The sequence below is a fragment of the Triturus cristatus genome, chromosome 12 (genome assembly GCF_964204655.1).
Source record: "Triturus cristatus chromosome 12, aTriCri1.1, whole genome shotgun sequence".
Taxonomy (NCBI): Eukaryota; Metazoa; Chordata; class Amphibia; order Caudata; family Salamandridae; genus Triturus; species Triturus cristatus.
Genome location: NC_140595.1, coordinates 700,822,844 through 700,894,932, shown reverse-complemented (window position 1 = coordinate 700,894,932; position 72,089 = coordinate 700,822,844). Strand labels below are relative to the sequence as shown.

Here is a 72,089-nt window from a genome sequence, read left to right as displayed (position 1 = left end):
TCTTATAAATAATTAATAATTGAAAATGTTTATATTCTGAAATAGTGAGTCTGTGAATTAAATAGCACTGAGGCCTGTGGAAGGAGTTTTGGCCTTCAATTATGTGTGCTTTATGTTAGATATGTATCCTCTTTTTCTCTGCATATCTTGTCCATCTGCACATCTTCAGCCCCTTCTTTTCCTCTTCAGCATCCTCTTTTCACTCTTCACCAAATGTCCTTCCTCACTGGTCAACAGCCTTGTACTGCAAGAATGGAGTGCAGGCATGCGCCGATTGCTAACTCCCTAGATAAGACAAGCAGGAGTTCTGTCAGCTGCTCCAAACTGCAATTGACACTGAACAAGGCTTAAACCCAGAGCACTGTGTTATGGACTGCACAAGTTGAAGACTGCAGAAAAAAAATATCCAAATAAGAGGCAGAGATGGACCCAGAGTTACAGAACATCTTAGCATGAAAGAAGCCAGAATAGACATGTGTTGGGAATGGGTGAAAAACAAGATGAGTATTACAGATCATATACAACGTAAAAGCAACTATTTTTCTATGCCAAACTGCACTTCGGATTGTTGTGCTACATTAAGGCTGTACTGTCCTGAATAAAAACAAAATATAAAAATATAAACACAAAACACATGCAAAAGATTGGCTTATTTTATATCTGGGCCAAGGCAATGAGCTCCATTCCTATGGGCCCAGTCGTCTTACTTCGAATATTAACGCGTTTCTAACTTCCCAGCTGAAAGCAATTTCAAACACGGGAAACAAAGGAACTGTTCTTGGACCAAATGAGTTAAAAAATGCAACCACAGACTGCAAAACAAAGTGTTCCTAGCATGCACTGCCCTCGAAACGAGCAGGCTGGTTCCCATTTAGAAGCTGTAAACTGTTCCATGCAGTCAGAAGGCTCATTAAAGGGGGGAGAACGAAGGACACAGTAAGAGGAAAGCAAAGCAATATTTATGAGCAAGAAGAAACAAAGTATGGAGGCCGAAGAGGAGGCCTGGCACTGTGATTCACTGCAAGAATATGCACGCATCACGCAGGCTGGGCACGACAAACACGAAATTCTATGCAAGTGTGTCACAGCAAGCGCTGAACCTATTTCACCGAACACATCACTCAAGGTACAGAAAGTGGACCTCCTCGCACTGGGAGCACTGCGACAGCACGCACAGAAAGCAACAATCGTTGTACTCGCCATTTCAGGGACTAAATGCTTGCGACTTGATGCAATAACTCCAAAAACTGCGCTTAGCACTCAACACAATTTAAAAGACAGGCAGCTATACACTGACAATACGAGTGGACCTTTGCCCAGACTGCGTGGGTCGCTACATTTAACTCCTTGCCCTACACACCCTATGTGTGCTTAACGCAAACCTGCATGCATTGTGGCACTTTACACTCTCAGTCTGAACGCAGGACTACACTCACCTGTCTCTCTTTCAGTCAGCTCTCTTTCCCTCGCCCTCTCTTTCTCTCACACCCCTCCACCACCCACATCCACACCCCCGGGCCCGCTGAATTCACTGCAGTAAGCCAGGGGGGCTGGAGAGGGACAAAGTCTGCCAAGGAAGGGCACCCCAGAGCCGGCCCCCACTGGGCCCAGACCGATAAATGCCCAATAAATTAAATGTCCAGTACATGGCCCCCAAAAGCCAGCCCCACTGAGCTCAGACCGGGAAAATGTCCCATAAAATAAAAGCCCAGTCCAAGGGCCCCATAAAGCCGGCCCCACTGATCCCAGATCAGGGAAATACCCCATAAAATAACTGTCCAGTCCATGGGACACCCAACGCCGGCCCAGGCTGTGAAAACGTTGTGCCCCATCAAATAAACGTCCAGCCCGGCCCTACCGGCTGCCTCAGGTCACACCCTGAAACCAGGGGCAGCTGGTAGAAATTGAAACTGGTGGGGCGTATGCAGAACAAATCAATGTATGCAAGCGAGCACAGCGAGCGAGGCCGACGGCAATAAGGGGAGTTCGGGGGGGGTTCTCCCCCTGTAAAGATTTGTTTTTTAAATTGGCATCTTTGTGGTGCGATTTTCAGCACTATTTCTGTGATAAATGGACAAAAAATTCAGTTCTTCTAGGCATTCATAAAAGAAAACTCATACATTATTTCAGAGATTTTCTGGGTGGCCAAGCAAGTCTGACTTCTGAAGAGGGCTAGGATACTAAGCAAGACTGCTTTGGCTCTACCCTTTCCAATAGAAAACACTAGTTAGCGATGTGAACAAGTTCAATGGACAAATCTGGGGTCAAGGGAGAGTCCCTCTCCTGAGAAAGAAATTTAAAAACGATTGGCAAATGGTGCATTTTAAAGCAAATGAATGCAGCGATAAAGCAAGGCTTATTAAGCAGTGGGAACGTATAGTCTTGAAATATTAAACACATTAAAAACTGCCCCGTATCTTCTTGCATTGATTTGTTTCACAGTTACTGTAATATGTCAATTGTTCTGCATGACAACTTTAGCCCTTTAAAATGTATGCTTGCCCAGTGTCTTGCACTGCATGCAGCATTAACGTTGGAAAAATATGCTCTAACCAGACTTTGGGAAGCACCCACAGCTGCTGGCTGTAACCAGTCATATAGAAATATGTGCAGACAGGTCTTTAAGTGAGATTAAAAAAGTGGGTGCTCCCAATAAAGGAACATGCCAAATACATTTCTGTGATTCCCATAGTGTGCCATCAGACCGGTATTTTGGTTTCTCTCTGAGATGTAATTTTATCCAGATAAATGGCACAGCAACTGACATACACCTAAAGCCTGTCAGTATGATTGGCTTTGTCACTGGGCTTTAGCTGTTTAAGATAAATGAGTAACAACAATGATTTCTTATAAATAATTAACAATGAAAATGTTTAAATTCTGAAATAGTGAGTCTGTGAATTAAATAGCACTGAGGCCTGTGCAAGGAGTTTTGGCCTTCAATTATGTGTGCTTTATGTTAGATATGTATCCTCTTTTTCTCTGCATATCTTGTCCATCTGCACATCTTCAACCCCCTCTTTTCCTCTTCAGCATCCTCTTTTCACTCTTCCCCGAATGCCCTTCCTCACTGGTCAACAGCTTTGTACTGCAAGAATACAAGGGTATAACGGAGTGCAGGCATGTGCCGATTGCTAACTCCCTAGATAAGACAAGCAGGAGTTCTGTCAGCTTCTCCAAACTGGAATTGACACTGAACAAGGCTTAAACCCAGAGCACTGTGTTATGGACTGCACAAGTTGAAGACTGCAGAAAAAATATATCCAAATAAGAGGCAGAGATGGACCCAGAGTTACAGAACATCTTAGCATGAAAGAAGCCCGAATAGACACATGTTGAGAGTGGGTGAAAAACAAGATGAGTATTACAGATCATATACAACGTGAAAGCAACTATTGTTCTATGCCAAACTGCACTTCGGACTGTTGTGCTACATTAAGGATGTACTGTCCTGAATAAAAACAAAATATAAAAATATAAACACAAAACACATGCAAAAGATTGGCTTATTTTATATCTGGGCCAAGGCAATGAGCTCCATTCCTATGGGCCCAGTCGTCTTACTTCAAATATTAACTTGTTTCTAACTTCCCAGCTGAAAGCAATTTCAAACACGGGAAACAAAGGAACTGTTCTCGGACCAAATGAGTTAAAAAATGCAACCACAGACTGCAAAACAAAGTGTTCCTAGCATGCACTGCCCTCGAAACGAGCAGGCTGGTTCCCATTTACAAGCTGTAAACTGTTCCATGCAGTCAGAAGGCTAATTAAAGGGGGGAGAACGAAGGACACAGTAAGAGGAAAGCAAAGCAATATTTATGAGCAAGAAGAAACAAAGTATGGAGGCTGAAGAGGAGGCCTGGCACTGTGATTCACTGCAAGACTATGCACGCACCACACAGGCTGGGCACGACAAACACTAAATGCTATGCAAGTGTGTCACAGCAAGCTCTGAACCTATTTCACCGAACACATCACTAAAGGTACAGAAAGTGGACCTCCTCGCACTGCGAGCACTGCGACAGCACGCACAGAAAGCAACAATCGTTGAACTCGCCTTTTCAGGGACTAAATGCTTGCGACTTGATGCAATAACTCCAAAAACTGCGCTTAGCACTCAACACAATTTAAAAGACAGGCAGCTATACACTGACAATACGAGTGGACCTTTGCCCAGACTGCGTGGGTCGCTACATTTAACTCCTTGCCCTCCACACCCTATGTGTGCTTAACGCAAACCTGCATGCATTGTGGCACTTTACACTCTCAGTCTGAACGCAGGACTACACTCACCCGTCTCTCTTTCAGTCAGCTCTCTTTCCCTCGCCCTCTCTGTCTCTCACACCCCTCCACCACCCACATCCACACCCCCGGGCCCGCTGAATTCACTGCAGTAAGCCAGGGGGGCTGGAGAGGGACAAAGTCTGCCAAGGAAGTGCACCCCAGAGCCGGCCCCCACTGGGCCCAGACCGATAAATGCCCCATAAATTAAATGTCCAGTACATGGCCCCAAAAAGCCAGCCCCACTGAGCTCAGACCGGGGAAATGTCCCATAAAATAAATGCCCAGTCCAAGGGCCCCATAAAGCCAGCCCCACTGAACCCAGACTGGGGAAATGCCCCATAAAATAACTGTCCAGTCCATGGGACACCCAACACCGGCCCAGGCTGTGGAAAAGTTGTGCCCCATCAAATAAACGTCCAGCCCGGCCCTACCGGCTGCCTCAGGTCACACCCTGAAACCAGGGGCAGCTGGTAGAAATTGAAACTGGTGGGGCGTATGCAGAACAAATCAATGTATGCAAGCGAGCACAGCGAGCGAGGCCGACGGCAATAAGGGGAGTTCGGGGGGGTTCTCCCCCCTTAAAGATTTCTTTTTTAAATTGGCATCTTTGTGGTGCGATTTTCAGCACCATTTCTGTGATAAATGGACAAAAAATTCAGTTCTTCTAGGCATTCATAAAAGAAAACTCATACATTATTTCAGAGAATTTCTGGGTGGCCAAGCAAGTCTGACTTCTGAAGAGGGCTAGGATACTAAGCAAGACTGCTTTGGCTCTACCCTTTCCAATAGAAAACACTAGTTAGCGATGTGAGCAAGTTCAATGGACAAATCTGGGGTCAAGGGAGAGTCCCTCTCCTGAGAAAGAAATTTAAAAACGATTGGCAAATGGTGCATTTTAAAGCAAATGAATGCAGCGATAAAGCAAGGCTTATTAAGCAGTGGGAACGTATAGTCTTGAAATATTAAACACATTAAAAACTGCCCCGTATCTTCTTGCATTGATTTGTTTCACAGTTACTGTAATATGTCAATTGTTCTGCATGACAACTTTAGCCCTTTAAAATGTATGCTTGCCCAGTGTCTTGCACTGCATGCAGCATTAACGTTGGAAAAATATGCTCTAACCAGACTTTGGGAAGCACCCACAGCTGCTGGCTGTAACCAGTCATATAGAAATATGTGCAGACAGGTCTTTAAGTGAGATCAAAAAAGTGGGTGCTCCCAATAAAGGAACATGCCAAATACATTTCTGTGATTCCCATAGTGTGCCATCAGACCGGTATTTTGGTTTCTCTCTGAGATGTAATTTTATCCAGATAAATGGCACAGCAACTGACATACACCTAAAGCCTGTCAGTATGATTGGCTTTGTCACTGGGCGTTAGCTGTTTAAGATAAATGAGTAACAACAATGATTTCTTATAAATAATTAACATTGAAAATGTTTATATTCTGAAATAGTGAGTCTGTGAATGAAATAGCATTGAGGCCTGTGGAAGGAGTTTTGGCCTTCAATTATGTGTGCTTTAGGTTATATATGTATCCTCTTTTTCTCTGCATATCTTGTCCATCTGCACATCTTCAGCCCCTTCTTTTCCTCTTCAGCATCCTCTTTTCACTCTTCACCAAATGCCCTTCCTCACTGGTCAACAGCCTTGTACTACAAGGGTATAATGGAGTGCAGGCATGCGCCGATTGCTAACTCCCTAGATAAGACAAGCAGGCGTTCTGTCAGCTGCTCCAAACTGGAATTGACACTGAACAAGGCTTAAACCCAGAGCACTGTGTTATGGACTGCACAAGTTGAAGACTGCAGAAAAAAAATATCCAAATAAGAGGCAGAGATGGACCCAGAGTTACAGAACATCTTAGCATGAAAGAAGCCCGAATAGACACATGTTGAGAGTGGGTGAAAAACAAGATGAGTATTACAGAACATATACAACGTGAAAGCAACTATTGTTCTATGCCAAACTGCACTTCGGACTGTTGTGCTACATTAAGGATGTACTGTCCTGAATAAAAACAAAATATAAAAATATAAACACAAAACACATGCAAAAGATTGGCTTATTTTATATCTGGGCCAAGGCAATGAGCTCCATTCCTATGGGCCCAGTCGTCTTACTTCAAATATTAACTTGTTTCTAACTTCCCAGCTGAAAGCAATTTCAAACACGGGAAACAAAGGAACTGTTCTCGGACCAAATGAGTTAAAAAATGCAACCACAGACTGCAAAACAAAGTGTTCCTAGCATGCACTGCCCTCGAAACGAGCAGACTGGTTCCCATTTACAAGCTGTAAACTGTTCCGTGAGAGTCAGCAGGCTAATTAAAGGGGGGAGAACGGAGGACACAGTAAGAGAAAAGCAAAGCAGTGCCTATGAGCAAGAAAAAACAAAGTATGGAGGCCGAAGAGGAGGCCTGGCACTGTGATTCACTGCAAGAATATGCACGCATCACGCAGGCTGGGCACGACAAACACGAAATTCTATGCAAGTGTGTCACAGCAAGCACTGAACCTATTTCACCGAACACATCACTCAAGGTACAGAAAGCGGACCTCTTCGCACTGGGAGCACTGCGACAGCACGCACTGAAAGCAACAATCATTGTACCCGGCATTTCAGGGACTAAATGCTTGCGACTTGATGCAATAACTCCAAAAACTGCGCTTAGCACTCAACACACTTTAAAAGACAGGAAGCTATACACTGACAATACGAGTGGATCTTTGCTCAGACTGCGTGGTGTCGCTACATTTAACTCCTGGCCCTCCACACCCTATGTGTGCTTAACGCAAACCCGCATGCATTGTGGCACTTTACACTCTCAGTCTGAACGCAGGACTACACTCACTCCTTCAGTCTGCTCTCTTTCCCTCGCCCTCTCTTTCTCTTACACCCCTCCACACCCCTCCACCACCCACATCCATGCCCCCAGCCTGCTGTATTCACTGCAGTAAGCCAGGGGGCTTGAGAGGGACAGAGACTGCCAAGGAAGGGCCCCCAAAGATGGCCCCCACTGGGCCCAGACTGGGGAAATGCCCCATAAATTAAATGTCCAGTGCATGGCCCCCCAAAACCATCCCCACTGATCCCAGACCAGGGAAATGCCCCATAAAATAACTGTCCAGTCCATGGGACACCCAACGCCGGCCCAGGCTGTGAAAACGTCGTGCCCCATCAAATAAACGCCCAGCCCGGCCCTGCCGGCTGCCTCAGGTCATGCGGTGGAACTTCCTGCAAGTGTCTGTACAGGATGCGCTGTGTGTTCCTCTGCAGAGCAAGGATCGAGGGAACAGTCCCTGGATGGAGGAGGCGCCGGTGTAGTGTTCCTGGAACAGGCACACGCCGTGACATGCACTTGTGCTCGGTCAAATTACGGGGCAGCAGATCGCAGCTGATACCGACCGGTGTGAGGTGAGGACCGGGGATCCGGTTCCAGGGAGAGGTCAAACTTGGTTATCAGACGGTGGTGAGGAGAGGGGGTGATGTCAGACTAACTTCAACTACAAGTGAAGCAGGCAGGCAGTCCACCAGCAGCAGGCGTGCAAGGTCATGCCCACCTGCTAAGAAAGGATTATTTTGCAGATCACGCTGGACATACCACTATATACATTTTTTAATCAGTCATGGGCCGCTTGCAATATGCGCGGGGAGGGGGAGTGGCGCGGGGGTGGGGCTTTAAAATTGGAAAGAAAACTTACCGGGCCAGAGTCCATTCTGTACAGGAATAGGCGGCAGCATGCAGCTCCCTCTCCTCTGGCTTCACCAAGTGCGGCAGTGCTGTGTCACCCAGGCGCAGCACCCAATCTGATAGCAGCCAGTCTCAGCCAATCCAGACGCTGCATTAGCAGAGCCAGAATTGGCTAGAGCACGGATACTCCCCGCCCATAGTAGACCAGGGGCTGCTGCGCCTCGCTCGCTCTCCTAAGGGAAAATTCAACTTGGATTATGGCTAGTAGTTTAGGGGAAGGCTAGTAGTGCGTATGTTCGGGCTGGTCATAAAAATGACAAGCCCAAAACCAAACATGTGCACTATTGCTGCTGCTGCGGTGCGCTTGGCCTGTCTCTCAAACACACGAGTGCTGCTGCAGCCCGACCCCCTTCACGTCCGATTGCCTCAGCTGTGGCCCGGTTGTGAGCCGCGTCAGTGAGCCGCGGCCCGGCCGCGAGTAGTTAATTAAAATTACTCAAGCAAGTTAAGCATCAACCAGAGAACAATGAATGGGGCTGGGCCCTGGGGCCATGTGGCATTAGTGGGGCAACGCCCCAGCACCCCAGTGGACGCACCGCTCCTGCGTAAGGGCCACTCATGACTTCACATCACCCGCTATAGTTTCGAACAATTATGAATGCCACAGAAAAGGTAATGTGAAAAGAAACACTCACAAAGCCGCAACACATCAAAAACACTGACTCACCTCTCAAGATGCAAAGTCCACAAGAGGTTTTAAATAAAACATTTTACAAAGTAGATTGCACCAAGTTCACTGTCATCATAAGGTTTTGGTAGCAATGGTTCATCTGGTAGAAAGGGCTCCTCTACAAACTATGTCCAGATCCACTTCCTTCCTTGCCCACTTAACTCACCTCCGTGACATAGGAGAGAGACCTGGGGAAATGCTTCCTAAATTATATTAAAAAGCTGTGTCCTTTTTAAGGCTTAAGACCCGTTTAACCTGCCTATTTTCTTGGAGTCAATTAACCAATTGGCATGTAGGACCAGCATGAACAGCCAGATAAGTAATCGTGCGAGTATTAGACTTGGTTCTTCTTGAAATTGCAAACGTTACGCTGTCCGGAAGAAGTATCATTCCTCCTAAATTCAAAGCTCACATAAGTGGCATTTTTCTGTCCAAGGCAAAACATAATTATTAACATGGCCATCAGATTCTTTGTGAGCAAATAATCATTATGTGGTCAGCAGAAGTGCAACTCCTAGGGGGAACCTACATTGGGGCTGCTTGGCCAACCTAGTACTTTTCAGTAATTTGAAGACTAGCTCGAGGTCCCCAAAGCAAACTCCATTCTCCAGGAAGTGGCGTGCAGAGAGAGGTAGCTAATCAGTATTAGTAAACCTTACAATAGACTTTTTACTCGTCAGTCTAGTGGAGCAAAACACTTAGGAAAACAAGCTTGATAGCTGCAGAATGAAGTCAACAAAATCACGTCTGACTATTATCCCCTGACTTGGCATGTCATGCTTGGTATCATGAACAAGGCATTGTTGATACACACTCTCAGTCTCGTAAAACAAATGACTGATCCCTGCAGTCCAGGGTCCAGCCTCCATCTGAAAAAGACTAGAAGCTAAGTGCTCAACTTGGACACACACATGTCTATCCACTTTTCACTTGCATTCTGCAAGATTATGGGCTTTGCATGAAAATATATTGAAAAAAAGAAATAAAATGGAATTGACAGGTAGGACAATAATAAATGTGACTTCTTTTATACATGAGTATTTCACAAATCAGCAGAGGAAACAAGGTGGCTGGGAGTAGGTTCTGTGGAGTCTCTTAGGTTTGAGCAACTTTCTGATTGGTGAAGAACCAGAACCTTTTGGACCTGGCGGCGCAGGGTACGCCCTCCGTCTTCTGGGTTCACCTGCTCCGTTACACAGAGACATGGGACACTCTGTCGGCGTTAGAAGATTGGATTTATTTAGCTGCAGCTAGTACAGTTATCCTAGAAGTACACAAAGTAGGTTCTCAGGAGACTGCCACTTCACTCTGTGGCGCATCAGATTAAATACTATACAATACAGAATTATTAACAAAACACACGCCCCAAGCAAAGAAGAAAAGAGCCAATAGGGTAAGTGGAAAACAAAGCAGAACCAGTAAGAAAGGTTCGAAAACAAAAAGATCAGATGACTCGAAGAGTCTTCTCCTCCAACTATGTTTGTCATCCCACCCCCGAACTGATTCATTAACAGAATACAACTGACTTGCAGGTGGTGAGATACGTTTGTGTGTATTGGAGGACGGGCATGACACAAGAGAATGCTGGCAGGAGACAGTGAAGGCCAGTCGATAAGATATGATCAGGAAAGAATGGTGTGAGCCTACAGATAGTTGAAACAGGGATTAGGAAAGCCAGACACGGATTAGTGTACTCGGCTAGTCCAAACACCAGCCTCGCAAACAAGGCCGAGGACGTATTTTGACACCAAGCTACGGGAAAAGCAGAATAGACTTCGTTGGCCGTGCTGCCTGAGTGATGGCAACACAAAATGGCGGCGGGTTACAAAATGGCGGGTCGATTCGATCGTGATCGAAAATCGAAGTTCCTCATTGGCACTTTTAAGGCTTTGATCCAGCATACAACACACCCACACATGCGACTTTTGACCTGTTCCCACACAGAAGTATGAAAGCATAGTATGCGGTCCGCAAAGATGAAACCCTGAAACTGGTCCCAGGATCTTTGTTTCAAGTCCAGGGAGAACTTGTCCTGGCAGTTTGGGCTGGACTGTTCCCATGAGGAGCAGCGTCACGACTGATTTGCATGTGGCTCGGTTTGAACTGGGGTGACATAGTGAGCTAAAGAACGATGGATTTAACCCTGATCTTTTGACTGGGGGTGAGTGGTTGAAAAGTTTCAGCACTCTGTTCATCATCTTGTTGTGTTTGCTTTGATCCAGCGTACAACACACCCACAAATGCAACGTTTGACCTGTTCACACACAGAAGTATGAAAGCATAGTATGTAGTGTGCAGAGATTCTAAAACCCTCTTGCAGTTTGAATGGCTTCCTCATAATTCCTGTAGCTTTCACACAGATGATATGAGTTCAAATTTCTTTCCCTCAGTGTATCAGTGCATCAACAAGGTCCTCTGGTTAAGAGGACAAAACGAAGATCAAGGTAACTTTAACTGATGAATGCCTATGAAACAAATTCTTACTCCTGCCAAGGAAATGCAAAAGAACATTGGGGCATATCAGCAAGGCGAGGCGATAGAATTATCGCCGCTTTTGTGGCCGTCTTCGGCCGAAAAGCGGCGATAATTCTATCGCCTAATTAGCAAGTTCACGATAACGCGTGAAAACTTGCGTTAGGTAGGAATTTTTAATGCCCAGCTTTGCATCTCTAATGAGATGCAAAGTGGGCGTTCCTGACCTGACATGACAGGAGAAATGTTGCTTAGCGACATTTCTCCTATCTTCAAGCCCCATGCTATGAAGCATAGCGGCAAGATAAGTAGCGATAACCCCTGTTATCGCTACTTTCCTTACGCCTGCTTCAGGACTGACTTAGCCATGATATCCTATGGAAGGTGGATATCATGGCTAAGTTTGTGAGTCCCTCTCATCAAACTAATGCCACATTGCGTGAGATTATCGCTGGGTTTCCAGCGATAATCTCACGTTAGGCAGTTAGCGTGAGGATTTTTATCGCTTTTGAGATAAGCGTTGCTAATACCACGCTGTCTCAGCGATCAAAATCCATGCTAGCCGGCGATAATTATCCTAGCGCTAAGTGCGCTTAGCGATAATTATCGCCGGTTGTTGCTGATATGCCCCATTGTCTTCACATACCATAATACATCCACCTCTTTAATATGTGTTGATGAAGTCACTGGATACTAGTATATCATTCATATATACCATAATATTTAATTCACTTAAAATAAAAATGTGCTTGGGGGCTAAAGTACAGAGGTGTAAAGTACCAAAAAGGGCCTCCATGATACTTACGTGTCAAGGTACCGTGAGATGAAGACTGAATACCTTTTCCATCTTATGTGATTCCTAACGCTATCATGCCTTTGAATGCATGCCTGCTTTCTACAAATATTTAAATAATCTCAGCCACTCTCCAATCGTAGAAGACATAGATTCATGAGGATGAATAAACTCACATTTTCTCTAAATATCGTCAAAATGGCATTGTTAGCCTTGGGAGCAGTCTGTGCTAGTTAAATCCTGCTGTCTCAGCCCCTCCATTTTAGCAAACTTCTCCCCTCCAATAAAGCCACAAGCCTTGGGACTGCCATGGCCCACATTTAATGCAACATAAATGCAATGCATCTCTCAGTAAAATACACCCTCACTTTTATTGGGAGGATGCACTGCTGCTGCCAAAGGCTGACATCAAGATGGTAACTCAGGCTCTCTTAAACTCGATTTTGCACCTTCATATAAAGAAACTCACAATCCTCCAAACTATAATCTGAAAGGCCGATTACCAGAACCACTTTAAGCCATCCTAAATCACATTAACACCAAATACTGTTATAAATTGCAACCTCTGGGATTTACCGAAAACCAGCTCCATACCACATCTCTTCACTCCACATAGGGCTTCAAAACCATGTTCAGTTAAATTCATGAATCTACCTACCCCTACTTACAGATCTGTTGTCGCCTTCCGAAACAATCGATTAGCCTTCAGAAGCACCGGGGGCAACTTAATTTTAGCTTCACTCTTACATATCACAAACTTAAATTGATTGTGTGCAGTTAGCACTCTGTATACTCAGTGATTTAATATTATGTATAAAACAATGGAGTTTCAAATGTGTTTCTGAAATAAACTGTGTTAGATAAATAGAATATTATAACGTATGTCCACTAATGTTTAGATTTCTCATGAAAATGTACTTCTCACTCATAGTTACACACATTTTCAAATATGTAACTCTCAGTCTTATGTTTAGTTCATATGTAACAATGATTTTTCACAAATAGAGTATTCATCTTAATGCATGTATTTTGTGACCATACATGCACGTTTATCCAAATATTGAGCGCACATTAACTGTTCTGCTAACTTAGTGTTACCAAAGACCTTAAGCTCTTGAGTTTTCAAGGTTTAACCTTTAACGTGAGAATTGCTTGCTTGCATGTTCTCTCCTCTGCAGGTGCAGATTCAAGGCTTCATTAACCAGTGAAAATGTATTGTGTATTGTAGCGATAAAAAGGTACAGGAGGAAACGTTTGGCAAGAAGAAGACACGCTAGCGAGCTTGGAGACAAGTTCTCATGGCAGAAAAAAGGGATGCTCAAGATCGATCAAATTTTCCAATTTGAAGGTGTGGGAGAAAAGGAGAAAGTTGCCAATTGCGACTGTGGAAGATGGAAATGCACTGGAGACGATGACGTGGGTTACCTTGAATGCGTTGTGTGTTATTTGGTGTTTAATGGGTTGATAGGGTCAGATGGGGCAGATTTACAAGAAAGTGGCGCGTCCGTAGAGATGCGTCACTTTCCCTGTGCCACCCTGAAAAACCCTTGCGCCACCATGGATGCGCTGTATTTATAATACCAAAACACACAAGATGATGGACGGAATGTTGCACATTGGCAAAACATTCACCTCCAGTCACAGATCTGGGTTTAATCCATTGTTATTTTGCTCACCACGCCACCCCAGATCAGACATGGCCATATGCAAATCAGTCTTGACCCTGTGACTTATGAGAACAGTCCAGCCCGAACTACCAAGCCATGTCTTCCCTGGACCGGAATCAAGCATCCAAGGACCGGTTTCGGGGTTTCACCCCTCTTCAGTCAGGATAGCTTGACTCCAGTGGCGTAGTGAGTATTTATTATACGGCACACCTTGGCGCAAGGATTGACAGATGCGTCAGAAATGCTGACGGATCTGTTGGGGCAAAAGTCACACATTGCTGGAGTCGTGTCGCAAGCAAGACGCAACTCCAGCAATGCATTTTTAGGCCTATTCCCACTACACTGCGTCACTCCTTACGCATACTTCAAGCAGGAGTAAGGTTTTGACGCAGTGGCGTCCTCGAAGTGACGCAGTGAAATCTTGTAGATTTCACTGCGTTACTTTTATGAGGCTTTCCTGCGAGGGAACGCCCATCCTGCATACATTATACCTGACGCAGGTATAATGTGACGCAAGGCTTTACAACGTGACGCATCTCTCTAGATGCGTCACATTGTAAATTGGCCACATTTTTGCACTGCCGCTGCGTCATAAACGTGTCACAACGGCAGCGCAAAAGTGTCGCAAGTGGCTTGTAAATGTGCCCCATATATCTTTAGGGCTTCATGAGGTGGAAAGCCTTTGTGATACCTCAGTGTGTGGCTTCATGCTACACATTCTTTAGATTTGGAACACGTGTACTGGAGTCTCCATTATACTGACACCTGTCCTTGTTTCTCTGATTAATTAGGGTTTACCCACTTTAGTATAGCATAGAGTAAGTTAGATTTCTTTAGATTTACAAATGACTGAGCAGAAGTATCACATTCTGCAGTTTACTCTTCAAATACTCTCCCTCATCTTTTGCATCACAGCGACTGAATTTCTTGTGCACCTTTTATTCTTTAGACTGAATTTCATTTGGAGATTCTGATTAATTTTGGTGATTTTGTATTTCTACAATATGCTTGTGAGACTCATTTATATTAGTTTGCTTCTGATTTTGTAATAAACCCATTTACCTTCCCCTACTAGCTCTGTCCTTATTGTGTGACAAATATATTACAATGTTATTGTGATTCGAAACTGATGCTAACTCCCTTTTACCTCTCAAGCACCTATAAAGCTTCATCAACCAGAGAAAAAGATTCAATTGAAGGGCTCAGGGCTTTCTCACACCGTCTAAATCTCACTCTTTCAACAGCACAGAAAATCATCAATAATATTATCTTTAAAAAATGAACAAAAACCCTTGCTGTTTTTTTTGCCTTCGAGTCATTTGTTTCATCCCCTCAGTCATGTTAGAAAGAATTTGAGACTTAGATGGTACTGTTCTCCTTTTTGAAAGTCAGACTCTGCATACGCTGCAACACAAAATCCCCAAATTAACAAAGATAAAATTCACTCTGACAGGCAATCAATGGTGATGTACAAAAGCAACTTATCACCATTTACTCTCATGCTCAAAGATACTGTGATTCCAAACTACACGTGGTTCACCGTCGGTAATAATTCTCATTTTCTCCAATTTAGGAGTTCAGAGGAGGTTCAGGAATAAGTTCAATTTTCTGACGACAGCTGGAGGTTTATGATCCCTGCAACAAAAACTCAACACTACAGGGAGAGATGAATTAGCAATGAGGAATTGGACTGTCACTGGAAATCCCAAAAACAAAAAAAAAACAAAGACTGCAAAGACAGTCACTTCTTGCCTAGCCACCCGGCTGTGGACCCACATCCCAGAATATACAAGAACAATTCCAAAATTCCTTAGCTTAAAAAAATATTAAAAGACACCATTTTGGGTCTTTCTATCATGCTGATTCCCCCAGAATGTATATGGAAGTTGAAGTTATAGCAATTGAGTTACAATCCAAAATATTTATATGTATAGCGCCCACTGCTCCTATGGCTATAATTGTGTTCTATAAATGCCATAAAATCTCTATGACATAATTTCCTCTTAGGAGTTTATAATTCAAACACAAATGCTATCCAAATTATGATCCCAATATTGTCAACCAATGTGGGCAATAGTCTTATAAGAGTAAGATCCCATATAAGCATAGTCAAGTCTGACAACTTAAAAGGATTCTTGTTAATGTTTGACTTGAGATCCCTCCTCCAGACCTATCAGCATGGACAGTGATCTAGCTGCTTTCCGGTAGGTGGTGACCCCACGTGTCGGACATTAGGCCATGGTGTCACAACTTAACAGATCTGGCCAGCCTGAATTTTGAGGCATGTATACCAAGCAACTTTATGTAGCACAGGATTTGAGGTCTTAAGGGCCAGATTAGTGTAATGAAAAACAAGGGCATATAAAGTGAGAACAAACAGGGGAGGGCTGTTAAAGGTGCTCTTCTCCAGTGTTTCCCGTTGTTCTACATCAAACTCCTCCAACATAACTTGGGAAAGTCTAGATTTATGCCACAGTGTCAGGCTAACCATGGACTATGTAATGGAGTTCAATGCAGATACAATGCATACATCTGTATCCTGCCTGGTTAGCTTTTATCTTATCTCATACATCAGATCTCCTGGACTTAGGATGCACACCCATGACCTACAGCAAACCCCAGGGTAGGTGACAGAGTATCCACACAAGGTCATCTTTCAGGTGGTACCTTTGAAGCCTAGGCTCCCCTAGACCTCGCATTTCTATCACTGACATGAGAAACAGTGAGCTGCCCCTGGAGTGGTATAGGGGAGGATGGGAGTGTTCATACCAATTGGCACTGCTAGTTAAAACAATAACAGTCTTCGATTTTATAATAACAGGGCATGAATATGCTCTGATTTCTGCTCCCAAAGGATGAAGCTCAGGGAAGTAAGTGTTTGTATATATTTCAGAGCCATCCTCCTCTGGAAAGACGTTAGAACCACTGGCAAAATGTCTCTGTTCTTTTGATTTCTCTGTACCTAGAATCAGATGCCCAGCATCAACATCCCAGCTCAGCGGTGTCCGCCATGTGGCTCATTGATGGCGCTTTGCTGCCAGCAGATCTCACACCTGTAAAGCAACACTTCATGAACTTGGCTTTTAAATGAGGCACCTTGTGAACAGAACCCCCCTCTCTCCAGAGAAGGGACCACAGTGTACCTAAACAGGAGCTTTCAAATTTAAATCTTCTCTGTGGTGTTCAGCAGATTCGCTCATTTCATCAAAACCAAGCAGGTGAGCGTTCCAAATTCTGCGGTATTTGTTCATTTGACAGGCTGCTGCAAAAGCCAGGCATCGAAAAGATGACTAGTGAAACCTTTCAGAACATGGAATATGAATCTTAGTTAATAATATAAGTAGAACTGAACAATAATTGAGATCTCATTCTCAAGGTAAAGTCCCACCTTTTCTTGAGACTGATATAATGTCCTTCAAAACCAAGCATAGAGTAATTATCCAGGTACCTACCATCCAGCAATTGAAAGCATATTGATTATGGGTCATTATTTGATCTCCAATAACACTTGCATCCCCCCTAAACACAGGCTGCAGAGCAGATTTTATTTCTGAAATGTAGAAAGTGGAAAAAAGTACCTTAAGCTCAAATGCTACTCTGCAATCACAACCGTCACCCGCTCGTGTTTTAGAACATGCCTCATGGTTTCTCGGGGTCATCACGTCTGCCTCTCACCTTCGAGGGGTTCACATTTCCCTCTGTAAGATTTCCAGAGATGTGCAGCGTCAGGTGAACTCCAACTCCTCATCAAGCACCCCAAACTCTGTGTTAGGTTGGGGATGATGGGAACTTCCTGAAACCGGGTGGTTACTAATAAATACATCTATTTAAGATCCCTGGCTTGGCTGGAAACAATCTGCTGGGACTCTCTGGTGCAGGTTACCGACAGGTAAGATTTTCTTCTTGATTTTGTGACTATGTCTCAATTTAATATCTCGCCAATTTCGATTTTAAAAAAACTGGTTTTTCACAAAGAACATGTAAACAGTATTCACGAGGGAGCTTCTCTTGTGCAGCTGGCTCACAGTTGCACACATTTAGAGGTGAAATATTTCCCATTAGCTGGAGGCCTAACCCGTTTTATAAGGTTGGAAATACTGCCACGGAGACGGCAGTGTAATGATGCTTGACATTTGATGGTGACTTAGTCTCCAGTATTCAATTAAAAAATGGCCTTGTGTTGTTTATTTTCTGATGTTTCCAAAAATATGTTGGAACCTGTTTCCCCTTCGTCGAGAACTATTTTATAGCTGACCATTAAATATTTGTTAGGTTTGGTCAGAAAATTAGGCGTCTGAACATTTGATGAACGAGTTTAAGTTTATTAATCATTATTTTAATTAGTTAGAAGCCATTGCATGAGCCCACAGTATTGACCAGTGCACAATTAATTAAAAGAACAAGCGCATGCTAAAACATAAGGTAAGTTCATTAAATGTCCTGATAACTTCAGTGTAACACAATTAGCCTTAATACTACTTAAAAGCTAATACACTGCAGATACAACTGAAGAAAGGGTCGCATATTACCAGAATAAAGTCACTTCAGTGAGTGACTAATTGAAGAATACACAGGGAAAAGTGCAGGTGTGTGAGCGCTTCCATAATTGACCTTGATCCTACCTGAAAAGCTAATGCACAGCAGATAAAACTGAAGAAAGGGTCGCATATCATCAGAATAAAACAATTTAAATGTTAAATTTGATTGCTAATTGCTAAAGGGCTCTTCATCAAGGCTCCTGAACCAGTATATCCTGAATTTCTATGGTGTAATATTAATCTATTGCCGGTGCTGGGATTCTCCTGACTTTTGCCCTGATGCATTTCCTGACAATTGGTTCTAAAGTATTTCCTGAATTGGATACAGCATGCTTCTCAATGGTTGACCCTGATTTTTCTGCTAATTGGCGATAGGTGATTTTCTGTGTCTGCTGACCAGGATACTTGTCCCGCTGTTCGTCTTGATCGACCCAGAAATGGCGGACAGCCAGATGCCCAAGAAAGCTGTGGTGATCTGTGTGGCTGTTCTTCTAAGCCTCCCCCTACCTGTCTCCGGGGCACATCCAGAGTGCCACCTGCGCAGCGACATCGGCAGCAGTCTATCCAGGGGTGGAGATGTCATTCTTGGAGGGGTCTTCCCAATCTTCTACAACAACATCTTCCCTCTGAGTGAATTCAGGGGGCCCCCAGCACCAAAATACTGTAACACGTAAGGCTGGATGAGAAGGGAGCGGGATCATGGGGTGGCGGAGTAGAGAGAGTGAGAAAAGGTTCTTTCACACTTAAAAAGTCTGCTTCACAGTCCTAGATTAGCAGGGGGTGCAGCTAAGAACTGAAAGTAACCGGTGAATCTGTGTGATTGTTCCACTGCTTGAACAGTGATGAAGGCTGTTAGTAAATGCACAGATGCAGTACCGTACTTGTGTGTGGAAACTTGTACTGACACCGCAACAATGGTGCAAGTCATTGTGGAGATGTTTTGAGAGAACTGTTTTGGAAATGTAGGGGGTGCCCAGGTCAGGTCTAAGGTTTATTGCAGATCTATGGGTGGGGCACCCAAGTTGTAGGGAAGTGGAAGACATATGTCATTGTTGAGGTTCATTAGTGATGATGTGCACAGGTCCTAGTATAAGAACATCGGGGGAGTGACACGTTGACAATAAAATGAGTGGGCAACCCAGAGTGTGGGTCCTGTGCTGCAACAGTAACATTATATCAGCTCCGAAAGGTGGCGCGTTAACCCTGCTGTTTCTATTTCAAAGTGCTGGAACAGCAGTGGGTGCTGCTAGCAGGATTGAGGTGCATCAGCAGTCTTGCACAAAGATCTTTGTACTCAGATAGTAGGCGTGTTTCAGAGTCCACCTGAAGTGCATTGGTGGAGATCTGTGGGAGTACCAGGGCAAAAAAATCAACGATGTAGGGCACAACTGGGGTCTACAAGAGCTGTACCGGGATCTTGACCCTCAAACAGCACTTGATTCTGGAAGGCAATGCTATGGTCCTTTAGCAAATCTGAGGGTCAGTGGCAAATCGCTCCACGGGAATGAAAATAATCAACTTGTTGCATTTCTTCCTCCTTACTCAGAGGTCAAAAAAACATCTAAATCCTAATTCTCTCCCAGATTCCGGTTTCGAGCTTTCCGCTGGTACCAATCCATGATTTTCAGCATTGAAGACGTGAACAGGAACCAGCACCTACTTCCGAACATCACCCTGGGGCTTCAAATGTATGACTCCTGCTCTGCCGAAGCCCGGGCACTTCAGGGCACCATGTGGATGCTATCAGGGCAGCGAGAGCCAGTGCCCAACTACCAGTGCCAAGCGCGACTCCCAGTGCCTGTCATCATTGGCGATTCCCTGTCTGCAACCTGCCTGCTTATGGCCAGGGTCTTGGGACTCTACAGGCACCCTCAGGTAAGATCCCCTCATGATCAGGTGGTGCTTCCTTGCTGTGTTTAGTGTGAACTGAATCTTGTATGTTATAAATGCAATGCTGAGGCTAGGGCTCACCTTCAACACAGCCCTGAGGAAGTTGGACACTGCAGAAACCTTTTATTCTCTGCATAAACATACAAACGTTTCAAGTTACCCAGATTTCCAGTCACCTACAGAAAGTTATTGTGCTCCAGGTAGAGTGTTGGGGATTCTAGTGAGTTGAATTACATGTACAATTTTTATGGCTGAAGCAATGCTTTTTTTAAAATTCATAGACAAACTTGCCTATTCCATATTGGGTCTCCCTAATGCGGTGTCAAGTTTGAAGAAAACCGTGTCAGATGTATCCTTGTGCTGTAATGATACTGAGCATAAAAATGTAAGAAAAGTAATTCAGTTCACAAAGGAGCCATGCACTGTCTGTTAACCACTTTACTAATTCGGGCTACTGATTAGTCGATAACTAGATTCTAAAGGGGAGAAAAAAATCTCACCTCAGTAATTCAGGAACTCAGTATAAAATCACCAAACACCCGAAAAATATTTTGGAAATCAACTGAAATATGTCAACATAATACCGGGATTCAATTCCACTTAAGATATCAATAAAAAATAAGAAAAAATAACATTCCAAATAAGTGAATTATGACATGTTGTATTTGTAAAGAAAGTATTTTCTGTTCCAAATTCATGCAATTATTTCAAATTCGTGATGAGCAGTCAGTCATTTCAATAATACAGCAATTCAATAATTAGAACTTCCTTACAAAATAATACGAATCCCTTTTGGGGTCAAGGTGATGTCGACAGCATAACAGAGGCTTTCAGTAGCCTTCTGGAAACTCTGGTGTGGTGTCATGCTGCGGTCATGTCCTGCACCAGCCAGGCCATTTTAGGCTAAAGATACCCAGAGGAATTTTAGCGTCCTCTGCAGCCGATCCCCACCTCCCAGGCATATTATTTTAAAAATATATCCGTCTTATTCTGCACCGTCGCCAACTTTTTACGCCCTCCTGTGTGTAGAATCCTTGCGCGCAAGTAAAACAGAAAGACAATAGTGCATGTCACGTGACCAGTTCTAGGCATGTTCGCACCGGTGCTGCGCAGTTTTGAAGGGCTCTAAGAAACAAGGAGCTGTACAAAAACTACATTTACATCGACTGTCCGGTGCATAGTAGTCATTGTGCCCCAGGTGGTCAGTGCAAACGTCGTTTCAATACTGGTGCAAAATTGCCCGCGCCCAGAGGTGAGTAGCCTGCGATGCAATTTTGTGATCTGGCCAAAAGCAATGTCTGGCAAAACATCCAAGCAAAAGAAAAGGTTTGTACTTATTACTGTTCAAAACATCAGGACAAAGAGCCCCGTTAGTTAAATCTTGTCAGCGTTGGAGCAGCATTACGAGGAAACTACGCTGCATAGCAGGAGATAACAAGCGTTTGCAATGCAATAGGTCTCACATTACTGAAAGTGTGAGCTAATGGGTTTGCAAATAATAATACAACACCATTAGCTCAATCTTTCAGTAATGCGAGACCTACTGTATTGCAAAGGCTTGTTTAAAATGCCATCAATGATTCTTTTTGTGCAGGCACAAAACAGTCATCCCGCAATGCAGGCCCTCTTGCAACATGATGTAAGGGCGCCTGTGCTGGCGCACAGCAGCCAATTGTGCGACAGCGCAGGGGAAAGCACATGACTGCTTCGTACTGATTTTAATATGACGCATCCCTGTGCTTTTCAAATTATGCAGCTCAGCGTCATTTTGTAGTAAATAAGGCCCACAATACCTAAATACATATGTAAGCAGCAATTAAGAAGAGATATGCATTATGTGTGATTTTTGAGATGTCTTAGTAGTAACTACACACACACACACACACATTGAAAGTCCCAACAACACTGGACAGAGAGCCTTAGTTTTCTCAGTGTATGGCTGCGTGAGGGTCTTTTCTGACAGCCCTTTTAGACAATGGAGGAAATGTGCAGACAGATCTTGTAGTTAGAGTACCCAGTAATTCCCAGATGATGACAGCATTGTTAAATATGGGCCCAGATTTACTAAACTTTGCACTCCCACAGGCCGTTACTAGAGCTCCTGTAGAGCCAGGCTCTAGTGCTGGGTTCACTCGTGCACTCCCACAGGCCGTTACTAGAGCTCCTGTAGAGCCAGGCTCTAGTGCTGGGTTCACTCGTGCACTACCACAGGATGTTACTAGAGGTCCCTGTAGAGCAAGGCTCTAGTGCGGGGTTCACTCGTGCACTACCACAGGATGTTACTAGAGGTCCCTGTAGAGCTAGGCTCCAGTGCTGGGTTCACTCGTGCACTCCCACAGGATGTTACTAGAGGTCCCTGTAGAGCCAGTCTCTAGTGCTGGGTTCACTCGTGCACTACCACAGGATGTTACTTGAAGTCCCCGTAGAGCCAGGCTCTAGTGCTGGGTTCACTTGTGCACTACCACAGGACGTTACTAGAGCTCCTGTAGAGCCAGGCTCTAGTGCTGGGTTCACTCGTGCACTACCACAGGATGTTACTAGAGGTCCCTGTAGAGCCAGGCTCCAGTGCTGGGTTCACTCGTGCACTCCCACAGGATGTTACTAGAGGTCCCTTTAGAGCCAGGCTCTAGTGTTTGGTTCACTCGTGCACTCGCACAGGCCGTTACTAGAGCTCCTGTAGAGCCAGGCTCTAGTGCTGGGTTCACTCCTGCACTACCACAGGATGTTACTAGAGGTCCCTGTAGAGCCAGGCTCCAGTGCTGGGTTCACTCGTGCACTCCCACAGGATGTTACTAGAGGTCCCTGTAGAGCAAGGCTCTAGTGCTGGGTTCACTAGTGCACTACCACAGGATGTTACTAGAGGTCCCTGTAGAGCCAGGCTCCAGTGCTGGGTTCACTCGTGTACTCCCACAGGCCGTTACTAGAGCTCCTGTAGAGCCAGGCTCTAGTGCTGGGTTCACTCCTGCACTACCACAGGATGTTACTAGAGGTCCCTGTAGAGCAAGGCTCTAGTGCTGGGTTCACTGTGCACTACCACAGGATGTTACTAGAGGTCCCTGTAGATCAAGGCTCCAGCGCTGGGACTCGGCGGGTGAAGAACCATATGTCTGTACACAGAGATCACGGCATTAGGTGCTTAGCCTACGTACCAATCCTTATCAGCACTGTGTTTTAGGCCAATTTTACCTGCTAAAATTGTATTCACTCTCAAGTTGAAAACCTGTTCAAGATTCTAATGAGCATCATTGTTGTCCAGTCCTCCTTTTAATTCCTTTTCCCTAAGCATTATATTAAAGATCTGGGGCCATATGTAGGTAGCCTCACATTTACCGATTAATAAATACCGAATTTTACCGATTCGGTATTTATGAATCGGTAAATGTGATGTAGGTAATGATTCGGTAAAGTTTACCGAATCGGAAGAAATCGGAAATTATGAATCGGTTTTGGCCGTTACCGACCGGTATTTGGCTTCCTACATGAGGCCCCTGATGAGAAAAAATTATTTTTCCTGAGACAGACATTCCAGTATATTATCGGGAAACGGCAGCTCTGCTTTTGTTTATGCGTCTTCCTGGCACATCCAGAATTAGACTAAAGATGCCACAAAACTGACAGGGCTCGGATATCAAGCAGAGGTAACGGTTAGACGCTGCATATTTTTCCAGGACCGTTCTATTTACTCAACAATCACCTCTGTGCTGGAAATGCTCCGGTAAAAACAAAAATTAGACAATTGTCGAAGGCTAACCTCTTCACTTTTAATAAAGAAAACGGGATAGTACATTATTATATGGCAAGATTGGACTCTAGCACCATGCACGAATATTCACCTCTTCCGCCAAAGCCGATCTGAAATACATGCAAGCGCTATGGACGGTGCAGCGGGGGGAGGGCATCAAATAGTACCTCAATTACGTCAGATGGGCACAGATTAAACTTTTTTTTTTAATTTGTTTTTATTGAGCAGAATAAAACAACATACATTAAAGTCAGCATTCCTTAATATCGATATATATTATGATACAATTAATACATCATTTTAAATTGGGCACAGATGAGACTTTAATTATTCTGCGCTTAGTCCCGGCTGCACAGCCAGTGTCGGAAGTTACGTTTCGGCTGCACTGGCCACTTACAGAGACAGTAAATAAGAGTGGCGTGAAGACAACAAATAGTAATTCACAGGCGGGCTCCAAGTCCTTTACTGAACACAACAGAGACTTGCAGCGAGACGCATGCATTTGCAGGCTCGACCCTAAAAACACAGGGCCCGATTCACAAAATAATTTTTAGCCGTAAACGTCGATTTGTATAGTGCACTAATCACCGGTGAGGGTATCCAGGAGCTTAGCTGGATGGTAGGCGGAGGACTCCCTGGAGGTTATTCGAAAAGCCAAGTCTTCAGCTTCTTGCAGAACTCAAGAAGCCATGAGGAAGCTCTGATGTGCTGTGGGAAGTTGTTCCACGCTTTGGGGGAGATGTAAGAAAAGGCGCAACCTGCTGCTCTGCTACTGTGTATGCTGAGTAGGTGTGCAGGTAAGTGTCCGGCCGAGTGGAGGTGTCCGGACAGTTTGTGGAAATGTCTGCGGCTGTTGAGGTACCTCCAAATATTTCCATTTGCGCCTACCAGCAATCCACAAAACAATTCCTGGCAGGCATATATTGATTTAAAGCTGCATTTTTGTCCGCCATAAGTATGGATAAATCTGCATTCGTAAATCCCACGCACAGGTGGGCTGTGGGTAATACAAGGCGGAGCCCTTCATGTAAATCTGTGAATACCCACAAACATGTACGTTTATGGGCACTCACAAACTCCAGTCCAACTTTTCTCAATGCTGGAAATGGTTGGCAATTTGACAGAGCCAAGGTATGGAGAAAACTCCCCTTCCAGGACGATAATGGGAAGGAATCAAACCCAGAATTGATGTAGATTGAGGGGAAGAGGCTTCTACTTGTGAAAAAATGTTCAGCCCGTGAAGGGAAAAAAAAGTGCATGTGTACAGAGAGCTGCATTGCCTGTATAATTAAATCTACAATGCATAGATTTCTGCACAGGAGAGTCCAGATTCCATCATCAGTTGTCACATAAATCTTTGCATGTAGTTTGTTATTTTTTGTGAATTGGGTTCAAAGTTCCAAAATCTACATTCTCAAATATAATGAAATTGATCTAGGTCTTTACGATCGATAGTGCAAAATTTCCAACTGTAAAATATTGTCAAAACTCACGACGTGGTGCACAATTTTTTTCAGGGTTGCTGCAATATAGGGAACCCCCTCTAAAGGTGATACTTTCAGGCTAGGGAGAAGAGGGGAGAAAACCAAAAAACATACAAAATATATGCTCCCTCGTAGCCTATGTATTCCTTATATCAAAAGACCCTAATCTCACTTGGGCCACCTAATACATATAAACACAACAGTGACAAATAACGTTTCAATTTTCATTACATTTATTATTTCATTGCTTTGTAAAGCTTATAGTGTTTCTTTTTCATTTTTATTTTTACATTCCATATATTTTTTCACAAATAGGAAAAGGCTATTCATGCAGATTTATACAAAAAAAGTACATAATACCAGTTCACATATACAGTTAAAGAAATACAACAACCCCTTGACTGACTAAAATAAATTCACAACCATTCAAACACATACACACTCTCACAAACTTCCTACAACCAGTATCTGAGTAAGGGGGAGGTTATGTATGACAAATAAACCTCCACGGCCAGATAGATTCTTGTATACAAAGCACAAGGTTAAGCATCAGGTTCAACTGGTAAAATCCGGAGTTTGTGAATTTTATGTCACACGTGTGAAAATAATTTCTGTCTTTAATGGCCCCTTTTTTAGTTACTGGAGTAATCTATTGCACTTCCTGCGACTACCTAGCTAGGAAGAAGCCTGTAGAGGCCAGCTGGGCTACCCTATTTTAAGCTACAGCTTCCCGATACACTCTGTGCTCTCTGCTCCTAATGAGCTGGGTTGAGCCAATGGAGACTGCCTGGACTCTGCTATTTTCAGCCAGTAGGTTCTGTGCCCTCTGTATTCCCCATGCCTACTGAGCTAGGCGTGAGCCTGGCTAGAGTCTACTATTTTCAGCCAGTAGATCCTATAGCACTCTGTATTATCTGTGCTTACTGAGCTGGGTGAGAGACTGTCTGGGCTCTACTATCTTTAGCCAGTATACTCTTTGCCCTCTGTTGCCTGAGCCTACAGAGCTGGGCAAGAGCCTGGTTGGACTATTTTCAGCCAGTAGGCTCCGTGCCCTTTGTATTCCCTGTGCCTACTGAGCTGGGCATGAGCGTGGCTGGACTCTACTATTTTCAACTTTGCCTTCTGTATTCCCTGTGCCTACTCAGCTTAGTGAGTGCCTGGCTGGGCTCTACTCTTTGCAGATAGTAGGCTCCATGCCCTCTGTATTGCCTGTGTCTACTGAGCTGGGCGAGAGACCCACTGGGCTCTACTATTTTCCAGCCAGTACGTTCTGTGCCTTCTGTAGTCCCAATGTCTACTGAGCTAGGCGTGAGCCTGGCTGGAAGCTACTAATTTCAGCTAGCAGATCCTATTGCACTCTGTATTATCTGTGCTTACTGTGCTGGGCAAAAGCCTGACTGGACTCTATTATTTCCAGCCAGTAGGTTCTGTGCCCTCTGTATTCCCCGTGCCTACTGAGCTGGACGTGAGCCTGGCTGGACTCTACTATTTTAGGCTACTAGGCTGTTTGCCCTCTGTATTCCCTGTGCCTACTGACCTGGGCGAAAGCCTGGCTGGGCTCTACTGTTTCCCCGCAGTAGGCTCTGTGTCCTCTGTATTCCCTGTTTCCACTGAGCTGGGTGAGAGACCGACTGGGCTCTACTATTTTCAGCCAGTAGGCTTTGTGCCCTCTGTAACTGCAAAGAAAAGGGGCCCCCTGGTACTAATGTGAAGTTCACCTAGACAGGGAAATACATATTGTAAATAATCTAGGGCAACTTCAAAACAATGAACATATCAGAAAATGTCAAATAACAATAGTGACACTAGTGTTTAGAAAAATACAAAACAATTTATTCAAAATTCATAATTCTATTTTAAATATAATAACATAATAGATCTAGTCTTACACAGACCATGATTTGTACAACATCCCAACTACACACATTCATCACACCTTCATACTACATTCTAATATTCATATCAATATATATAATCTGTTTGATAATAATACGAATCACAGATAAGCCAAAGTTGATATAACGAAACATCTAACTGAACACATGATTATTAGGGTGGATTCCAGATTATCTCTACGCGCGTTTCAGCAGAACACTGCCTTCATCAGGAGTTCCACCACCGAATGTTGTGCTCTGTAACGACAATATATACATCACAATAAGAATATACAAACTAGTGTCACTATTATATACAGTGATGTTTATTCATTCTGTTTTACCTACAAGCAAATACATAAATAAATATATGTATACATGTAAGGCTTTTTTAACTATTATATAGATGTGAGCGTCTAATATAAAAAAACACAAACATTTAATTTGAAAGTGTGTAGGACAGACACTGATTATAGACTTGTGAAAGAATGACAAAGAATACAGTATGCCTGAATATATGATACCGCTGAAAGTGTTCAATCCAGTATATTGTCTGAGATCTTGAACTCACTAATCCTACCTGTTAAACATATCATCTATCATGACTTTCAAAGATATATATGTGATAGATATGTGATATATGCTGAAAAGCAGCACAAACATTCAAGGGGTAGTAAAAGCTGACTTACCAAAATGTATTTCAAAAGATGAGGATGGAGGATAAATAATATGAAAAAATTCCAGGTCAATTAGAGTGTGATCCCCCCAATTACTTTGGATGTCTGACCCTGAAATGTCCACCAAGCAGTCATTATTATCTTCACTATGCTTGGTAGCTGTGCACAAGACCGCTGTTCTTTTAAATCTATTTGGACATTTTTTCATTGGTTGGTCATATTTCTTTTGGGCATTATTCACTTATTTGGCTTTTTCATTCATGCTACTCCGTTGATATTATATGTATACATGTAAAGTTTTTTTTAACTATTAAATAGATGTGAGCGTCTATTTATTTATGTATTTGCTTGTAGGTAAAACAGAGTGAATAAACATCACTGTATATAATAGTGACACTAGTTTGCATATTCTTATTGCTATGTATATATTGTCGTTGTAGAGCACAACATTCGGTGGTGGAACTCCTGAGGAAGGCAGTTTTCTGCCGAAACGCACGTAGAGATAATATGGAAACCACCCTAATAATCATGTGTTCAATTAGATGTTTCGTTATATCAACTTTGGCTTATCTGTGATTCGTATTATTATCAAACAGATTATAAATATTGATATGAATAATAGAGTGTAGTATGAAGGTGTGATGGATGTGTGTAGTTAGGATGTTGTACAAATCATGGTCTCTGTAAGACTTGATCTATTATGTTTTTATATTTAAGATAGAATTATGAATTTTGAATAAATTGTTTTGTATTTTTCTAAACACTAGTGTCACTATTTGTATTTGACATGTTCTGATATTTTCATTGTTTTGAAGTTGCCCTAGATTATTTACAATGTTTCCCCTCTGTATTCTCTGTGTCTACTAAGCTGGGTGAGAGACCGACTGGGCTCTACTGTTTTCAGCCAGTATGCTTTGTGCTCTCTGTATGCCCTGTGCCTACTGAGCTGGGTGAGAGACTGGCTGGGCTCTACTATTTCCAGCCAGTAGGCTCTGTGCCCTCTGTCTTTCCTGTATCTACTGAGCGGGGTGAGAACCTGGCTGGGCTCTACTGTTTCCACACAGAGGCTCTGTGCCCTCTGCATTCCCTGTGTCTACTGAGCTGGGCGAGAGACCGACTGGGCTCTACTATTTCCAGCCAGTTGGCGTTGTGCCTTCTGTATTCCCTGTGCCTACTGAGCTGGGAGAGAGACTGGCTGGGCTCTACTATTTTCAGACAATAGGCTCTGTGCCCTCTGCATTCCCTGTGTCTACTGAGCTGGGTGAGAAATACTGGCTGAGCACTATTTTCAACGAATAGACTCTGCTGCCCTCTGTGGTCCCTGCTCCTTTTGAGCTGGGTGGGATATTGTAGACCTGCTGGGCTAAATTTTCAACCAGTAGACCCTGATGCAGTCTATAGTTCCTGTGCCCACTGAGCTAGGTGGGAGCCTGTAGAGGCCAGCAGAGCTCCCTTTTTACAGAACGTGTGCCTACTTCCTGAGACTATGGAGCTAGATGGGTGTCTAGAGCATCAAGCTGTTTCATTTTTATATCCTATGGAACTAGCTGCACTTTGTACTCCCTGCTCTTACTCAGTTGGGTAGGAGCCCGTCGAGGCTAGCTTGGCTCTGTTTTCAAACCCTAACCCCTACTGCTCTCTGCAATTTCACAGCTCGTTGAACTGAGAGAGAGCCAGCAGAGGTCATCTGAGCTCCCCTATTTTCAAACAGTAGGTCTAGCTCCTGCTGATCTGTGTATTCCCCGTGCCTACTAAGCTGGGAGGAAGCCTGTAAAGGCCGGCAGTGATTCGCTTTTTAGGTTTCGCCTGCTTGTAAAATCTACTGTATTTAATATAAATCTTAAAAGGGGCTTACATCTCCCTCCCTTGTCTTTCATTGGTTCCTGTGCGCACCACTTACTTTTCCTCTGCTTCTATTGGCTGTAGCATACTGTTTCCTGTTGTTCCTATGTTGTTCATTGTATGCTTTTCATATCATTTTCCCAGAACCAAAGTACTGTTTCCATCTGTTTTTCTGGAACTAATTGTTTGTTTAAGGTTTTTAGCTGCACAATACTTGCGCTGTGCCTGTTATTACTTTTACAGTGCTGGCATGTCTGTTGGGAGGCTTAATTAGTTTGTCAACATTTTTCGCCATCTGATGCAGTGTCTTTCATCTGGTTTCTGTTTCATTCTGGATGCACATTAAATTTTCTTACACAAGACTTGGTACGCATCGTTCTCCAAGCCTCGCTTTCAACCAGGAGCACCGCCCCGGGTTTTGAAATTGAGCTATCATTCCTTTGCATGAATCATTCAGATTCTGACTAGTTGCGTACAGTAATCAGTGCGGAAACAGATGCACCGGCCACAGATGGCCCTGAGGTCAGTTTCTTTGTGTTTTACAGCGTCTCTACCTGTCTTGGTAGTTGAGGATCACGGCCCCTGCCTTTATAAATTCTGCTATTATCAACTATTGCCCTTCCAGAGTTCTTCGTTCATCCACCAAATCCCAATTAGTCATTCCTCGCTTCAAGAAGCAAAGATCAGGAGGCCAGAAATTTACGGTGCTTGCGCCCACTTTCTGGAACACCCTCCCTTTTTATATCAGACTTTCCCCCTCCTACATGGAGTTCCGCAAGGCCCTCAAGACTTTCCTGTTCAAGCAGGCCTTCAGCATATAGTCCTCCGCACTCTTCTTGCCCAGGAATCCCTCTAGCGCCATGAAACTGCATTGTGAACGTGCGCTTTATAAATTTTTAAAAATTCAAATTCAAATTCACGCTATACTCTTTTTTTAAAGTCTCTCATTGCGCTTTGTGTAACGTGCCGGGCGCGCTCACTTTAGCCGTACTTCAGTGTGTTCACATTCCCTAAAAATGTCCTTTAAATTAGATTTTTGGATACAGCATGCTCTGGCTTATACATCAAACATAACGGATTGCAACCAAGTAAAATCTCTTTTTGTTGACCAATTTAGAACAGTGTTACCACGACATTCTCTAGTAATTGTCAGACTGTCACTGACACTCAGGTATTTATCTCCCATATCATAATTTAGAGCATTGGGACACTACTGAACTTGTTGTTACAGCTCAGTTTGCTCTCGTCTGTCTCCCAGGCTGCGCTGGACAGTGCCTCAGTAGCTGGCTGGCTGAACTGCACCAGAAATGAGACAGCACTTCGGTACAGTGCTGTTGTCATAGTAGTCCTTTCTCTGTTTCTATGGTATGGGCTGCAGGTGATGTGAAGCAGGAAGGGATGGTGACGGCACTGGTTACTGTTACGTTGCCAGGGATGCTGCGCGTTCACCTGGCAGGATCGCCTCGATCAGCTGTGAGACCACCCACAGAGCCTCAGCAGCAGCCCAGGCAGACTCGTCACGGCACGCAGAGGCAGAAGGGACCACAGAGCACTACAGGCAGCAGCAGATGGTCTCCAGGAGTGCTGGCACCCTCATCACCCACAACAATGCCACCTACATCCTGTCTGTGCTCATGCCCGGGCAAAGCAAGTGGGCTGTGAGCACCGCATCCCATTTACCTTCAACCCAAATACAGGGCAACATGCAGTATATTGTTTAACCTCATTTACCTCTCAAGTGACCTTTCCAAGGGAACTGAAGTTCATAAGGTGTAATGCAATGCCACATGATTGACATCACTCTAGAAAACCTTCTGATAGGTTAATTTAGAAGAAAACGTTTTTAGTAAAAAAAAAAAACAGATTTTCTAACTTTTCATCAACGCCTTTATTCCCTCCCCTAAACCACATCTCCAATGCAAGACTGCCAGAAAATAAAATTCTTTCAGTCACAAAATCTTCACTGCCTCCTTAGACTGTCTCTTGAGGATGCCTGGTGTATTTTAATATATTGCTTTTTATATTACACTTTCCTTACCCCTTGCAAGGCCTAAAGGGCCTCTTTGCTCCACTCTCCAGTCCACTGGATGAATCACTGCTTCTATTCTACTAATGGCCTTTGTTGGATTTTGAGGCGTCGTGCGGCTCCTTGCATTTATGTGGTGCTCGCATTGTACAATCGTGGTAGTTAAATGGTTAGCATCAGACATTGCTCTCTTGCCAATTAACATCACATAAACAGTTCCAATTAAACTAGTAATTCTGAAGAGAGTATGTACAGAATTAGATTATTGTTGGAAAGGGAAGGAGTGGATGATTCACTGACCGACAGTGTAAAATCATTGCTCCTTATAACACCCTGTCCAAGCTTACAAAATACTATAATAGCGTCAGCATTTTTCCCATCAGTTGGTAAGTGATTTTTTAGGTCTCGCCTGACCAAGCGCTAGCGCTGGTCTGGCCAGACCTTAAGTAAGTAGGGCTTCAAAAAATGCTACCGCCGGCTACAGCTTGCAGTGTATGTGCGCGGGATCGCGGAAGCTGTGGCCAGCGGTAGCATTTCCCCCCCCAGCTTTTTAGCCAGCTTGCTAGCACGCGCAACAAGCACGCGCGCTTGTGCGTGCATCCCTTGCGTGTTTTAGCGTGTCATCGCGATCACTTTCTCTTTCACAGCGATCGTGATCGCGATGACTTTCGTGGCCAATGCTGGTTCTACATCTGGTTGTGTAGTCCGCATCACTAGATCAGGATGGTTGGCGTCCAATACAATTCCCAAAGCCCGCTGTTCTCTCCATCCCAAGGAAGTTTTAATCTTCTTGACAACATACACCTTTCCACATGCACTCCTGATACTTCCCACAAACCAGAAAGCAGACGGCCACGCTGATCACAGCACCATTCTACCCCAAAGTAGCCCTCCGCAGCAAAAATGCCCTCGACGGTGGTCTCTTCGGGGTGTCACACACAGCGCAGCATCCAGCGGCATATGCCTCCCCTCAGCAGCACCCCAATACAAAAACGCTCCCTGCGGTGGTCTCTTCGTAGTGTCACACACACACACACGCATCCAGCGGCATTTGGTACCCTTCAGAAGTGCCCCACAGCAAAAAGCCGCTCGGCGGTGGTCTCTTCAGAGCGCTGCACACACTGCCGTGTCCAGTGACACCCCACCGCAAAAAGGCACTCCCCTCAGCAGTGCACAACAGCAATAAGCATAGCCAATAGATCTCGCCTTTGGGGCCTTATAAGTGTTTAGCCATGCAACAGTTGATGCTGTTGCTGTTGGTTAACTAAACACTTATAAGGTCCCAAACATGAGACCTATTTGCTATGCCAATGCTTGTTGCGTTTGGAGCGAGATCATGTACTATAAAACAATGTTTAAGATGAAGAAAATGGATGGATTTCAAATCTAAGTTGCTATAAGGTATTCCATACCCAAACGTGGTCTGGTAAATTTACTTTGTTCAATGATGTAATTTGTCTGTAGTTCTGCAAGCAGTTGCAGTGGTCAGAACAAGTGTAAAATTGTGTAGAGTGTGGGTAGAGTGTGGGCGCTGTTTTGCAGTAGGAGCAGCTTCCAAGGCAGCAGTAGCATAGTGCCTCTCCCTTTCAGGGTCCAGGCAACAGTTTCAAGATCTTTTTAGAGCATTTTCTTGCGCAAATGGAGGTCATTTGTAATGTTTATCTGTTTCCATGGTTGATTTTGCTCATGATAAAGTGTCACTCATAGTCATTGAGGGTCACTCATAATCACAATGAAATTATGAAAATGTCACACATAAGCAACTGACACCTTGGAAGCTATGGACCTAGAGCTTTCATTGCTCTCAAGTGATGCTCTTTTTGCTACCAAAAGAAATTCTTTTCACAAATGAGTTTTTATTGGCCCCACAGTGCAGATGGGGGGGCTGGAGGGGTGGGGGGGGGGGGGTCATCCTCCATCAAAATGTTTAGCACACATCAAAGATTCCTGTGCATTTACTTGCAAAATGCCGACAGGCGACATCAGATGGTCAGACCTGAGCTACCCTTCAAGTGACACTCTATCTAATGCCTCAAGACTGATACAGAGGCCTCTGCAAAATTACGCTGGGGTGTCATTCACGGTAAGATTATAGCACAGGAACAACTATGGTTGCCACCTTTCCCAAATTAAAATACTGGCCATTTGTTCAGTTTCTACAAAGGCCCAGACATGATATTTAATATAACTCTAAATCGTTTGTTTTTATTTTTAACCAGGCCTTTTTGTTTTGGGATACTTTAATTATCCATCTGGATTCATCAAGGCAGCTCTAGCACACATTTTAGCATGCTTTCTTCTAATTACTGCTTATGCAGAAACTTGGGTCCCTCGGGTGTGACAGAGCATTAATGTGTACTGTGCATCTATACAGTCCTTAATTAACAGGCACAGAGAGTACTTTCGGGCAAGATATTGTGTGGCCTACAACCAGTGGCGTAGTAAGAGCGCAGTTGGCCCTGTAGAAAGCAATTACATTTGGTCCACATTCCCTGGTTTTTCAATAAAAAAAAAACAGGCACTATTTGAGGCACAGTGACCTCCTCACAACCTTGTGCCCCAGTGTAACAGCTTTCTTTTTCCACACCATTGTAAACTGAATAGTTCAGTAAAATGTATTCTCCTGATACAAATAAAGTCTACAACTCCCATAATACGTCTATCTGTAGGTCGCCAGCCAGGTTCTCCTTGTTTGTTTTCTTCCGTCTGCTTAATGTTTTTGTTGTTGCCAGGAATGCATTGTAATGATGGGGTACATTTATAAAGATGCTTCACTATGAACGGATATATTTGCACCGCTTTCGAGTACTGTAATTACTTTAGCAATAAAACACTGCAAATGTTTTCTTTCCATGTAAGTGTTAAATATCTGCTGAAACCATATGCATTAATCCTTACTATTGTTTTAAAGGTTAATGCCACTCATTTTGCCAAATCAATCTGAGAACATTCTGTAGCATTTGCTGAAGCTTCAAACAATAGCTTGCATCCCTTATGCATCTGTTGTCTTATTTACATTTAGTGTCCTGCTCTGGTTGATAAAATTGCTGTTAGATGATGCCCGATTTTGTTTACAATATGTGTTCTCCTACGCGGTATACTAACAGCTATCATTAACATCGTGTTGACATACACATGAATGCTTTGCTATTCTTAATTCACATCTTTAATTCTTATGTCTCCCATACAGACAGCTCCCTTTCTTCTTCATCCTTCCTCTGTCTTTCTTTATCATACATCCACTCTTCTTTTCTTTCTCATTCTTTCTCTCTCACTACTTTTCTTTCATTGTCCCAGTCTTTCTGCCTTTCTTTCTTTCTCCCTCCCTGTCTCTTTCTCTAAAGCCTTGCCCTTCTCCCTTTCTATTTTCCTCCCAATCGTTTTCTTCCTACATTTTCTCTCTATTTTCCTTCTCCTTAGCTCCCTTTCAACCCTCTCTTTATACTTCTCCTACGTACTTGTCTTTTATTCTTTCTACTGCCCCTTATCTTCTAGCTAACTGCTATCGTCCCTCACTTTCTCGATTCTTCCCAAGCTCCTTCCCTTTCTCTCTTCCACCTTCTGTCCCTTTCCTTGACTTCTTCCTTTCTGTGAGTGTTTAGCCTCTTTTCACAATGCTCTATGGCTCCAGAGACATATTTATTTTAGAAATGTATGAAACCTTTGTTAAACTTGCCAAATATATATTGGTAATGATTCTAGTTATGGGTGCAATGAATGCTTGGTTTTTCATCCACTTTTTACATATTCTCCCCATGGCTGCACCAATTTCAAGCCTACACATCAGGTACATGTATTATTTGTATAGTACTACCCTATTTACCTACTCTCCCCACTTTATAATGAAAACCAGCAACAACACAATATATATTGCCTTTCTTTAAAAAAACAAGTCATAACACTTCAACAGACTTTCAATAACTTATATTGCACTACTATTCACCAAACTACAACTTACAACAAAAAACAAATTATTATTAATCACATAGGCGAAATCAAATGCATTTGCCTATGCTTGTTACATTCTGTATTCCCTGCTGCATTCTGTGCTTGCTGTGTCACTGAATTGGGAAGGGGGGAGCCTGGAGCAACAATCTGGGCTCCACTCTGCATTTCTTGGTCCTAATGAGCTCTGTGAGACCCTGAAGAGGGCAGCTGGGCATCCCTGTTTTCAAGCAGCAGCCCTTGATGCACTCTCAGCTACCTGTCCCTGACTGAGCTGGGTGAGAAGTACGGGGGCAATGAGATGAGTTACATAATAGAGCAAGTTTCTTCAGGTCTAAAACACAACACAATGTCTATTCATGAGCACTGGGGGCTAACATGTCTCTATTGACCTCTTTGTCCACAGATCAGTTACTCTGCGGTGGTCCCCATTCTGAGTGATAAAGTCCAGTTTCCATCATTCTTCAGGACCATCCCAAGTGGGAATGACGTGGCTTTCTGCATCACCCAACTGGTCCTTCACTTTGGATGGACGTGGGTTGGGATACTGGAAATAGAGAATGACTACGGTCAACAGGGGAGCCAGATCATCAAGAATGAGCTGGCCAGGCATGGAAGGTGTGTGGCATTCTCGGAGGTCCTGCCCCTAGTCTACTCACATGAAAAGATCCAGCACATTGTCCAGGCCATCAGGATGTCCTCGGCTAAGGTCATTGTGGTCTTCTGCACAGAGTCCCTCCTCATCCAAGTGATGGAGGAAGTATCCCGACAAGGAATTACTGGAAAAGTCTGGGTAGCCAACCATAGTTGGTCCAGCTCCCGCTCCTTCTCCAAGAGGGAGTTTGCCAGGACCTTGGGAGGCACCATTGGAGTGGCCATCCGAAGAGGAGCAATGACCGAATTCAGAGACTATCTCTTCCATCTTCTGCCAGCTGAAAACTTGGATGACCCCATCACAATTGCCTTCTGGGAGCAGGCCTTCAGATGCAGGTGGGCAATGCAGATTGAAGGCAATGGGACAATGGCAACGGGCAGTCAATCTGACAAGGAGCCCCCTGTCTGCACTGGCCACGAAAATCTAAGATCTCTAGATGAAACTATCCTTGATGTGGACAACTTCAGGTTCACCTACAATGTTTACAACTCTGTCTATGCCATTGCTCATGCCTTACACAACCTTATCCACTGTAAGCCAGGTGAGGGACCGTTTGCACAGAGCGCCTGCTCCCGCCTCCGAGAAATGAAGCCCTGGCAGGTAAAGAGAAAAAGAGAACTTTAATTTTTAATTTTCCAAAAATTGTTTACTGAATCTCTGCAAAATGTCCAAAGATGCCTTAAGAAAGGTAATAAATTGATTGTCGAGTCAAACTATGTAAATTGAAATATCATGGCATGTTGCTACTATCATAATTTGTTTGAAGAGACAAGAAAGTTCAGAAGGTTCATATTTCTTTATGGCTAATCCCATGTAGTTGCATGCTGCTCCATAGAAAAATCTGATATTTTCAGAGTTTTTTAAGGCAATTTTTGTTCTCTAACAGCTTTTCCATTACCTGAAGGAAGGGCGCTTCCAAAACAAAGATGGGGAAGAAGTCTACTTTGACATGCATGGTGACCCACCACCTGTCTTCGACATCCTGAACTGGCAGCTGGACCCAGCTGGGAATGTCCAGTACATAAAAGTGGGAAGCTTCGATCTGACCGCCCCCAAAGGGCAGGAATTTAAAATAAACGAGACCGCTATTGTGTGGCATGGAGGGCAGCAGCAGGTGAGATGGATTCAGCATTGCATGAAATGGAAGGTACTCAAAAGATTGGGGCATAACTGGAGTACAGTAAAACAATGAGGGCCACTTTCTTGTTTTTTTACAGGGCATCCTAATATTGGGACGGTCATCTCTATGGAGACAATTATATGATTTCTGACTCCTGTGCAAATTTGTTTAGTCATACACATCTGCATTTGATTTCAGGCCAAGATTTTGGACTTCGGATTTGAAAGCAGTTAATCAAAAAATAATATCCAATATGAATGAAAATGTATCCCAAATTTCTCCCCAAATTCCCAATACCTGATGCTGAAGTAAGTGAACCCATTAAGCAATATCACAATTTTACACCAAAAGTATTCTGCATTGCTGCTTTCAATCGTCTCCGTTAACAAGAAGATTATTCTGGCAGTCATAGGGAGTTCTACTAAAAGATCTCCAATTCCATGGGTGCTTCATCTTGATTCCATCAAGTGTCTCCATCTTCCTTCACCATACACGTCCAACATAGCGATGCCTTTCTTGCAGTTTTGGTTTCATCCATGATCTCTCCCTTTGTCACTGTTTTCCTATCTGTCGCCTACTCCTACTTTCTTCCTTTTCTTCCTTTCCCTCTCTCGTGCTAGGTCTATGTCAGATATGAATAATATGTACCAGTCTGTAGTGTCTCGGCTTCCAACTTACTTGGGCGTCACTTAGGGCCGGACTGGCTGTAGCGGGCATCGGGCGTTTCCCTGGGAGGCTGGCTGAGTGGGATCCAGTTTTGCAGCAGTGGGGGGCAATTTTGTTACTGGGGGTCTGTTTTGCAGCGCTGCTGCAAAATTGGCCCCCAGTAACAAAAGCAGCAGTGCTTCACACTTGCCACCTCCTCCCTCCTAGGGCTGGGCTGACAAAATTACCAGGCACTTCATGGCAGAGGGAGTAAACACCCCTGTGCTCTGGAAGTGAGAATAGGTCAGAGGAAGGAGGGATGAGTAGAAAGGAGTAGGTGTAAAGCAGAGAGGAGGCAACGAGAGGTTCCTGATCTCAAAGATGAAGGGGTCCTGCCTTAATTAAACAACTAAAATTATTGTTCTCTTGTCCGCTGCAAGTAACCCTAAATAAAGATACGACACTTCAAGTGATCTGAGCTGCCTGTGGTCCATACAAAGTCCTGAGAATGAGTGCCAGTGACCCGCGACTTGAAGCCACTGGCAAACAAAGACGGGATCTCCCTACCAACCCATTGTAAGAGGGATTTTTTTTTTCACAAGGGTTTTCTTTCCTTATGCTTGCAGATACCTCTTGCCTGTAGGAATGTAATGTATTTGGTTTCTATTCCTAACTGGTTCTTGTTAGCTCTCAAGGCTAGATATCCCTCTAACCATTAATTATTCCTCAGGCGTTGCTCTCCTATACAGTTACCCTCCAGCTTGTCTTGCTTATAGCTTTTCCTGTTTTCTCCTGCAAGGTTCCTCACTCAGCCTGCAGCAGCAGTTGTGTTCCCGGATTCAGGCAAGCTGTACGCCCTGGGGCCCCGAGATGCTGCTTTGACTGTGTCCCATGTTCACCAGGAGAGATCACAAATCAAACAGGTGAGTGCCACTCCCAGCGCTGGGCTCTAGCTACCTCGATGTGGGCCAATGGCTCTATAATGTCAGTCCATTCTCATCTCCAAAAAATTAAATTAACCTGTGCTTAACCCTTTGGTATCTTGGCTTAAAAGCAGTCAGGCTTAACTTAGAGGCAATGTGTTAAGTTATTTATGCATCACAAAGGCAGTAATAAAGTAAAAACACAACACAATAAAAATCCCAAACAAATTTAGAAACATAGAGTAACTTTTAATAAATAAAATGATACCAGACAGGCAAAAATTAAGTCACTAGAACTAGAGATATTCAACTTAAAAACGTTGAAAGTGAAAACAGCACCTAAAAGCACAAAGTACCACCAGTGGAAATCTGTTCACACTAAACGAGGAGAAAATCATAGGTTCAGGCTGACCGCGATTGAGCACGGTCAAGATATAGGGAGCTGGTTAGCCCTGCTTAAAAGTTACTTTTTAAGTCCAGCACAAAGAGTTCTGTTCACAGTGGAGGAGGCCGCAAGGTGCAGGGAAAGCGCTGTTGATAGTCGTCACTGTAGGACATAGTGCATTCCTGGCACTGTGGATGGTCGTCCCTGAAGTGCAAAGAGGTGATCCGGTGTCTGGGACGGTCACTGCTGGAGCTTAACATTGGCGGTCATCGCAAGCTGTTGTTGCTGTAGCATGTAGTGTAGCTCTCGCAATGCTGGTCATGGCTGGTGGTCACTGTCGGAGCAAGGTCTCACAGGATCTTCACGTTGGCTGTCATTGCAGGTGGCAGAGTCTTGGGGCAACAGGGCCCGTTTATGGTTGTGAGGAGCCTAAACTTCAGGATTTTCACCTTTTCTTTAGAAGTACACTTTGATGCCAGCCAAGGGTCCAGGAACGGGGCCAAATTAGGTGTACGCCAATTTTACCATGCTTGAAGGCGAGCGCTCAAGCACCTTAGCAATTGTTTGCAGTGGTAAAGTGCACAGCATCCTAAAAGCCCCCCAAAAAACGGGTTCTGCAAAGGAAGGGAGTAAAGGCAAAAAGTTTGGGGTGACCCTGCTGAGTGAGCCAGGTCCAGCAGTAAGCACCTTATGTATACTCAGAAACATGCACTCTCATAGTTCTAGATGTAAGAAAGAGGGTGTTGGGGGCTCTTTCCATAGAAATGCTCAGGGTTGTGGTTCCAGAGTCAGTATTGATGCCACACAATCAGAAATGTTCTGCTAGTTTCCGCTCTGCATAACCGCTAGTTGAAGTGACCAGTGTTCTTTCAAAAGTCTCAACTGTGACAATGGATCATGGATATCTTTAAAATCAACTCCGCATACAGACATACCTAAAACATAAACAAATACCTAAGCACAGATGTAGAAAAAATAATCCAAACGGAATGAGGAGCCATTCTTCTTAGTTACATAAACAATTCTTTATTTATAGAAGAGAGCGGAAAGGTATATTTTTAGCTAGAAGTAAGCCATGTTCACTACATATATACAATCATACAAATTGGCAAATCTCAGTTACAGCATTACTTTTTGGTTAATCTTGGCAACTGTATGTGCCCCACACTGAATAATTACTGGTCAATCAATAGGGACCCTTATTCTTCACCTGCTCCTTCTGTACGTAAGTTGAGGGATACATTTGAGGATATTGTAACACAATCTCAGATTTCTGTTATAGTTTCTAAGTACACATACAGTGCTGCCTTGGTAAAAAGATTTCTTTCCTAAACCAGTGTGGTCAAAGACTAGCCAAGGCTGCCCCAAGGGGTTCTGGACATGGCTATGTAGCTTCTTCTATTTGAGCATCACAAGATATAAACTGCTGGGGCTACAATCTGTGGAAAATCAAACTACCTGTATGATTGCTAATGGCCCTTGCTTCAGCTATGCAACACTCCTTACATTCTACCATTGGGTACTGTTAAAGATTGCATTGTGTTTAAAACCATGATCATTCTCCCTGTACCTATACTAATTAATTAACCAACTTTCATTAGGAAATGGCTTAGCCCTCATCTTTTGAGATGTAACCATTGTCCTGTTGGCAAGTCTTAGACTCAAGAAAGCACATGAGCGTCCATTTTTTCACAGTCTTAGTTCCCACCCCATCGGTAACTCCTCATTAGGTAAGATTTTTGTTATGTCTGCGATACAAATAATTTTTGCTTACCCAGACCTATTGAGATTTCACCCTTCCGGACCGTCCCCTTGCCCTCTGGGTTGGGAGTAGCTGTCCTCCCTGATGCTTGATCTCCTAACGCGATGAGCTGTATTGATGGTGAGTGCCACGGCGCTGTTGGTCTTGTGGACCCGAATTTCCTCCTGCAAACTTCCGATCTAGGGGCGGCTCGCTCTCCCAGTCCCCGCTGCTGCCTTGCTGCCTCCCCCATTCTGGCCATCTGCTTGGGTGCGTTTCACCTCAGTTCCGACTTCTGGGACCCGTGAGTCCTTTCCAGGTATGGGCGTGTGGGATCTACGCCCTGTGGATCGTCGACACCAATGCCCCTGTGGTCCTGAGCCTCTGCATGCCTATATAGTTGTCTCTTCTTGAGTTGTTTTTTTTCCTCCCTATTCATGGGTTTGTCCCAGTCAGTTGCATTTCAGTTTCACAATATTCTGACTGGTTCACATGGATTCTTCCATTGTTGACACTGCTTTCATTCAGGGAACTACTTTTTTATTTTACTTTAGGCACTCCATGGGAATGCATATGTTGTCTTTCATTCTTCCCATGTACTGATTTACCCTTCCCTTTCCTCACCCCCCTCACTTTCTGTGTTGCTTTTCCCCCTTGCTCCTAAGCTCCTCCACACCATTCCTCTTCCCGCTTGTTTTCTTGTTCCTATTTATCCTCACTCCTGCATAGCTCCTCTGCCCCTCCCCACTTGGCACGCACGTCTTTCACTCCACTCTAATATTTGTTTTTTAGGTCTGGCCTTTTAGGGAGCATTAGGTGCACTACCAAACTATTGTTTTATTAAACAAAATCATACATAATATACATCTGATCTGTTAATTTTTTTTCCACCCACCACAGCTCCGTTCAATTTTATGACTGCACTAAGCCTGTGCAGAATGAGTCTCACTAATCACAGTTTAAATGTTTCCACAGTCAAATAAAGGCATAGTCAGTATTGGACATCTCCGGGCACTTGTTCCACTCTATGTGGCAGTTTCTTTGGAAATGCATAACAATGTGCTCCTAGTAGCTGTGATGAAGTGCCAAACAGCTTCAGGGGTGTTTTAGTGACTTAGGCAACCTAAAACATCTCCTTCCTTTTGAGGAACAAGTTACTTACCTTGGGTAACTCATCTAGTAGAGACTATCTAGTCACAGATTCCTTACACTAAAATATTCCCCAATAGTCAAACTGGATCCAGAAAATCTTGAACAGTACCTATGTGCGCCGGTAGGTGGCATCGATCAGCTCTGCTGTGGTGGCACCAGAAGAGACGTGAGCCATGCCTATGTAGGCATTACCCCAACGAGCTGACATCAGTTTCTTTTGGTGAAATATCTGCACCAGAAGCACAGAGCCATGTCAGAAGGCTGATGATCCAGTGTGCAGACACTAAGGACCTAAAGTGAGCTTTCTAGATAAAAAAAACTCACAGAAGCAGGGAAGATGGGAGAATTGATAAGGACTCTGCAGTCAGATAGAGTTTCTTACAAAAGGTAAGAAACTTGTTCATGTTACCTTAGAATGGGTACCCAAGCAATAACTCCCCAGAGGTGGGTATCTGAACAGATTCAGGCTAGGAAGTCCCAGAGGACCAAAAGGGTAAAGTGCCTATTTAGTGTTTGGTAAACGTGTTCAGAGATGCCCACGTTACTGCCTGACAGAGATCTAGGATGGAGAATCAGTGATGTAAAGCAGTGGATGCAGCCTTGGCTCTGGTGAAATGAAGCTGCAAGCCCTCAGGTTGGTTCTTGGCCACTGCACTGCCGATCTTAATGCAGGGGACAATCCATCCAGAGATAGTCCATTTCTGCATGGCTTCGACTTTCTTTGCTCCGGTGACCCCAGCGTAGACAACCAGTTTGTCTGAAAAGAAGTTAGTGTATGGAGGGTGAACAGAACAAACCCTCCTGCCTGATATAATGGCCACTAAGATGACCGTTGATTCTCATGAGACAGAGGGTGACTACGTTCGAAGGGCAAGCACATAAAAAATGCAAAAACCAAATTAAGGTCCCATTGTGGCATAATAAAGGGTTTGGGATGAAACGTGCTGAAGTCCTTTCAGAAAACGATTCAAATCTGGTGACTTGAACAGGAAGTGGTGATCCGGCAACCATAAGAAAGTCAATATAATTGAAAGATAAGATACCCTTTAACTGTGCCCAAAGCAAAGCCTTGCCAGGCTAACGATAATACCTTGGACAAAGGTGTGGAAAGAGACTCGACATGCTTGTCAGTGCACCATGCCCTGAAGTTATACCAACGTCAGGTGTATAGGGTCTTTGTTGAGGGATTCCTGGCTGCCAGAATAACTACACACAAGCTTCCAAAGGAAGGTCAAAAACTGTCAGTTGGATTGGCGTGGCTAACCAAGATTGCACACACTGAGCCAACTCTGCAGCAGCTAGTGATTTAATCACTCAAAATCCATCATCATCCATACAGTGCCAGTGGTAGGAAGATCAGCAACAATCACAAACAATCCCTGGGCTGAATTGGGGATGATCCTGCTGTTCGGAGAACCCCGTGGTGAGATGGAGGTGGCTCTATCACAGAGGCCATGTGGGAAAAGCGGCAATTGCAGAAATGAAGAGGAGCCTGGGAGTGGTGAGAGTGTCAAAAGTGGCCTGCTCACAGTGCTGAACTGCCAGGAGTGGTTACAAGAGTGACAACAGTGAGAATGTTGCGAGTGGAAGACGTTGAGCCCACCTGGCGGGGAACGATGAGCCAGGTGAACATCCGACAACCGGGGACAGGAGAGTCCTTTAGCAGATGGCCAGAAGGACCTGATCGATTATGAAGCTTCGTTTAAGGCATTCAGCAGGTTCTGTTTCGAGTTGAGAGCCCCCTCCCCTGCGGCCCATCCAGAGATATTGGGCAGCCCGGCAACCATGCTGGATGCTTCTGCTTGATAGCTGCACTGAGGCGGCATGGACCAAGATGGGGAACCAGCAGGCTTGTGGCAACAGCCATATTAATGGTGTTTGGGACTAGAGAAGAGCTCTGGCGAAGTGCTGCCAGGCGGATGCCCTTTCAAATCTGACGAGCGGGCAGAGACATCAGTCCTGGTTACAGCGGTACTCTGGCAAGGGGGATAGTGGCAAACTGTTTTGCATGTGTGGGTCTGGGCATTGCTGAGGCCTCATGAGTATCCATATGTCTCCCTAAGATAGAAGCCTACCTCCATTGTCAATCAATCAGCTTTCTTGTAAAAATGTGCCTACTCACTCATTAGGGTCTCAAGGGGCTGAGTGGGGGGTGGAACTGGGGTTCAGTCAAAGAGCCAGGTCTTGAGTTCCGTCCTGAATTGAGGCAGCAACAGCCTGAGATGAAGAGGCAGACAGTCCCAGGTCTTTGCAGTGAGGTAGGAAAAGGATCTTCCCCCAGCTGTGGTCTTGCAATTCAGTGGGATGGTGGCCAATTGGGTGGAGCGGAGATGTCTGGTGGGAGTGTAGAAAAAGGGGCAGTGATTGAGGTATGCAGGTCCAGCATTGCGGAGGGCTTTGTAGGCATGAGTGAGGAGCTTGAAGGTAATTATTTTGTTAATAGGTAGCCAATGAAGGCCTCAGGTGACTGGTGATGTGGCAAGGGATGCTCAGGATGAGTCTGGTAAAAGCCTTCTGGGTGTATGTGGGCGCAAAACCAGAGCTGTATGGTAGTGCGAGGAGGCCCTGGTGTACTGCAGCTCCTGCAAGAGGCAATATACAGATCCAACTGTCCGGCTGTGATTACAATATACTCCGGAGACCAAGTGACTCAGAGGCATGGGCCCTCCAAATCAAACTGTAAGTGCAAAGTGCCAACTGAAAGACTGGCAATTGGTGAAAGTCCCCAATATCAACGGCATCCCATTGTTTTTGAACCCTCAGTACCTGTCGACATTCTCGCCTGTTAGAGCCTCTGTAAGTGGGGGGGGCATGCTGTAGGGCCCATGATTATTGCAAACTGGCTATCCAGTGATACAGTGGCTACTTCCATAATAGGACCAGCGAAAGTGGTGTAACCCTGGGAGCGGGGCAGACCCAGAGCGACCCACCAGAGATCTACAAACCAGAAAGAACGCTGAGATCTTGAACAGCAAACTTAGTCTGCATACGTAGAAGCAAGAACGCTAGGATGGATGGGAGAGCCTTTAAATACAAGGCAGTGCTACTCTGGAACAAGCTACCCCCTCCTCTTACAGCAATTGGAAGTCTTCTGAGTTTCAGGAAGAATGTAAAAATGTTGTTCTTTCTAGAAATGAATTAATGGTAGTGTAGGAGTCAGACTAGTCAGTAAATGAAGTGAGGCTATTGAAATAGAAAGTAGTTCTCTCCTCATCAACTGGTGATGTCTTACAGCGCCAAGATGCCTGACAGATGTATGTTGCGCTTTACAAATGGATAATAATAACAATGCAATCCTCACTGCCAAGATCGCTGACCAGGAACACAGATCCAGATGGAATAATATGAGGGTTATAGGGGTCCCTGAAGGAACCGAGGGGCCAAGTGTAGACCCGTTCCTAGAAGATTTATTTCTTAATACACTTCACCTGAAAGACTATCTACATTTTTCTCCATTGAATGAGCGCATAGAACATTGGGCCCTTGGCTGAAACCAGGTGCCCCCATGCAGAATAATTGCCAGGGTATTTAATTACAGAGATCAAGTCACAATTCCTCAGGCTGCGCAAGTCCATGGCAATCGACAACACGGCGGTCAAATTCTTTCCGGATTTTGCCTTACAGAGGCAGAGACGGAGCTTTGAGGCAGTAAAGAGAGCCCTACGTGACAAAGACATCAAATATATGATGATTTATTCAGCCAAGCTTCTTGTTACTGATGATGGCAAAACATGGCACTTCACCATCCCAGAGGAGGCCTGGAACTAGGTTAAAGGTTGGCGCCCAGTGCATCGGAAGGGGACTAAGACTAGTAGTACCCGTGATTCAAGGTCAGGGACTGCACTGCAACAACAGGATTCCCCTAAAGGACGTCAATTTCTAGATCACTTGGTGGACACATGAGCAGATAAATTATGGCCCTATATTTGCTGTGGTTTAAATGTCTAAAGTCCAATTAGTGGTTGCCCGACACCTCGGTCCTTTGAGGATTGTTGAAAGCATTATAATTTGCACTTGCTTGATTCACTTATAGGAGTGCTACTGCTGTCAGGTCTCTTAGAAGAGTCCTTTCAGTATTATCGTTTGTTAGAAATGGGCATCTCTAGTTATCAAAGGATGGTCCCTTTGTCCAAGTAGGAACCCTTCTTCGATAAAGGAGTTACACTCCTAAAATAACCCCTGCTCACCCCCTTGGTACCTTGGCACGAGCAGTCATGCTTATCTCAGAGGCAGTGGATAAAGCATTTGCACATAACCAACAGTAATACAGTGAAAACACTACAAAAGGACACCACACTAGTTTAGGAAAATATCCAATATTTTATATATTTTAAAACATGACCAAAACAATAAACATCCAACATACAGTCACTTAAAAAGATGCATTATGCAAAAATACTTTAAAAATGCAGTTCGTTGAAGTCAGTATCTCCGTCCGGTGCTACCGCAACACTGAAAACAACAGAATCCAACAGTTCCATCCGACCGCGCCAGTCGGGGTGTCGGCAGACTCGTAAACAGTACCTTTTGTTGCGGCCGACATATTGGTGCAAGCCGGTCGTGGCAACCGTTGCGGATGGGATGTGAAGCATAGCGGTGCAGCATGCGGTGTCCTCAAGGTGTAAAGTAAGCAGCGGCTTGGTGGCGGTCGTTCAGCAGCATCGGTGAGACCAGGGCTGCGCTGCGGAGTGGCGGTGGTGCTCGTCGCGGTGCTGACAGATCACGGTGCAGGCAATAGAGCCGGTTGTGGGGAGTTGGCGTCAGTTCGTCCTAACTGCGGTGTGGGGCGGGGCGATGCATCATGAGACTTACGTGCAGTGCCCCCAAGCCACGATGCGGTCACGGAAGTCACTTGCAGGGATGGTGTCGTGAGACCAGGGTGGCGAAGTGAAGCAAGGAGGTGCAGAGTGCGGTGCCCACAGGTCAGAGTGCAAGCAGCGGCTCGTGGCAGCAGTCATTGGTGAGACCAGGGTTGTGGTGTGAGATGTGGACGGTGCCCTCTGCGGTGCCTTCAGGACACAGAGCCTGCGACAGAGTCGGTTGCTTTCCCTCCTCTGTGGCAACTAAATCCACGGTTCCAGAGGTGGTACCCAGAGGTCGGTGAAGTCTTTGCGGTCACTGAGACTTCAGAATAGGAGGCAAGCTCTACTTTGGAGATACTCAGCACAAGTAAAGAAATGTCAGTCCAGTCCTATTGCTCCCCAAGGCAGAACAGCAACTGCAGGCCAACCCAACAAAGCAACAACACAGCAAAGGGGCAGCACTCCTAGCAGTTCTTCCAGCTGTTCTTCTTGGCAGATTCCTTGATTCCAGCGAGTTCTCTGAAGTCTTTTATCTCCCTGAGACTTCCAACAGGAGGCAAGCTCTACTTCAAGCCCTTGGAGAAAACTCTAAAGCAGGATAATGAAAGTACAATCCAGTCCTTTCCCTGCCCAAGACAGAAGCAGCAAGCAGCAGGCCAAGACAGCAGAGCACGCAGCCAAGTGGCAGTTACTCCTGACAGCTTTTCCAGCCCTTCATCCTGGCAGGTTCCTTAGCTCAGCACTAATCTAAGGTTCTGGGGTATGGCCCCAATATTCATACCCAGTTTCTCTTTGTTTTTTTGGGCAGAGAGTATCTGTGCTCAGCCCAAACCAGTTTTGTCCTCTCTGGTCCAGCTTCTCGGCAGGAGGTGGAGACAGCATTGTGCAAGGGAGTCAGGGCCTATTCAGGTGCAAGGAAAATCTCCTCCCACCACTCTAAATGCAGACCAGGCCTATTCAGTTGCTAGTGAAACTCCTCCCACTACTCTGAATGCAGCCCAGGTCTTTTCAGCCCAGTCCTGATTCATTAAGGAAAGGCAGTACACACATCAACCTCCCCCCCCCCCAGTGGCTGTCTGAGAGAATGCGCAACCCCAGCTCCTGTCACTCCAAAGCCAGACAGTTAATCCACAAACAAGCAGAGGCACACAGGATGGATAAGCAAGAAAATATCCACTTTCTAAAAGTGATATTTTCAAACACAAAACATATAAATCATCTTTACTAAAAGATGCATTTTTACATTCTGAGTCCAGGCATGCTGAACCCCAGTTCTCTATCCTGTCCCAATGGGAAGATATGCTTATACGATGTTATAAGTAAACTCCCATTCTATCCTATAGGACAGATAGCCTTTCAACAGTGGAAAACAAATTACACTGTAGTTCACCATCATCATTACATGTCACACACACTAGGATATGTCCTACCTTTAAAATACACTACACTCTGCCCATAGGGGTACCTTGGGCCTACCTTAGGGGTGTCTTACATGGAAGAAAAGGGAAGGTTAGGGCCTAGGAAGTGGGTGCACTTGCCAAGTTGACATGCCAGTCACAACTGCCAGCATTCACTGCAGTGACAGGTCTGAGAACCCTTTGTGCTTGTGTGGGTGGCACAATCAGTGCTGCATGCCCACTAGCAGCATTTGTTTTACAGGCCCTGGCGCACACACAGTGCACGTTACTAGGGACTTACCAGTAAATTAAACATGCCAATCATGGAAACACCAATACATAACATAATTTACCTGAAGAACATATGCACTTTAGCACTGAATAGCAGTGGTGATGTGCCCAGAGTCCTAAAACCAACAAAAACAGGGTCAAAAACAGGAGGCAAAAAAGCAAAGTCTCTGGGGGTAGACCCGCTGAAAAAGCTAAGTCTAACACAGTTCATTCATTTATGTTTTGAAGTGGCATGTGCTGCTCTCCCACTTTTAACTATGTTATATATCGAGCGACAGGCACTCTGCATGCAGGGGTGGCTCCTCAGCAATGGGGGAAGAGCATCACCCCACTGGCTCAGAGACAGCAAGTGAAAAATATGACCATTACCTATAATTGTTTCATTTTTCATTTGCCAGCTCTGAGCCAGCTTGTGCAGGGAGGGGCAGGGCTGGGGCATGGGCGGGGTAGGAGAAGTGGTATGTGCACTTCTAAATGTGCAAGTGTGTTTGGCCGGCCGTTTCAGGCCAGCCAAACACACATGCGCACTTAGGTTTCTCCAATCCAGCTGCATTGAACAGCATGCTGGAGAAACAGCACAAACTCCTTCAATACCTATGGCATCAGGCTCCTGATATGGGTTTAATCCAGGTAACACATCTTAAAGGTACACACTGTAAGGCCCTTGACCAATTTGGTTACACATTAATAGCACACTCAGGTTACACCACAGATTCACGAGGAATGGGTATATTGCTCAGGAAGTCAGTTCTTTTTACTATACATGGAATGACCCACAAGGTAGATATGTAGCAGTTACTGGTATGTGTGAGGGTGGGATGAATAATCTCTGCTCCCTCTATATCCCACTGCGCCTTCACACTGGAACCCTGCCTGACAAAGGCACTCCTCTCCTGGCCCTCCCTGTTGGAACTTTATTTCTGGGAGGAGATGTGAATGATGCTATGGAAACTGAGTTTGATAGGTTCAGTAGAGTGGTACCAGGTGGAGGCAGAGGCCTGCTACTATCTTATGTAGAAGCGATGGGGCTAATAGACCTAGGAAACAACAGAACAGTACATCTTGTTATTACACATACCTTTCCTCTGAGCTCACAAGGTTTTCCCAACGTGATTAATTTTTCACTCATGCCCTGACTGCTAGATTGTTTCAAAACGCAACAATTTATGCGAGAGGCATTTCGGACCACTGCCCTGTTGGGGTTCTACTGAAAGGTCCTTCTAAAACATCCCAGCTGTTCCCCGAAATTGGTACCTGGTACCTCCAAGACAGGGGAATGAAGGATAAAATTTGAAATAGGACCACTTTACACTTTCAAGAAAACCAGGGTTCTGTGAACTCCACCTGTGTCTTCTGGGAAGCATACAAAAACATACTGCAGAACCATTCGTAGAGGGGAAAGAAAGATCAATAGCTTGAGTATGAAACCATTGAGAAGGAGGTGTTGGCGCTTGAAGAAAGAGCTGTGGCAGAAGGGAGAGAGAGCTTGGGTCATCAGTAGAGGATCAAATAAGATGCCCTTCATGCCCTTGCAGAGAATAGAGCTAGAACCTGTGTCTTGGCAATGAAACATCACCTTTACGATGTAGGTGATAAGGCTGGCAAACTGTTGGCTTGGTTAACCAAAGGGATTGAGAAAGAGCATGGATACTTTAAGTACTCAATGGTGCATGTGTGATGCAGAACACCAATGTTGCCACAGTGGAGACATTTGCTGCCTACTACGAAGATATATACTCCTCACTGGTACATGGGGCTGAAGCGGACTGTACCACCTTTCTGCAAAACATCGAACCTTGGACACTTCTGCAGGAAGAAAGAAATGTGTTGGACGCAGATCTGACAGAGAATGAGGTGGCAGCCGCACTTCTGGACTTGCAATCTAGGAAGGTGGTGGGCCCCAATGACCTACCTCTGAAGCTGTATAAGATCTGTGTGGCTGCGGTGGATAAACCTTTGTTAGATATGTTTCAGAAGGTGCGCAAGGAGGACTAACTGCCTGCCAAGAGATCAACGCCGTGCCACAACCAATGTTCTTCATAAGGCGGGCAAACCGACAACGCACTGTAGCTCCTATAGACCAATATCGCACCTCAATGTGGAGGTGAAGGTGCTTGCTAAGGCACTGGATACTAGACTGCGAGGAGTAACCACCACAATGATAGAACCGGGTCAATCGAGCTTTATGCCCGATCGTATTACTCAGCTTAACCTCAGGCACCTCTATGGGGTGCTGCACTTGACAGAGCCACCCTACTCATAGCGGGCCGCTTTGTTGGATTTTATTATTCCAGGACGGTCCTTTTTAGGCCCGGGGAGGCAGTGGCTCCACAACTTTTGAGAGGCTGTGGCCAGAAAGGTACATTTTTCCATATCTTATAGGGCTGTTCTCAGATCCAAGACTATTGGAAGTAGATAACAGAGGTGTTGCCTCGAGTAACGTCTAGCACAGTTTCGATGAATTCAAAAGAGCGACTGCTGAATATATATCGGGAGAAGAACCTGGACCAAAATATCAGAACATCTGGGTGACACTGGCAGCTGAAGTGGCCAAGTGAAATGTTGCCTGGCATAGGGCAAGATAGAACCCCTGACCATGGAAGATTGACATCAGTCCAAATCAGACATTCAGAGAGCAGAGCAGGTGGTGTATCAAGAGAGGGGATGCCCAAAAAATGGGAAAAAGTATGGGGGTTTGGAGGGATTTCCAGGGATTCTAAGGACCAGACAGGGAATGGGTAAAAGGGGATAAGTATTACGCATGTGAGTTTTGAGCTTAAGCCGATTGTGTGGGGGTGAATGAAGAGCTGTACAAATACTGAGAAATGTTAAACTTACTGATACCTTCTAATTGTTGATTTGCTCTGTATTGAGTAAAATATGTATCTATCACTCTTATATGCTGTATAATGCAAAAGTTAATAAAAAGATTTATAAAAAAGACTGTCAGTTGTCACCGCTCAATCGCCACACATGACAAAGGGGTGTATGTAGGTTCAGATGTAGAACCCTGCATTGTTGCTGCTTCAGGAGATATTCCCATGGGGCAGCATGAGCGACGACCGATAATCATACTTAGAAATTCAGGACAAAATACTCTCTGTGCCCAATCCGGAGCCACAAAAATGACTTGTGCCTGGTTTTCCCGATTTTCTTGAACACTCTGGGCAGAAGTGATATTGGCAGAAAGGTGTACAGAAGGTTTGAATTCTACTTGAGATAAAATTTGGCTCCGAGCGAGAGCTGCCTTGGAAACCCAGTGCACAGAAATGCTGACACTGTGCAGTCTCAGTAGTGGCAAGTAGATGTAACTGAGGTTGTCCTCAGTTACTGAAGAGACCTTGCAACACCTCCAGACGGAGATGCCGTACCTGGTCCACAAGGCATCATTGGCTGAGTTTGTCTACTCTGGCATTCAGAGAGCCAGCCAGATGTTGCATGACCAGGAATAAGTTCTGCCATTCCAGCCATGACCAGAGACGCAGGGCTTCTTGACACAGGGTCCACGACCCCGCTGCACTCTGTTTGTTGCATTACCACAAGGTGAAGGTTGAAAACTCATGAACAGAGCCGATCCATATACAGGTATCAATTCAAAGAGTCTTACTGGCGTAGAGGGTGAACTCTCTGGTGGGAATCCACTTGGGGCACCAGCCCATATAAGAAGTGCATGCCCTCATAAAATTCTTTTAGCTGGGCAGGATCGCTACGGTTCTGGGAAATTCTGGGAGGCATGGAGCTGACCTGAACTAAGGCCCTGCAGCTAACGTGTGGTATGGGGCCTAGATCTGTGGCATCTTTCCCGTGCCTCGTCTGAACATTTAGACCTTGACTTTGAAAACTGCTTTGACTTCTTGGATTGTTTGCGGGCCTTAACCAATAATCACTCGGAAGGCGAGCTTGAGGGTGCACTCCCAGATGGCCTTGGGGGTTATTGCTCGACAGTCGGGGCAGGCCTTGGATTCGTTGCCTGGCTCAAGGCACCCGAGTTAAATCAGGTAGGTGTGTGCCAGACATCTACCTGTGAAAGGATCCACAGGGTTTACACCCCACAATTATTTGGGGGACATCCCTATAGCACACTGGGGCAAAGCTAACAAGAATTTCGAAAAACATTGAAAAATAGACCAAAAATGGGCTGAGGTAGCTCTCTCTGGATCCGTACTGATGGTGCAGAAAGAAAAGAACTGATGTCAGAGCGCTGGGGTGGTCCCTATGCAGGCACTGCACATGTCACTTCTGGCGCAGATGCCGCTGACCAATAGCCAATTATAGTCACAAACACAGAGCCGATCAGTGCCACCTACAAGCGTGCAGAGCTACCGATCAAGATTTTCCACATCCAGTCTAAAACATGGGGAATATTCTAAGTTAAGTAATCTGCGTCTAGAAGTCTCAATCAGATAGGAGCCCTTATCAATTTAGAATTGGGTGGTTTGGTCACTCCTAACATGTTTCTACCTATCCTTCACTGCTTTCTGGTATATGCAATTGTTTCAAGTCTGATAACAGTTTTAAGGTTTCTCACGATGAATATTTCCTTGTAAGCTCCAAATCACCATGCTTGCATGATAAGGAGGATTTAGACCTGGACTCCCACTTGAAATCACGCAGAGGTTTACTCCTCAGTGCATTTATCTACATAGTCAACATACTTATTACTAGAATCAATACACATCTAGAAGTAGTGGAAAACACTAGCATTTTAGCTTTAAATATTGCAAATAATATTTCTGAATAGTACCATCATTTATATGTAAAAGCCTTCAATAACCAGCTCTGGTGAGTGGGGTGGACTTTGTATGTTTTCTACAACATTGAGATGAAGCTCTGTCCCTGTCCGTTAATGGAACAGTCGTGCTAATTGCAGTACTTGTGGAATATTTTAAAGAACACATTTGTGAGCCTTGCATGGATTTTGATCATACTTCTTGTTTATCTCATTTCAGACTCTAGGGAGTGCTTCAAGTGCCCTGACAGCCATTGGTCCAATGAGAGACAAGACCAGTGTGTCCCCAAAACTCTGGAGTTCCTTCATCTTGATGAAGCCTTGGGGATCACAATAAGCAACGTTGCCAGCATTGGTTTCTTGATCACCCTCTTCGTCCTTTCCATTTTCATCAGATACCGGAACACCCCGATTGTGAAGGCCAACAACCGATCCCTAAGTTACATCCTCCTCTTGGCCCTTATGCTCTGCTTCTTGTCCTCTGCTGGGTTCCTCGGCCAGCCCCACACCCTGACTTGTATGGTCCGTCAGGTAGCCTTCGGTACTGTTTTCACCATCTGTGTCTCATGCATCCTAGCCAAGACACTCACTGTGGTCATTGTGTTCAATGCTGCAAAGCCAGGCAGTAAGATGAGAGTATTGGTGGGACCTAGGCTGCCAAACTCCATAGCGATAACATGCCCCTCAGTCCAACTCCTCCTGTGCAGCATTTGGTTGGGTAAATCTCCTCCGTATTCACAGATCAACATGAAATTTAACAATGAGAAAATGCTGCTTGAATGCAACGAAGGTTCACCTACTGCCTTCTGGCTCATGTTGGGATATATTGGGATCCTGGCTTGTGTCAGTTTTGTCATGGCCTTCCTGGCAAGGAAACTTCCAGATAGCTTCAATGAGACCAAGTACATCACCTTCAGCATGCTGCTGTTTGTGGCTGTTTGGCTGTCTTTTATCCCAGCATATTTAAGCACTCAAGGGAAGTACATGGTGGCGGTGGAGGTCTTTGCCATCCTCGCCTCCAGTCTGGGCTTGCTATCTTGCATATTCTTCCCGAAGTGCTTTGTGGTTTTGTTTCGGCCCCATATGAACTCCAAAGGATTCCTTATGGGGAGGAGGCCCACAGCTGCTGCCATGAACATAAACCATGCTGGCAATGGAAAAACAAGATTCCGACGCAGCTGAACAGACAATTATGGACAATATGAAACCATTTCTTGACTGCAAAAAGCAAACTGCTATGACGTATCGCCATTCCTTGCTATGTGCCAGATGGCCAATGCAAATTCACAGTTTAGGTTGCTTAACACCCCCATCATCAATGGTAAATTACTGCTTAGCATCAAATCACAGGTCTTTACCTGGTTAATATCACCAGGCTACCCAAAGCAATGACTAAAGGTCACCTTTAAGTTCTGTCTGGTCAAATTTATCTTACAGCAACAGTCAGTAGAAGGACTGACATCTTCTGCTCGCATATCTGTGAACTCACAATCATTGCTCCTATCATCTGTATGTAACCACATCACAATCAGCACCATCTTTCAGCCTGGATGACCAATCGCCTCATTATCACCACCAATTGGTGGGACAAGCACATTAGGGAGTTATTTCAGATGACAATGGGAGAATGTAATCCGCTGCACCAACACATTTTGATCTGTCGACATCACAGTGTCTGAACAGTTAATGAAGACAAGAGTTTGGGAACTAAAGTGTTATCTATAATGAATGACAGTGATAGATACATATCTAATAAGCAATCAAATATAATTTTATTCAAGGCACAAAGATCACAAAACCCCAAGTCAGTAAATTCCATATGGATAGTGCGAAAGATCTAGGGGCCAGATGCACGACCCTAGTAAATTGTGACTCGCAATTTGCGCTCGATTGCAAGTCGCAAATTGCGAGTCACAATTTACTATGTACAACAGTGTCAGAGACACTGATTGCGATTCCCAATGGGGTCACAAAATGCGAGGCTCATTAATATTAATGAGGCACTCTGCTTTTTGCAACCCCATTGGGAATTTGCTGGGCCTCCCAGGGATGGTGGCTTGCTGGTCTCAGAAGACCACCATGTCTGGGACTGCTTTTAAATAAAGCAGCTATTTTTTTTTTAAAATGCAGCCCGTTTTCCTTAAAGGAAAATAGGATGCATTTAAAAAAATTAAAAAGAAATGTTTTTGTCTTATTTTTCAAGGGCAGGCATTGGTCCCAGGGACCTGTTGATAGGCTAAATTGTCTGCTTGTCTTTTTCTCTTTTGTGTGTATTTTTTGTATGGTCTAAACATTCATATGGTATTTTGTTAGATTTTTTGCTCTGACTGTCATTTTTGTGTTTTATTGTGTATCTGTTTGTAAACTGTACTGCCTCGTTGATTGTAGCCTGACAAATAGCTGGCTATTAATGAATATCTTTGAAACACAAAAAATATTTTAAATCATGTATGTGTAAACAAAAAACTGATTAATAATTCTATATTTTTATAACAATAAATTTTAAAAAATGCAAGAAAAAGCTATATAAAAATATTTTTCTTCTGATTTTTTCTGTGGTAATGGAGATGCTATCCTTTTAATAGGGGTTCATTTTCTGTATTTTGAATTGGTCCCAGGGACCACTGCCTTCCCTTAAAAAATATTTTCTCATGCATTTGCAAAGGGAAAGTGGTCCCCTGGGGTCCCCTTCCCATTAGCGAATGCATTACCACCTACTTGAAGTAGGAGGTAATTGCAAGTGTTTTGCGACTGCAATTGAAGTCGCAAAACATTAGTACATGGGTTAGAGAGTCGCTATTTGGAAGGACACAGCCCTTCCAAATAGCGAGTCTCTAAACACTTTTTTGCGAGTCGCAATTCATTTGCGACTCGCAAAAATTGTAGTAGTACATGACCATACCAATTTTAGCATGTGCAAACGGGTCGCTAGCCCGTTTGCGCACGCTAAAATTGGTCGTACATCTGGCCCTAGACTATCAAGTCACTCCATTTTATCTTGAAAACTAGTTTGGTAAGAGCATGCTGAGTAATTAGTCAGCGGCAGCTGTGACCACTAGCCGTGGGCCAGTAGTGGTTCATACATACCTAAACCTGCACGTACATAATGCAGTCAAAGTAAGCAGATGGAGAGTTGTCATCGTAAATTTAAACTTCCCTATGTATGCTTACCTTGGTGATACAGCGCAAAACAATTATTCTGCCCGAATAAATGGATTGAACCACTCTTATTAAATCACGGTATCAGAACCTTAAAGCCTTCTTTGCATTTTTTGTAGAACCTCAGGTAAGGCAATATTAATTTTTAGCATCTCAAGTGGCCCACGGCAGATAAGAACCAGGATACTAGGAACATTCATGAGGGTGAAAAGTATTGTTAGTTGCCCTTTAAGTTATTTTTGTCTTGAACTTGCCCTTCTCATCAAGGTCTTTACATATTTTAGGCTCCAGTGGCACGTGGGCGTGCTTCAAGGTGCATCGTAAAACAAAGTAAAAAAGCTGAAATTAAAAGTGATTAACTTACATGCAAGTTGATGTAAGGGAGAATGGCACAGAAGAACAAATTACTTACCTTCAATAATGCTCTTTCTTTGGGGATACTCTAGCTAACCACAAATTTCTCACCTTGTGAATACCCGCAGGTACTAAACTGGAGCCTGAGATTTTTTCTCAGCAATTGCATCAGGCAGTGATTGGGGGCATTGTGCGACTCCAAGTCCGGTCCTTCCGGCCACGGATGTAACGTAGGAGCCACATATAACCACCACATCAGCACGTCGAAGTCAGTTTCTTTCTGATGTTTCTTCATGCTGCGGACACAGAGCCTTTAGTAATTCGATTATATAGTTTACAGAACGCAAATTGGAACTTTTATAAGATCGAGGAAATGAGCCTACTCCACAGAACTGGGTGGAGGAAGGGTTGGTTAGGAATCCATCAGAAATAGCAGAAGGTAAGTCTGTTCTTCTTGATGGATTCTTCTAACCGCAGATTCCTCATCTTCTGAATAGATACCTTAGCAGTACCTCCCTAGGTGGTGGGTCTGTGGAATGGCTCAGAATAAGAAGTCCTGCAGGACCGAATGGGCAAAATGCCCCTTCTGTGGTCTCGGCTACCTAAAGAGTAGTGCTTTGTGAACATGTTTGCAGACGCCCAGGTAGCAGCCTGGCAGATGTCCAAGACCAGGACTCCATGCACCATTGCGGTGGTAGCAACCTTGGCCCTGGTAGAAGCAGCCTGCAGGCCTTCTGGACATGGTTTCTGTGCTAATTCACAGCAGATCTTTATGTAAAGCCCAATGCATCTTCAGACAGGCTGTTTCGCACTGTTTTTCACTTCTTTGGCCCGGAAAACCCCACAAATCATCGATGATCATCCATCCGTAGGCCCTTGATGTGATAAGTATAGAAGCTTAAAGTTCTCTTTGAATGCAGTTGATGGAGTCTTTCTCCCTCCTTGAATTGATGATGTGGGGCAAGAAATGCCAGCAGGGTGATACATCGTCAGAAGTGAAAGGGCATCACAACTTTTAGTCCTTACCAATAATTTGTCTGAAAAAAGGTGGTGTATGACTGCTGGATAGAGAGTATTTGCAGATCACTCACATGATGAGCCAATGTGATGATGAACAATGTCTTCAGGGTTATTAACTTTAGATGGCAGGTATGCATTGGCCCAATTGGGATTCTCATTAGAAATTCAAGAACTACATTCAGATCCTACTGAGGGATCACAAAAGATTTTGACGGAAACATGTGGGTCAGCCCTTTTAGAAAGATGATCAGGCAATTGTGAAAAGGCTGATAGGGCAGACAAATCACCTTTAGCTGTAGCTAAGGAAGCTTGGTTGGCTAAGGAGAAAAGAAGAAAAACAGACAACCGGACATTTAAGTGTTGGATATGTTGAGAAGAACATCAAACAATGAACTTCTCCCAGCGTCCCACAGAGATTATTTTGGTGGAAGGCCGCCTCCTAAAAATACATTCCCTACCTTTGGAGGGAGTACGAAGGCCATTAACTGTAACTGCTGACTCTTCAAGCATGGCGGTGTACGTTGCGCAGGCTCTGATGCAAGTTCTTGCCCGGCTGCTGCAACAGAATGTCCTCCTAAAGTGGAAGCCGAATTGGAGGACATATGCTCATGCCCAGAAGTTTTGGATACCATACTCTCCTGCTTCCTGACCTTCTTCAGATGTTTGGGCAGGATAGACAGTATTGGTGGTGTGTACAATGCTCCCAAACTCCATTCTAGCCAAAGTGCATATTTGAGCGAAAACTGCCTTGGGGACCTAAATGTGCAAAATGCACATTCTCGGGGTAGCGAAAAGACTGAGACAGAGTTCTGGCCATTACAGGAAGATGTCGTGCAGCATAACTAAGTATAGCTGCCAATAGTGGTTCAAAAGGTAGCGCTATCTGAGCTTCTCGACCCAGACATGTAAAGATCCTGCCAGGTGTTGCACGATCAGGGAAATGCCCAAATGACTCACCCAGCTCCAGAGGCATACAGCCTTCTGGTACAGGACCCTCAACACTACTTTACCCAGCTTATTACAGTATTACATGGCAGTGGTGTTCCCTGTAAGGACCTGCATCCAGTCCCGTTAGATGGTTGGGAGAAAGGCTTTTAATGCCAAACAAACTGTCTGCAATTCTAACAGAATGATGTGGAGACGGATTACTGCAGGAGTACATAGTCCTCTGATCTCCACCTTTCACAGATGACCTACCCAACCCAGCAACGATGCATCCGTCATGACCGTTAGCTCCAATTGGGGTAGGGAGAGGATCCTGTCTCTGATTGAATTGCAGCTCAGCAATCCCAATGCAGGTCTTTTGCAGTCTCCTCTTGACACCTGGATGGAATCTGACACGTTTCCCTGGTGGTAAGCTCACTGAGACTTCAAATCCCTCTGCAGAGCCCGCATGTGTCACCTGGTGTGGTCCACTAGCATGATGACAGGAGGCCAAGATGTCTCGCAGCCACACTCAGTGAGACCGAGATCAAAGGTTGAAATATTGGGATCATAGCCAGAACTGACTCTTTGAGGCAGAGAAGAAGGCACCGTATCCAGGATGGGTCCAATGAACAGGCTCAGAATAATATTGAATCAAGTATGACTCCAAGGAAGAGAAACCTCTGCGAAGGAATCAGGTGTGACTTCGGCAGTATCCAGTGACTGCCCCTGAGAGCCCCCTTTAGTAAGCATGCTTAAAAGCCATACACTGATTGAGTTCTACAATAGCATAAAAAACTTTGATTTCTTGCAAAGATGTACCCAGACACCCACCATCCCTTCCTAGGTCCTAGTAATTGAATTATTTATCCGGATGGGAGGCAAACAGAGGAGAGGCCTTGTATCTCTTCCCATCAGTGGAATTACTCCATTTTTGTAAATTCTCAACTCCATGCAACTTTGGGCTTCTGCCATATAGTAATCCAACAACCACAGTCTTTACCCCATGTGCGAGCAGCAAATCAGTTTAAGAGAGGGCCATGGCAGCCAAAGAGGCACTGGGCTTCTTCGTTGCAGCCAAAGGCTTTCTATTATCAACGTACTTACTCGGTCTATCCACTATTACATTTGCCTTCAGAATATCCTGTAGAGTCCTGTAGATGGCAAGTGGGTGGGGGGTCAAAAAGAGGCTCTCCAAAGCCTCCTCTCCCTCTCTCCCCACACACATGCTGCACAATTAAAAAAAAGAGGCAAGGCTTTTGACCACCAAAGGTCCAAGTCGGCCTATACCATAAAGGGGTCTTGATGCTAATGACTAGGGATAACTGCTTTTTCCATCAGATATATTGGATGCTAAATCACCCCTCTATTATAAACTTTGGGATTGAGTGCTCCAAGGCATGTATATTGTGATTACTGTAACAGAAGCCTACACAAGACCACAGAGGTAAAAGTATCATAGTGCCACAAAGCAGGGTCCATTGGTAATAGTGAGCAGCATGCATGCAGGATTCAAAAGCTGAGTAGGTCATGGATTAACAGTGAGATTTACATTTGGAGGCTAATGGAAAACCCTCTGATTTCTGAAGGAAAAGGTAGATCCGATGGCAATTCACTAGCTTTCCTTTTCCATCACTATGATGGGTGGAATTCAGTTAGTGGAACCTGCTCCATGTTTAGCACTTTCATGGGAATTGACAGATTTTCCATTACCACCCAACTCTAAATCAGGCCATAAAACTCCAAGACAGTAAAACACAGAACTGCAGAAGGAAATAAAGTAGTAGGATCAGGATTGTGAGAAAATGCTACAACAGTATCAAAAACAGAACAGGGACATAAATACGAGACACAGCAAATTAACTTGAGTGCTTGCAACGCAACTCAACATTAGAGATGTACAGTGAATTACTCTAGTAACAAAGTTAGCAAACTAAGAACCGGATTTTTTTGCAAAAGGTATCATATTTCGCACAGAGAAGAAAAGAGCAAGTTACTTACTTTCAGAAACACTCTTTCTGGTGGAGACGCTACTTTACACTGATATAAAACAATAAATGTTGCTTAGTGCAAATATAAGAGTATCTCCTCATGAAAATGCAGATCTAAAGCAATTATTTGCCGGAATGTGAAAATAGAAATTCCACCAACTCAAACCCTAGATGCTATGGAAAAGCACGGGCAGATATGATATAGGTGCGGCAAAATACAGAACGTTTACAAGATTTTAATTTTAAATTTGACCCCAGTCTAATACGATATACAAACTAACTGAAATATTCACAATAACAAAGGAGACATGAAAAGGCATTCATGAGATTAGAGAACTAAGGGCCAGATGTAAGACCATGGCGTTTTGCGAATCGCAAATTGCGCTCAATTGCGAGTCGCAGTTTGCAAGACGCAAAATGCCTTGTACAACGGTGTCTGAGACACTGTTTGCGATTCCCAATGGGGTCGCAAATTGCATGCCTCATCAATATTCATGGCCTCAGCAGACCTCCACGTCTGGGACTGCTTTTAAATAAAGCAGTTTTTTTCTGTTTTAAATGCAGCCCGTTTTAGGTACTGGTCCCTTGGACCACTGCCCGCCCCTAAAAAATATTTTCCTCCCCTGCATTCACAAAGGGGAAGCGGTCCCCTGGGGAACCCTTCCCTTTTGCGAGTGCTTTCACACCCTCTTGAAGAGGGCGGTAAATTGTGAGTGTTTTGCAACCACTATTGCGGTCGCAAAACATTCTTACATAGGGTGGCGAGTCGCTATTAGGAAGGGACGCCATTGGAACGCCCCTTCCTAATAGCAAGTCGCAAATCCTCATTAGCAAGTCGCAAATAAATTGCAACTTGCTAAAAAGGGTTTGCAGATGGCCGAATGGTATTTTGCATGCTCAAACGGGTCGCAAACCTGTCTGTGCATGCAAAATAGGGTCGTACATCCGGCCTTCACTGAGATGGGGCAGAAAAAAAGGTTAATAACCAGCCTGACAGAAAACAAAACAGTAGTCATGTCTAGTACCAACAAGACTAGGGTGTCCACACTAGAAAGAATAAAATAAACATAGAACAAGATTTACGGGAAAACAACACAGATGTTGGGATGCACAAAAAGTAAAACAGCAACACAGTTCACAAAAAAAGGTTTAGGATCAGTTTCAAGTCATGGCAAATAAAGAGCCAATTTGCACAGCCATGGAAATTTTGATTCCATTTCATGCTCAATATCTTGCAGAGAGATGACAAAGACTGGCTAGGAAGGTTGAAGTTCATACCGTTCAGCACACCGCCCTTAAGAATAGATTGTGTCAGATATAATGGAATGTGGAGGGATCTTCACATAGGTTTTTAGACAATGTCACTTGGGGGACGAGGCACACGTTTCTCACTAAGTGTATATTAATAAGCATTTTGCACAGACTTGCATGGAATAATGGTGGTCACTGAATACTGTTACCCACTGATCCACCAGCACTGGATATTTCATAGTTTCACATGCTTGTATTATTCCCCATCGTCTGCCTAGGAATCCTCCATAGTTAAATTTAAAAAGCTCTGTCTAATAAAATCTGCTTTAACATGAACAAGATACAGTGCATAGAGTAGTCTATCCACCTCATTATATGGACTGAACTACAGAAAAAGAGGTGCAGACTTTGAGCTTCACTGTCCCCAGAGGCTTCCATAGCTTCATATGTTCTACCTCAGATCACGTGAAACACTTAAATCTTCAGGAGAGATGGCCTGAACACATTACCACAGCATTATCTTCTTTTTTTTTTTGCTTTAAAATTTGGTATCATCAGCCCCTCTAGCAGTGATAGACACCCTTTTTATTTTTCCTCATTTCATTTTATTTTTCTTAATACATATATAAACTAATATAATATCATATGTAGTAGATGTTAGTAAAATGATTATTTTACAACATTAATCATCAGCAGCACCACATTTATATAAAATCCTTCATTCACTAATGGTGAAGGAGCAGATCATACTATAGTAACACTAACATTTTATATCATGCTGATTCAACATCTATAGGCATGGTGAAAGAGGCTATTGTGTACGGTGCCTGACAGCTTCATCAGCAATACATTAGCAAACAGTGCTATAACTTATGTAGCAACTTGTTGCCTGTTCTTCAGTAAGTGCTGAGATAGTCACATTAATTTCATGGCCTAGTTTCTAGTTGTAGTGGAGAGCAAGTCTCTACATTACTGCATTTATATTACACCGGGCTGTACAGGGCCAACTTTAGGCCTGGTGGCAACCAGTGCTACAATATTTTGTCACCCTCCCCCCCAATGATCTCTTTCTCCATGGATTCCCGCACTACCACCCTCCAATAGGACACCTCTTCTCTCCAAAGCTTCTTTATCACATCCATTTAATTTGTTTTATATTGCTACTCGTGCCCAGTGTAGGGTGTCAGAGCATTTCAAATCACACAAACATAGCATAGAGACAATGAATCATAACAAATGTTACATAAAACAATGAGGATTACAAGGTGTAGGAATCACGTTATCCACAGTAGCAGGCAGTATATTTTAAGAGTATTCTGGAGAAACACAAATTTAGGAATTAAAATCTCCCACAGTAATTGGAATTGGCTTTACTAATAAGACTGTATTTCTCTCGAAACTAACCTTTATTAGCAACAGTACATAATGAAAGACTGGGGGAAAACATAACGTTCTTTGCTATACCATGCAGTTTGCATGCAGCTCTTTAATGTCACTTTACATGTCACTGTGCTATATTGGGATTGTAACTTATGAACTGCAAGTAACAAAAGCAGTAATCCACTGAGCTATCCACATAGAAACAGTTCTGCATGGTACACGTGCTGTTTTGTTTTAGCTGCTAGTGCACCTGGTCTTAGATGTTAACTGTTGGCCATTTACTGCTGCCATAAGCATTCCTGCTCCCCTTTCCACTTTGCTGACCAAGTGGTTATTCATCTGCCCTTGTTTGCTGATAGCTATTTCTAAAACTGTTCTTTCCATTTCTGTTCACATGCTTACATTGCAACAAAATGGTATAAAAGGGACGATGGTTTGTGAATTCAGTGTACTACCTCCTGCAGCACTTGAGAGTGTTGTGTGGATGTGGTCTCACTCTTGAGTGATTAATATACTTGTTATTTATTCCAACTCCAGTGCCAATCTCTATTTTGTTGGTCTTTGGACCTGTGGACAAGAGGGTGACCCTGCACCAGTGTGCTCACTTTTAGGCACATTTCCACAGTAGCGCCTCCAATGGGATCATTTGTATTTAATGTTTATTACCTTATTACCTCTGAGACAATTGGCAGAAACTCAATACAGTATTGCAGTGAATGCAAGAGCCAGGCTACAGGGATCGTCTGGAATGGGGTTTTACACCTATGGCAAGAGTGATCAACATTGGAGTCAAACTTATGCAATAGGACTGGAGCGTAATGTTAATGGTATTCTTCATGACATAACACCAAGCTAACTATCTGCTGCCTTCCTTCATTTCTATTAGTCAGTAGCAAAAATTCAGTGTGATCACCGGGAAATACAATTGCAATTAAACAGTGTGCTACAGTCTAAACTAGGAAAACTATCCAAATGACAGGTTATATCACCCTCTTTAAGCTGCTCAAAAGGCAGGATTTTCCAGTCTATGTATAAGTGTACTTTACAGGTCAGCTCAATCTGAAGCAGCAAAGCTCTGTGTGGCCCTGCGATGGAAAGAGGAACTGTGGGATTATTCAAGTGGGGTATCAACCGAGAGTGCACATAAGTATAGTCTGAAATTCTCACTAGAATGTACCATGCTATCGGTGGCCGCAACAGGTTCAATGCGATCCCTAAGATGGGACCTGTGCAGGCCCATGTCTACAAAACCGGAAGACAAGCCCACTTTCCCCCCTTAGCCTCCTTTCCTGCTCTTTCTTTTGTAGTATGTTTCTTAGCATTAAGCATTGTGGGGTTATACTGTATAATCTTCGTGATGTGGTCAATTGAAGGGGCACAGAGAGCTTGGCATGGGGTGATATTGTCCAGGGCTGGCGTATCTTCCCCCCTGGTGAATGCAGTTAGTAAAGTTAAAGCTGCTGTTGTCTTTCACAGCAGTATGGCCAAACACAGTTTTGAGATTGGACTGTCGAATTGGGGTGGCTCTGGTTTTAGTGAATGCAGTTACAAGGGAGTACAGTTGGAGACACGACAGTTGGCACCAGAAAAGCGGGGTCAGGGCTTGCATGAAGGTCGCACACAGCAGAAGTAGAGTAAATGGCGTCACAAGCCTCTTATAAATTTCCCACGTGGAATATAGGAGGCATGGGCTCTATACACAAAAGGTACCGCATTCATGCGCAGCTGAGCAGGGGCAAGGCACATATAGTACTACTGCAGGAGACGCACTTGACTGTTAAGGAGGCGAGCAAACTGCAGACAAAGTGAAGAGGTCAGTTATATAGCACATTGCAAAGGTGGTAATGCTGCCAAGGGTATTGTATTATTTTATGACGATCCCAATATTAATCCCCATGAAAGTGTTCTCTGGATTCACTACTAATAGAGCTCATATGGGGTGCGGGAAGACGTAGGGTGGCACTAAAGAAACTGCAGCTATTAACCAAGGAGGGAGGAATGGGAGCCCCAGATTTTAGGGCCTACTGTATGGCAAGTCAACTACAATGGCTCTCATACTGGCTAGTGGGCCAAAATTTGGATGAAGTTGGATGCACACCTCGAATGATACAGCAGGGTACATTGCATGCAAAATTACATAGCACACAACCAATCAATAACACAAACACTCCACTGCTGCAAATAGCGCTGAAATATTGGAGATATGCTGGGAGGTATACGCAGCCACGCATCACCTATGCACCGAATACTCCCCTTTTGGGATTGCCCATACCACAGGGCACAGTCACGCAGAGGGATGGGAGTACGGAGGGATAACAACAGTGGGGGCATTGTTTCAGAACTGTGTATTGATGCCGCACATGGACTTTGTACCTGCTAATTGTTTGCTGGATAAGTTGTTCCTATTGCACGCAGGATTGTCACACTATGTGAAAAAGAAGTGGGCTCCAGATGGGCAGGAACCGCTGACAAACAGGCTAGTCTACATGTTGCATTCAATGGGGAACGGTAGGCGTCTGACGAAATGGCTATACCTAGGCATTAGAGAAATGCAGTATTCTCCATTGGGAGCCCTGCACGTCAAATGGGAGGCAGATATGGACATAGAACTGTCGGATAGAGAGTGGGAGACAATACTGGCCTACCCGAAGGGTGTCACGACATGCGAGATTAAAATATATCCAATATTTAATCATGCAAAGGGCATATTTTACCCCTCATAGTATCCGTAAAATGTTCCCTACAGCACCATCGAATTGCCCGAGATGTACAGAGGACGACGCAGGGCTAGAGCACATGGTATGGGCGTGCCCGACACTCACACACTAATGGCACAGATAGCCCAAATACTAGAAGATGTAGTTGGAGGACAGACCTGGAATACAGCAAAAAGCTGCATACTAGGAATATATCCAAAACCCAGGGGTTATAAGGTGCAGGCTCATTTTGATAACCTCGCATAGCTACTAGCAAAGAAGCTCATAACTAGGAGGTGGTAAGCAGCGCGGCCACCAAAAATAGAACTATGGAAGGAGGAAGTAGTGAAGTGGAGCCTAGCTGAAAGTGATGCGATATGTACGGAGGAGCAGCGTGGACTGAGGAAGGTCTCATAGCGATGGCCTGTGATATGATGTGTGAGGCCTTCACAGCGTGGGACGGGCCTACTCAGGGGGCGGAAGAAACAACCGTCCTAGTAATCTAGGCATCTCAAATTGCCATATAGGCTGTTGCAGTGCACTACTAGGCTACCCCTTGCGCAGTAGGTTAAACGGCGTAGAGGGGGTGAATGTAATTTACATGCATATCTGGAATGTAATGTAGCAATGTGTGATGTGCGACCTGCCCTGGTGTCCAATATATTGTATACTATAGTGTACTTCTCTGTATCCTCAAGTGGTTTCCGGAGGTGTTCCTAGTTAGTTAACTGCGGGGTGGGAGGGGGGAGGGATCTTAGGGGAGTTGTATAGTGTTTAATGGGTATAAGTGCAGAACACTTGCAGTGGCAGAATATAGCCCCCTAGAGAAAATGGGTGCATGAGTAAGCAGAAGTTGGAGATATAGAGCTGTGTGAACTGCACTCGGGGACGGGCATCCATATGATCAGTCAGAAGACTGTAACGCTAGTAATATGTGCTGCATTAGGAAAACTGTGTATTGACATTGAAACAAAATATGTAATCGTCTACATGGAAAAAAACAAATAAAGTTTGTGTTAAAAAAAATACATGTGGCATGACAGGTGGTCAGCAGTACCAGTACACTGCGTAATAGTGCTGGGCAACAAAAACACCCGCCCAAATTAGGCACTGAGAGACCCTCTTTTTCATACGGTAGTGTCCCACTTTAACATTCAGGAATATCAATAAATGGTAAGGTATCAACTGCATACATCAAGAGTATCAGCCTTGTACTGGTTGAGGCCAAGCCTCAATGGAGTGGCATTCTCGAACTGACAAACTAGTAGCTTGGGCAAGCTTGTCTAGTGCCAGTATGAATGGAAAAAGGTCAGAAGACATATCCATTGATCTTTAGACTGGGTCTTGTTTGAATGAACGAATGAACAAATGAATGAAAATAGATTTATAAAGCACAAACAGCTGCTTCCAGAGGAAGTGTCCCGGCGCAAAGCTAATAGAGAAGACACAGCAAAATTAACACTATCCTAACCTAAAATATCTACCTTTCATTAAACAGAAAGATTTGCAAGTTGGCCTTAAACACAGGTTTCAGAGACTGTGCCAGGAGCTGGTCCAGAAGAGAGTGCCATAGGCTGGCAGCCTGGAAGGAGAATGGCCTTCCTCCCACTCTTTTCTTGTGTATTTTAGGAATACAAAGACGATATTGATTTGGTGCTCCTAATGCCCTATGTGTTATATTTTTTTAATGTCTCCTGTATGTAAGAATCAATCAATCAGGATTGATTGATTTATTGAAGAAGGGCCACTTTTGTGTACGGCTCATGTGTAATAAATAGTGCTTTATACTTTATTCTTTGCCTAACTGGCAGCCAATGCAGTTGCCACAAGCCTTTCTGGGTAGACCGTCTTTGGAGAATATTGGAAACCAATCTAGCAGCCGTATTTTGCACTTGTTGCAGCCTGTTTAGCACTTTCAGGGGTCCCCCTATGTACAACACATTGCTATAATCCAGCCTAGCGGTTATTTAGCATGTACAATGTTCTTCTGAGTCACTACTGGAAAAAAGTTTAGCGTCCTTTTTAGAGATTTACTCAAGGAGAAACAGATGGCCACAGTAAACTGTACTTGTGGCTGAGATGAAAATTCCATGTTGAACTATTCACCTACATTTCTGGCTACAGATGATGGAGTCAGAGGTGCCCCCAATTCATTTTTCCATAATCTCTTAATATCCAGTGGTGAGGAGTTCCCAAAGACCATATTTGACATTTTTCAGAATTCAGCTGCAGACAACCACTATGCATCAAACCTGCTGCAGCTGAAAGACACCCCAGGAAGTTACCAATCGTACTGTCATTCAATTGTTGGAACACAAGCATCTACTGAGTGTCGTCTACATATGATACTATATTGAATCCCCACAGTTGAACTTCTAAAGCCAATGAAGCCATATATACATTAAACAAGGTAGGGCTAAGAGCTGGAGTAACCCCGCCACTTATTTTTTTAAAACAAGAAGTATGTGGTTGTAGAAATACTGCGTGTTATCTGTTTGTCAGAAATGATTTAATCTAGTGCCAACGTTTGCCCATGATGGCCGCCCCAGTCTAATCTCTGTAAGTGTCATGGGACACTGTATCGTTCCTACATCAAGGTTATTTCTAATTAACTCAGTGACCTCCAAAAGTGCTGACTCTGATAAATCCTGCATGAAAGCCTGATTGAGACATATGAAGAATGTCATTCTTTTCAGTATTCCTAGAGATCTGAGCATTGGCCAGGCTTTCCAACATTTTACTGATTGCCAGGAGAAGAGAAATAAGTCTATAGTTGCTCAAGATTGATGCATCAGTATTTGTGTTTTTTTAGGCGGGACAGAAACAACGCCTTTTTCTAGGCCAGGGGGACTATTTCTTACTTCAGTGACAAATTAAATAAAGGATTAATCAAAACATTGAATGGTGATGCTGCCCGAGTCAAAATATGGTGGCACCGACATTCAAAGGGGAGCCAGATTTAGTTTTTTGAATAATCTGTTCCAATTCTCTTAAAGATATATTTTTAAATGCAACAAGAAGAGAGCTCATATTCTTTTTAGAGTATAATAATGTGTTCACATTATTTGTGTATTTTTCACCCTCTTTTCAGAATTTGGGTATATCTCTACCTTTTTATGAAAAAAAGATGATAAATTATCAACAAGAGATTGTGAAGCAGGAATCCCTTGTTGAGCCACTTCTGGGTTTAAAAATGGCTTTATAATCTGGAAAATAGCTTTAGAGGAGAGGTCTGCTGCAGAAATGTGTCCGCCTTTTCGTTTGTAATATTTTTGCAAAAAAGTATAAGGGTTTTTTTATAAACCACTTTTTGTTTCGACCTATATTCATATCTCCATTCTCTTTTTAATTGTTTACATTTTTTTTCGGTGTGAGCCAGGCTGCTGTGAGGAAATTTCTTTTTCATACTCCTTTCTTCATTGGAGTCAATTTATTCATCTCTTGTACCAGTGCCAAATTAAAGATATTTACTGTTTCTTAATGCCATTGGCCAGATTAATATTAACGTAGAAACAAATGTCTACCAGCTTATCATATGATGGCAAGGACGCTTGTCCTTGGTTATTTAGCCGACTGTTACTGATCAGCAGCAATCGTTAATTGAAAAGTAACAAAAAAATGGTGTGACCAGAATCATGGAACAGGCATCGCTGTAGTCAATGAAGGGACTTTTGAAAATATAAGATCCAATGTATGCCCACCTTTATGTGTGAGGCCCTCAACCTTTTGCAAAAAAATAAGATCTGCCATTGCTTTTGCTAGTTACCCTTCAATTTAGATCATCGATGAGTGGATTACAGTCTCCAAGTACCATCAAATTAGAAGATGCAAGCTAAGAGGTGCATCAGCATTTGAAAGTAACTCACTTAACTTGGGGAAATGTTTGGGTGCTCATTAAACTAAAACTCCGACAGGGAGAAATTATCAGAGACATTAATTGAAAAAACATTTCCTTCTGCCAACTCTAACACCTCAATTCCCTTGATGGAGCATTGAAAATGAGAGCTATATATTACTGCTATCCCAGCCACATTGCTATACTTATGATCCAATTGAGAAATGGTATAACCCTCAGACATTATAAATGGAATATCTGGCCCACACCTCTTATTTAAGCAGGTCTCTGTAAGGAATATGATATCCCCTACATTATCATTCAATACATTCCAGAAGTCCAATTTATGTTTAGGCAAAAATATTACATTAAGTCAGGACTTGAGTTTTGCTTAGGCATTCTTTCTATTTCTTTCATCCGACATTGAGAAGCTCTCTGTGATTTCTAACCTCCTTTGACCTATGGAGTCCCCGCATGGTACTAATTTAAACTTACAGTTACTACACTTGAATGTTTCAACTACCTCAGGCTCACTGATAAACAAATTACTAAACTTAGGTTGTTGAAGAGACAAAAGCGACCCCTTACTATAAACTAATATCGTCTTTCCAGCTGGCGTAAAATGGGCAATGTGGTTGGTGCGGGTTGCGTTCCGGTCGCTGACAGGCACAGAGGTGCATGCCTTCAGCACACCAGCGTGCGTTCATACAACAGTAGTTATTATAAGGCTTAGGAAGTTCCACTGCCCCCATCCAGGCTGTCAAAGACTAGAAAGTCTAATTTCATATCCAGACCGGATGGTACCATTTTGCATAAATATCTTTTAATGCCACTCAGCAGCACCTTTTAAGAACACAAGTTACAACAATAAAGAGTTAGAACACTGCTGTTCATAAATAATTTCCTCTCAGAACTCTCCTCCTTTACTCTGGAAAGATAAGCACATTTTTTGTTTTTATTACTTATAAATGTCCGCTAACTTATATTTAATAGACTTAGTCATGAAAATGTGGGTGCCCTTCTAATGTATAGAAGCATATTATCTTCAAATGTTAGGAGAGATTAATATATAATTTAAATAGGTAGGCATTTGAGGGTTATTGAAATAATACCGTGTTAGACTTGGGGGTCTCTGGTTGGCGCAAGGTTGCCCTTGTGTCAGGCAGGAACCCTCTCCTCTACGTCAGGGCGCAGGATAACCCCTCGTGAATGACCCTTGCTCACCCTCTAGGTGCGTGGCGTGAGCAGCCAAGGCGATTCCTCAGGCGTTGTTGGTTAAGCACTTACAATCACACACACAGTAAATACATCAATCCCCCCAGAAACGGACACCAGACTTGGATATGTAGAAAAATACGCTTCTTTATGTAAAAATAGGTATATATATCTCAGCAGACTTATCACAAGACCAATAACGTTTTCGCTATGCCACCAGGTTGTAAAGCAGGCAAATGTTCTTTGTTTGTAGCTTCAAATAGATACTTTGCAGTCTCTTGCAAATGTTACTTGTGGTTCCAGTACTTACAGAGATCGACTCCTGCGAACGGGGAAATAAGGCGTTGCGGGCCCCGAGCCCGATACTGGAACTTCTTTCGTGATGTGGAGAGTCGGCACAGGTCGGTGCGACTCTCAGCTTTGGAAGTGGTCTTGGGTCCTCGATCAGCGGGTGTGGGCAGGTAGGCAGGCGCGGCCAGCGACCCTCAGCACGGCGGTGCAGGGGGGTCTCCACAGCGGGGGCGGCGCGGCCTGAGGTGTCCGGGGATAGCGAAGCGGGGTCACAGGGCACGGTCAGTGCAGCTGGATGACCCGGCGTAGATCACAGTCGTCGGACGGTTTCCGGCGGGAGGGGTGATAGCGCGTTCAGCGCGCTCCAGTGGCAGGCGGTGACAGGGGCGCAGGCGGCCTAGCCCGGGGACAGAGAGCGGCTCCGGATGGAGCGGGGCTCTCACGGGGTTGCGGCAGGCGAGCTCCTGAGT

The 72,089-nt window shown here is 44.2% G+C and overlaps 1 protein-coding gene across 1 annotated transcript; it reads left to right on the top strand.

The window, feature by feature from the left end:
* The first annotated feature begins 19,800 nt into the window (after positions 1 to 19,800).
* Positions 19,801 to 54,685, top strand: LOC146780138 (extracellular calcium-sensing receptor-like). The gene is made up of 5 exons (XM_085637123.1): positions 19,801 to 20,058; positions 36,070 to 36,918; positions 37,205 to 37,432; positions 38,883 to 39,006; positions 53,724 to 54,685. The coding sequence occupies exons 1-5, from the start codon at positions 19,801 to 19,803 to the stop codon at positions 54,683 to 54,685; spliced, it is 2,421 nt and encodes an 806-aa protein (XP_085493249.1).
* Positions 54,686 to 72,089: the final 17,404 nt, after the last annotated feature.

What these genes read in the sequence shown, in the direction of transcription:
- LOC146780138 (XM_085637123.1), top strand. Translation starts at nt 19,801, where the DNA reads ATGATTTTCAGCATTGAAGACGTGAACAGGAACCAGCACCTACTTCCG. An exon ending in GAGAAATGAAGCCCTGGCAG is followed by an intron (nt 36,919 to 37,204) that starts GTAAAGAGAAAA and finishes GTTCTCTAACAG; the next exon opens with CTTTTCCATTACCTGAAGGA. An exon ending in AGAGATCACAAATCAAACAG is followed by an intron (nt 39,007 to 53,723) that starts GTGAGTGCCACT and finishes ATCTCATTTCAG; the next exon opens with ACTCTAGGGAGTGCTTCAAG.